Below are 72,089 nucleotides of genomic sequence, written 5' to 3' on the forward strand. Positions count from 1 at the left end.
CCCACTGATGTCGGTTAACTGCTTTGCCAACATTTGCTCTCACACCCACTGATGTTGGTTAACTGCTCTGCCAACATTTTCTCACTCTCACTGATGTTGGTTAACTGTTCTGCCAACATCTTTCTCACTCTCTCCCTGTCCTCACTCTCTCCCACTGATGTCGGTTAACTGCTCTGCCAACATTTGCTCTCAGACCCACTGATGTCGGTTAACTGCTCTGCCAACATTTGCTCTCAGACCCACTGATGTTGGTTAACTGCTGTTAACAACCCCAGCTCTCACACTCTCTGTTGTTGTTCAACCATACATGATTATAAGCAATGCTATACTATTTATAGGTTCAACACCACCATGTAAGTTTTTCTGCTATAACACATCTAAGTTAACAAAGGTGCAAACGTGATGGTTGCAGTCAGGTGTTGGTCTTTCTTGAACCCACAAGCAGCGTCCCTAAGTAGGAATGTCAGTCAGTCTCAGAAACATGAGATGTAGAATAATACATTGTTTTACAATTCAGCATGTTGTACATAATAGATCATGAATGGTGAGCTGAAAGATTTTGTGGTCTTGACACTGCATTTGAACATATGTGTATTACATGTTTATCATATATGCTATATGTTAATAAACATTTACCAATTTTTAAAACGTTTTGTTCTTTTCTTTATATTAGTATGACATCAATAACCATGCCATTAAATGTTAGTTTTTATTGTACTATCCCACTAACAAGTAAGGTACACAATTGAAACAATGAACTGTTAGAAAGAATTGCAAGTGATGCATTTAATTTAAAATGTTTTATTATTGGAACACTTGATGTAAGATTAAAAAATGAATAACAATTCTTTTAATCATATTTATTCTTACATCATTAAATACATCATTGGGCAATCTTTCCATTTTATTTTATGATACATAGAATTACCTCCCTTCCCTCCCATCATTCCAACTGCATCATCCAAGAACAAATTCGTGGCCATTGAGATGCTGAAACTCAATGCTCCAAATATCCCTAAGACCAGTTTTAGGCACATAGTCAGTCTGCTCCCTGAACCCTAGGAGACGTAGATTATATGTACTAATGGCACTACCCTTGAGGTGTGCGTCTGGGTCTTCTTTGAGAAAAGCCAGCACTCTTTAAGGATCCACAAGCTTAGGAGCTACAATAAAGTGTATTAGGTATTTATATACCGCCTTTCAAGGTTAAGTGGTTTACAAATGGATACTCATGAATTTTCCTTATCTGTTCCGGTGGGCTCACAATCTATCTAACATACCTGGATCAATGAAGGATTGAGTGACTTGCCCAGGGTCAAAAGGAGCAGTGCAGAGTTCGAACCACAACCTCAGGGTGTTGAGGCTGTAGCTCTAACCATTAGGCCACAACAAACTCAAGTTTAAAGTACAATGGAATGCATCAAAAGGCAGAAAAGGAATATGCTATTTGATGCTTGAAACTTCAAAGACATTAGCAGAGAAAATAAGTTCACAATTCCAATAGAAAAATAAGAATTTTTATTTCCATGCTTTATGCATGTTAAAGCATCTCCAGTACAATTGACCTGGTGGCTTATCAGTGCAGAGTGAATTTTCAGTTAACATCAGGTCAGTTAATTTCAGGATAAAGCTGAGAATTAAAGAACGATTCCACAGATTCTCAATATCCCCATCCCTTCCTCATGAGTTCTGTCCTTGTTGCATTCCCTGTAAGTTCTGCCTCAACTGCACAAGCCTCTAACACTTATGATTTTAAAGTGTTCGAGGCTTGCTCAGATGAGGACATTGCTTACAGGAATGGGGCAGGGAAAGAGCTCACAAAAGAGTGTTTTCAATGAGCTCAGGGATGACCCAATACACACCTTAGTGTAAAATATAGGCTGGATGATACCTATATAAATTTGTAAAATATACCCCACCCTCTGTAATTGGTTTTTGTACAGATATTTTAATTCAATTATTTATAAAAAGATCAGTTAAATAAATGCATCCCATAACAGCTGTGCACATCCCATTAAACCTCTATCCATTTATTGATAACACCCATTTTTATTAATCAATAAAAGTGTAACTAGAAAAGGCAGCATCTTACTTACTGCATTGAGCATTAATTTATTCCCTCCACATCCCCCTTCCCTAAAATATTTGATGTATGAATGTATTAATATACTGAGTGGAAAATGATGTGTAATTATTACAATAATTTGCTCATGACTACCAGATCTTTTTAAAATTTGTATAATTTTAATGTTCTTATGTGTTACCTATATGCAAACACTGTTATAGCTGCGCATGCGCAGATGTGTCAGTCTCTCACGCATTTGACTTGCAACCGTTCTGCTCCCTTTTATTTTGCGTATACAATAAATAAAAGATTATTGCCAGTATTTGATAAACCCTTTGCACTTGCACTCTGTACCTTCATATCGGCGCGACTCACATCTGAATCTTTAGGATCAATAAGTCAGCACATGCAAATATTGAACAACATGAGCGCATGCGCAATTAGGCCCCCCACCTGCATTTACACCTGTCACCATCTATTCCGAGTTCCCAGTAACTCTGTTCGTCCACATGGTTTTGACTTGCGCTCATTGGACTTAAACCCGTCAATTGCACGCTGGGAAACAAACCCGTCAATTGCGCGCAAAGGTACTATAACTTTAACATGATAAAACACGTCATCATTATGCACTAATGGACACATGCTGATGTCATCATGCGTTTCAACACGTATGCGCGCCATGCTAATGCTAATTGTGTTTCAATAAAGTACTACAAAACTATATACTATACAATTCACACATACTCAATTAATATGTGCATTTCATCAATACAATGTACTAAAATCTGTGTTTGACGATTAACACGTGTTTTAGATAGCAGCGCAGAAAGGGGAAATCTCACGATATTGACACTCAATCGGTCATGTGACTGGTATATAAGCTTTGCAAAAACGTCATAGATTCACAGAGAAGATGGCTTCCTATCAGGGATTTCGGGGGCGCAAGCCCAACTTCTCTGAGCGAGAAGTGCTCATATTAACCGAGTACTTCTCGTTGAATGCCAAATTGCTTTCCCCATCAAGGGGAAAAAGCGGAACATAGGAGAGATAGACAGGACGTGGGGGAAACTGGCCAACCTCTTGCAACGCCAGCGCTATCACACCGCACTCTGTAAGTACTTATTAAATACATGTAAAATATGCCTGTTTGTTTTTTGCGCGGAAGCCAATAATGTATGCGTATTTCGTACGCATGTCATGAAATTGCGCACTGCGTCATCATGCATCCTCTGCAAAATTGCGCAGTTGATAATGGTGTCCCTCCTTTACTTGTTTGAGTTAAATATAGGGATAGTCATCTCCGGTACGCGATAGCTGTATTCCAGTCGTGTTTTCAGAATTTCCACAATGAATATGCTTGGAATCTATTTCCATGCACTGCTTTCAATGCATATTCATTTGGGAAATCCTGAAAACCGGACTGGAATACAGAGCTCGAGGACTGGAGTTGCCTACCCTAGCTTTAACATGATGTTTTAACATATCCCATATGGGCCTGCCCCACAATCCAACAGTTTTGGGGAAGGCGATGGCTTCCGCAACCGAGGGCGTTATTTGGATTTTATAATATAGCCTCGCCCAAACCCAGGGGAATGTCAGCATTTATCTCCAGAGCCCTTTTGATGGGAAAAAAAAGCCATCCTCACCCACTGGCTCTCCCGTGATCCCCCGTCATATGCACAATGGAGATCCCTAATGATAGTGCACGCAACACTGGAGAGACGCACGGTGGGAGACTTGACTCTTGGCCCGGGTCGCAAATTTTGTCAGGTGTGGGAGCACTTCTGGCAGGACCTCACACCGCGTGCTCGCAGTAGACTTTTGAATCTTTAAGATTTTATTCCCACTCTCAGCTGTTGGACTGGCCATGGATTCTTGGGGAGGGGAGGGGAACTGATTATATTGTTGAAAATGTTATTTCCTGAATGGTACTACTGTTTGTATTTGCTTCTTACTGCTGGAATAATAAAAATCATTTAAACATAACATATCCCATATATATATCATGCCTCACTCATGTCTCTCCATTATATAATAGGTTGAGGATTTGAAGAAAAAAGCTAGGGAGCTTCAGCTCCATCATCCTGCGTGGGTGCGCGCAGTGAGGCGTAATCTGGATAACACCCCAGGTATGTTACAGTAAAATATAGGTTGGGTGTAAGGTGTGCATTCATAATATCTCTTTTGACTAATAATGTTTTTTAAACATTAACAGTTCTTCATATACTTCTGACACTACATGCATTTATTTCTTCAGATGAGAGTGAGGAGGAGGATCAGGAGGAGGAGGAAGAGGAAGATGCCCCTATCCCTGACTGCCCTTCCTTATCCCACGCCAACGCCCCACTTCCCAACCCCCTTCCACCTCTGCCCAGTCTCGTCCAACTTCCCAACCCCCTTCCACCTCTGCCCTGTCCCGTCCAACTTCCCAACCCCCTTCCACCTCCGCCCTGTCCTGTCCAACTTCCCAACCCCCTTCCACCTCCTCCCTGTCCCGTCCCACTTCCCCCCACTGACACTCTCGACCACCCTTTTCCAAGATCCCCCTCCGAAAACGCCCCAAACCCAGCCCTGCCCCTTCATTCCCAATGCCCAGTTCCCCCTCCTTCCCACACCCTAAACCCCAGTTCTGTTTATAACTTTTCCCCCAACATCGTCCCTCCGTCATCACCTCTCCCCCAGCCCTCCCATGTACCTCCATGAGTCCTCCCTCAACCCCCATCCTGGACAGATTTAGCGACCTCTCTGTCCAGTCCGGGTAAGTGTTCCGATATTTTGATTCTGTAATTTTTTATTTTCAAATTTTTTATTCATTTTTAAAACTTACATCAAGTGTACAATTAATAAAAACATTTAAGATTAAATACATCACTTGAATTTTCTTAATATAATATCAAATGCATAGGTTTATTCCCTTCCTATGTAACAAAAAGAACCAAGTTTGTCTCATAGATGCTGCCACTGTACACTTCATCTGCCAAGACCAAATTCTTGGCCATTGAGATGCTGACTATGTAATTGTCTTTTCAATTTCCAACTGCTTTTAATGCTCTTTTTCATTGCAGATATATTGACATCCCCCTCCTCCTCCCCTGTGTCAAAATCCCCCCTCCCCATTCAAAGCCTCACCCGTTGTCCCACCTGTTGTACCCCCCTCCGCCGCTCCACCCAAGATTGTGGGACCAACCCCGCACCACCAACCACCCTTGTTGCAGCGACTATTGTGGCTCACGCTGCCACCAACACAGATCCTCCGCCCAGTTCAGTAACAGCAGAGGACATTCATACGGTGGTGGCAACCATGTTAGCGAGAGTGGAACACATGCAAGACTTCGCGGAGGAGACCGTCACAACCATCCGTGACGTGACAGGGGCACTACGGATCTTGTTAGCAACACTTCGTGGTGCCCCTCCCACCCCGTGAATGGCTCCCGCTGTTACCAAGGGAGCAGCACCCTCTTGTCACCACTCCTTCCACCCCTTCTTCCTCCCCCTGCCACACTCCCTCCCCCTCCTGCCCTTAGCCCTCCTTGAAAAAAAACCCCAAAAAAAGTATAAAAACAATTCCCACCCCTTCTTCCTCCCCCTGCCACACTCCCTCCCCCTCCTGCCCTTAGCCCTCCTTGAAAAAAAACAAAAAAGGTATAAAAACAATTCCCACCCCTTCTTCTTCCCCCTGCCACACTCCTTCCCCCTCAGCCCACGTTGAAAAAAAAACAAAAAAAGTATAAAAACAATTCCCACCCCTTCTTTCTTCCCCTCTTCATCCACCCCCTTCCACACTCCCACCCCCTCCACATCCGTTCCCCACTTAACCACCCCACTCCACCTACAGTCTCCAGCATCATGACTCGCCTGCCTCCTACCGTCTCATTGGATCTGCTATCCTCCTGTGAGTGGTTCTCTCTCTCTCTCCCTCCCTCTCTCGCTCTCTCCCGTCCCAGATTGTTGTTTATTATCCCTGACAACTGTGTTTTCTTTCCCCTCCAGCCTCCTGTGTTGCAGCAGCAGCAATGAGTAATACCTCGTCCATCTGGTCTCCAGCATCATGACTCGCCTGCCTCCTACCATCTCATGGGATCTGCTATCCTCCTGTGAGTGGCTCTCTCTCTCTCCCTCCCTCTCTCTCTCGCTCTCTCCCTGTCCCAGACAGTTGCTTCCTATCCCTGACAACTGTGTTTTCTTTCCCCTCCAGCCTCCTGTGTTGCAGCAGCAGCAGCAATGAGTAATACCTCGTCCATCTGGTCTCCAGCATCATGACTCGCCTGCCTCCTACCGTCTCATAAAACATAAAAAACATTAAAAAACCCACCCCCTCCAACTTCCCATCCACCCCAAAAAAGAAACCCCCCTCCAACATCCCACCCTCTCCAACAAAAAAAAGTTTTTTTAAAAAAAACCCACCCCCCTCCAAATCCATTCCCCACATCCCATTCACGCTACTGGCAAGGCTCCTTTTTGACAACTGCCGGCCAACATCTCCAGCTTCCTTTGCTTCTATCACCCTAGGCCAGTCTTGTGTTCTAAACTTCTTTTTCTCCATGCAGGCAGCTTTAGGAAGCTGACAGACAACCACCGGCCAACATCTCCGGTCTGAGACAGCATGTCTACCCACTGGTGAGTATCCAGCTTCCCATGATTCTCTCTGCCTCTCTCCCCAGCCTATCATTTTGCTTTATAGAGTACTAAACCTGTCTTTCTGCCCATACATGCAGGCTCCATTTGGAAGCTGGACACAAGCCATTCGACCCCGCTACACCTGCTGCCCACCCACTCTGGTCTGAGACAGCATGTCTACCTACTGGTGAGTATCCAGCTTCCCTTTATTCTCTCTGCCTCTCTCCCCAGCCTATCATTTTGCTTCATAGAGTACTAAACCTGTCTTTCTGCCCATACATGCAGGCTCTATTTGGAAGCTGTCCTTGACATCTACTGGCGGTGGACACCAGCCACTCGACCACGCTACACCTGCTGACCACCAACTCTGGTCCGAGACATCTTGTCAGTGTCCCCCTTCTGGAACAAGTCCTTGACATCTTCTGGCTTCTAACAACTGGACTAACATAGGGGGTTCGCTCCATTTTGAAGTTGGTCACCAGTATAGTCCTGAATCCTGCTTCTTGCACATCACATTACCTACATCTGCAGGGTGTTGTTTTACAGACAGTCTTTGTACTATCATTGTTGTATTTTTACTTATGTTTAATTCTTGATTATTTTTTGTGCAAAACTAACGAGATCTTCGAGTGTGCTCAAGGGTCATTTTTTATACAGATTCAACTTCCTTATTTGTTTTACCATTCAAGAGGAAGTAGAATCTGGCAATAAATTGATCTGTTTGTACGCCTGACACTTATCTCAGTTGCTATGCTTGTGTGTCTTCATGGCCATTTTATTTTGGTTTGCTTGCTCTCCCTTTGTCATGAATTCCTTGGTTTTTGTTAAGGAAGTGAAAACCCAGAGAGCGGAGTATAGTATAGATATAGGGTCAGCCGTGGACTATTATAACATGTATCCATCCCACTGTTCATTCATGTTGACTTATCCCAGTTTTTGGGTTATCCTTTTATCTCCTCATCCAACAGCCTTACTTGGGTCACCATTCCTATTGTTACATCGCTTAATGTAAAATTGCTGTATGTCTCCAATAAAATAAAGTGCACTTATTTGCACTAATTGTTTGTGCAACCAATGATATTACTGTCTGTGAATCTTATTTAATACATTTCGTGTTCCACACCATTTCAGTGCCAAATGTGTTCCTGGTTATTGACAAATTTACCTAAGGGGACAGTATATTCATAATCAATTAATAACCATGGCATCACACAAGTTACATGTTGAAAAGTTCATACTATCACCCCTAATACACACATCTAAAAATTTATTTCTTTATTAGTAATACCGTGGCACAGCACTTAAGTGGTGACACCGATTAATTTATATGTCAGTAAACACAGATATATGAATGGTGACATTATTGCAATCTGTGGCATTATTTACCAAGCACAATACCCAAAAGGTGCCTTTAGTTTTGCTTGTATATTTCCCAACAGCAACTGGCTTGGTTATAAAACCTCTGTACCTTCCATTGCAGCATTAAAGGGCAAGCTTACAGAAACAATAAAATAAAAATAATGCAGATCAAAATCGCAGGTTAAAATCCCGTGCAAAAACCCAATTATTTTAATTTATTGCTACGCACCTGATATGTCACACTGGCTGTCAAGCAGGTGCTTTCGGGCCTTCAGTTATCCTATCCTCCCTCCATGCAAAACATTGCTTTAGCTAACCAATTGCAGCGCACCGCACCCACCCCCGACCTGCGGAGTACTTAAGCTCCGCATATGCGACACAACCACACCCTGCAAAATGTCCGCCGCTCGACCTAGAGGGAGAAAAGCGAATTTTTCCAAGAGAGAAGTGCTCCGTTTAGCGGAACTCTTCTCTCTCAATTAGAAATTGCTCTTCCCATGGAAGGGCTGTAAGCAGGATATAGAGGCCATGGACTGAGCCTGGAGTAGACTCCAGGCCCTGTTCAATGAGTGTGCTTTGACCCCGTGCTCAGTAAGTAACACGGTTGTAATATGCTAGCTAGCTGTGGGTGTTTCATGTGCAAAAAGATGAAATTTTGGTGTGGTCTGGTTTGTGGCATGTTAGAGGGTATATACCGTGCGATGCATGATTTCTCTTGCGTTTTCGGTCGTTCCCTTGCAGTCTTTTATCTCTTTCGTATTATCTTTACAGGTTTTTTATTTGTTTGTCAATGCCTGCTGTCTGTTATATGCTAGGGCAAGGATTTGAAAAAAAGGGCTAGGGACCTGCGCCTCCACCACCATGCTTGGTTCGCTCCGTAAGGAGAAACCTTGACAACACCCCAGATATGCTCTACTAACTTGTAAGTGGGGTGTACGGTGATGTGAATAGTCTTCAGCCTTTAATAGCATTTTTGGCCTTGTTAACTGTTCCTAACCCTAAAAAAATGTTTGATTATTTCAAAATTTTTATCACGCCCTTTCTCCATTTTGGGTATTAGGGAGGGGGCCTGTGTAAATTTTTTTAGTATATTTTTGGTCATGCCTATTCGTTTTCTTACCATTCATTCATTGTGGCAGTGTCTCAGTAAACACAGCACTATTGTTAAACAAAAGTTGATGCATTTTTTTTTCTCCCATGTGTTTTCTGTTCAGATGCAAGCTCGTCGGAGGACTGGGAGGAGGAGGGTGCAGCGACTGTTGCTCCTGCCCCAAGCAGACCCTTTTTATCCTGCGCAGGCACACCCTTCCACGTTCCCCACCTCCATCCCTCCCTCTCCGACTGGTCCATCTAACCGCCCCCCCCCACGCAAACATCCTCCTGCCAACCAACCACCCCCACCCCCGTCAAGGATCCCGCTCATGAAGCGCCCCAACCTTGCACCTTCCTCGCAACTTTTTGCATCACAAAGCCCAGTCAGTGTAGCTGAAATTGTTTAGTGAATCGATGCCTTCACAAATTTGCAAGCCATTTTCCTCATTTGCATGCGTTGATCAGATCAGGATGAAGGTTAGTAAATCAGGCCAGGGTCGCAAAAATATCATAAACCGATCGGTACACGATCAGTTTGCTTAGTGAATATAGCCCTATATGACTGAAGAATATCCCAGGACATTGCAGAACATTGAAAATTGCTACATGAAAGATCTTTTGATATCATCCTATCTTCTAGTTTGCCCCGTTTTTTCGGGACTCTTTGGAGAATATTAAAATTTTTTGGCTAAAACAATTTTTATGATGATAAAAAATATTTAATAGAAAAAAGTAGAAAATATTTATAAATATATAAATCATAAAAAAGGGAATAGAAGGTAGGATGGTGGTTTTTGGCCAATAATTGAAGATAAGAGCGAATAGTAAGATGGATACCATTACCAGCAAGAATGAATAGTAACCTAATGCATACACTATTTCTGAGGCCTTTTTCCACTTTTAGTAAATGGGAAAGTTGGCAAATAAGTTAAGCAAAGCTGATATATAGATAGATTAATAAATAACTCTGGGAATTTTTGGTTCTTTTCTTTAAGGACAAAAACTTATTTATTATTGTGTGTTACAATTGGTTCCATTACTATTGAACTGAGTTAAATAATGACTGCCAGATGAAAAGATGGGATAAGAACTAGAATGTGCCTAAAGGTCCCCCCAGTTAGGAACCATCAGTGCAGTCAGCTGGTGCTAGAAATGCAGCACAACATACATCTGGTAGCGCTCTAGAAATAACAGCAATTTTAGTAGTAGATATACCAAGGCTAAACTAAACTAAACCTTAAGTTTATATACCGCATCATCTCCACAAAAGTGGAGCTCGACACGGTTTACAGGAATTAATATAGAAAGGAACTCCAATGGAAAGAAGAAGGGCTTTGTAAAAAGAAAGAAAGAAGGGACTTAGTATAATGGAGAGGAAGGGGGTAGTTACATTTTAGAGAAAAGCCAAGTTTTCAAATGTTTTCGGAAGCGTTGGAGGGAGGTCGAATTCCGAAGAGGGGCAGTAAAGCTGTTCCACAGCTCGGTGATCCTGAAGAGGAGGGATGTCCCGAGTTTTCCTGTATGGGATATGCCTTTTAAAGAGGGAAAGGATAGTTTGAATTTTTGAGCGGATCTGGTGGAGTTAGGATTGGAGGAGAGCCAAGATAGTGGAAAGAGGGGAGGAAGGATGCCGTGTAGAGATTTGAAGGCTAGACAGGCGCATTTGTAGTGAACCCTGAGGATAACTGGGAGCAAGTGAAGCTTGGACAGAAGCGGGGAGACGTGGTCGAATTTGCTTTTTGCTAAGATCAGTTTAGCCGCGGTGTTCTGAATCCGCTGAAGTCTGAGAAGACTTTTCTTTGTTAGGCTTAAGTAGATGGAGTTGCAGTAATCCAGTCTGGATAGAATAATGGATTGAACGAGGACAGCGAAGTGTTGTTGGTGGAAGCAGGATCTTACTTTCCTTAACATGTGAAGATTGAAGAAGCATTTTTTTACTACGGAGTTTAGGTGATCATTGAAGGACAGTGTAGAGTCAATGATGATTCCCAGAACTTTGCTTGAGTGCTCAAGCTGCAGTTTGGTGCCAGAGGAGAGTGGGATGAGGGTGGGTAGCTGATCTAATTTTGGGTCGAGTCAAAGTAGTTTTGTTTTGGTCTCGTTTAGTTTCATTTGAACGGTGAGCGCCCAAGATTGGAGATTCGTTATACAAGAAGAGATGTTATCAGTGAGGTTGGTGAGGTTAGAGTCGGCTGAACACCCCAAAGAGTGATATTTTTCAAACAGTATATTCAGATTATAAATTTAGAATGATTTAAGTTCAGTACTGCTTTGCAAATGAAAATAAAGGCAACATTAAATGGTATTGGCTTTGTAGCCTCTGAAAATACATATAAATTTGGGAACTTAAAACTGACTGCCATCTAGTAACTAGAAGTAAGCATATAGGTTTCAGAACGGAAAAAGGAACAGGGCATGTGGAAGCAGTAGGCAGTAAGGTATGCTTGCTTAGATATATAGCTGCTGGATGGACCACTAGGTTTACTTTTCTAAGGCTTCCCCCTCATTAAAGCAGTGATAAAGATTAGTGCACTGGTATTTAAGCTCTGGTGAGAAATAGGGCTGAGAAAGCTAATAATGACAGGGGTTGCCATTCAACGAATCACATATAATTGGAAAGACTGGAGGAGATTAAATTATAACTTTTGGTGGAATTCTTTCTGCCATATCTAAAAAATGGAAAGATTTACTGCGTTACAAAAGGGATATTTTAAGAAATTTCAGGATGTATGGAAACCATTAACAAAATATTGTCAGGATTAAGTAAAATTATTTCCCTTATGTTTATTAGTTTATGAGGTAGGGAGGGGGTATTTTATTATTACATATATCATACAATAATGGAGTATATGGTTGGGGGGGATGGGCGAGGGATAGGGATAAGAATATACGTAATATACCAATGATTGTTTATAAGTGATGTATTTATTGTTACTGTGAATGAAAATATTAACACTTAATGTAATTTGTGAAAATGAATAAAGAATTATAAAAAATAATAAAAAATAATAAAAATGTCATCGTGAAAGCCCCCCCAAAAAAGAAAGCTTTCAGATGAGTGTGATCACTCCTAATGAGCAAGACAGATTCAACTGGAATCCATTTCCGGAAATATTGCTTCTAACACACACTGAACCATTTTGTGCAAGTATAGCCATTACACAGGAGACATTTAAAACCTTTTTTTAGTAACCCCCAACAGGGTTTATCTAGTCCAAAGTTTACCCCCATTGTGTGCATGGACTTAAATGCACATAAAGAGAACTATAGTTCTGGTTTCCTAATAAACCCAGGACTGGATCAATCCTGCAATTAAAATTACTTTGAAAATTGGCTTCTGCAATTTTAATCAGAGAGCTTCTTAGCTTCCCTAAGCCTGGTTAAAAAACCCCTTTTTTCCCCTTGGAATGAATTTTCTGTTCCACTGAAGCCACACCTAAAAACCTTTTTATCTCTCACTCCTGTATCTTTTGTCTACTTTTTTTTCTAGCTAAATTTCAGCAGGTACTATTAGTTTAATTCTCATAAAATATGTTCTTCATACTGCTTTTATGTAAAAGGCACTGGCTGCTACAAAAAAAAAAAAAAAAACACCACATGCTGCACACATTATTATTATTTATTTATTTTTAACATCCCCAGGCTGCTATTCAAACGCAGCACACCCCAGTCGCAGCAAAATAGTCTGAGGATCTGCTTTTATAGACTTTGATTAGCCCACCCTCCTTCATTTCCCACTGGCTATCATTTTATGAATGACATACCCTGGCAACCATTAGGAAAGCAGAAGAAGTATTCAGGACGTAAATGGCAAACCCCAGGCCAGATTTTCCACCAATAGAACTGTCCCAATATGCAGTGTAAACAGCCAAACCCACCTAAGCCAGAGCCGGACCTTCCTGAGGTTGCAGTGATTGGACGAGGAGGAAAACAAAAAAAACCAGAACAGAAATCCTGAGAATACTCTGATTGGATTAGCTCTGGATTTTTATTTTTTTTAAAATATGCTTTATTGAGAAACATGCACATGGAAACTAGGAAGCAGCCGTAGATCCTGCAAAATATGAATTCATAAAACATTTTTAACATTTCTCAGTCATATTCAAAATAATATAGAAGTGAATTATATATCAAAATAAAATCTAGAAGAAATTATTTAGGCCTGATCTACTAAACCTTTCTCCTGCTTTAGCTATGAGAATAATAAGCTTAGCAAATTTGGCATTTTAAAAGTACTGATTCCAGAAAGCTGCCCCTCCACCCCCTCATTAGGAGTAAGTTGTACTCATTTAAACGCTGTCTCATTGGAGCTTCAGTTCACCACTCCTGATCACTGTTTTCATGAGAGACGAGCCTAAGAAAAGAAAAGCCAAGGAGCGAGCATACTTTACCCCTGGAATTCAACTGCAAAAAAAAAAAAAAAAAAATTCTACATTTATTTGAAGTGTTTTGTGAAGGAATTCCCCCATTATAAGGTCTGAAATTCCTTCCTGTCTTTTCCTTTCTCAGTTCTATCTCCCTCTAAATCCCAACATGATGCGTAATTATTTTAGTTTTTGATTTATTCAATTTTCTATACCATTCTCCCAGGGGAGCTCAGAACGGTTTACATGCATTTATTCAGGTACTCAAGCAGGAGATAGGTGGGGGAGTCGGGAGCTAGAGATGTCATAAGGGGAAGCAGAATTGGAGGAGGGAGGTGAGTGAGGGCTGGAGAAAAAGCAGGGAGGGAGAGAGAAACAGCAAGGAGGAAAGGAAAGAGGACTGGAGAAACAGCATGGAGGGAGGGAGAGCTGGACAAGCATTATGGAAAAGAGAGAATGCTGGGAAAAAGAGCATGGAGTAGGGTAGTGCTAGATGGGAGGGGAGAGACAAACAGCAGGAGAGGAGGTTGGAAGGAGAGAAGGGGAGAGTTGGGGGTTGAAAGAAAAAAGAAAGAAAGGAGCACCCATAGGCAATAGGGGTTGGAAGGAGAGATAGAGAGAAGCACCCATGGAGAAGGATGGTTGGAGGGAGAGAGAGAGAGAAGGGTACAGAAGATGGGAAGGGGGACCACAAATATGGTAACCTTAGGTAAGACTTGTTAAAGCAGTCTTGCTGGCACAAAAGCTCTCCTCCCTATAGAGGGAGTGTGCTAGATGTGGTGTATTTAGATTTTAGCAAAGCTATTAAAAGTGTTCTACACAGATGTTTAATAAATAAACTGAGTGCTCTCGCGATGGGCCCCAAAATGACGGGCTGGGTCAGGAACTGGTTAACATTAGAACATAAGCATCACCTCTGCCGAGTCAGACCATAGGTCCATCGTGCCCAGCAGATCCTTTACTAAGACATCTTATCCTGTATAGTACCCCTCTAATTATACCCTTCAATCCCCTTTTCCTTCAGGAACTCGTCCAATCCCTTTTTGAAACCCAAAATCGTACTCTGCTCTACCACCTCCTCTGGAAGTGCATTCAAGGTATCCACCACCCTCTGAGTGAAGAACTTCCTAGCATTTGTTCTGAATCTGTCTCCCTTCAATTTTTTTGAGTGCCCTCTTGTTTTTGTTGCCCCTGCCAGTCTGAAGAATCTGTCCCTCTCTACCTTCTCTATACCCTGCATGATCTTGTAAGTTTCTATCATGTCCCCTCTAAGTCTTCTCTTTGCCAGGGAAAAGAGCCCCAGCCTCTCAGCATATGAAAAGTTTTCCATGCTCTTTATCATTCTTGTTGCTCTTCTCTGGACCCTCTCAAGTACCACCATATCCTTCTTAAGGTACAGCGACCAGTACTGAACGCAGTATTCCAGATGTGGGCGCACCATCGCCCGATATAGCGGCAGGATAACTTCTTTGGTTCTGGTAGTGATTTCCTTTTTGATAATGCCCAACATTCTGTTCGCCTTCTTTGAGGCCACTGCGCATTGTGCCTCCGGCTTCATTGTTTGCCCACCAAAACCCCCAAGTCCTTTTCTAGGTTGCTTACCCCCAATACCATCTCTCCCATCGTGTAGTTGTACATCGGGTTTCCTTTCCCTATGTGCAAGACTTGCATTTCTCTACATTGAAGCTCATTTGCCATTTATTTGCCCATTCACTCAGTTTGTTCAGGTCCCTTTGTAGTTCTTTACATTCCTCAACAGTTCTAATCCTACTGAAGAGTTTTGTGTCGTCCACGAATTTTATAACTTCGCACTTCGTCCCTACTTCCAGGACATTAATGAATATACAGTGGTACCTTGGTTTACGAGCATAATCCGTTCCAGGATCATGCTCGTAATCCAAAATGCTCGTTTTGCAAAGCAAAGTTCCCCAAAGGCTTTAATGCAAACTCAGAAGATTCGTTCCACAACCGAAGTTTGCAATGGTGGCCCAGGTGTGAGTACCTGCCTGCGGGTGCTTCACAGCGATTCGAAAGTGGTGCCTTCCTTACCTCGGGGTCCCCATGCGGCTGCCCTCCTGCTTCGGCGATGCCTCTGCCGTCCGTCAGCGCTTTCCCGGCTCCCTTCTAACCTGGCCATCCCGAATGAGCATGCGCGCAACTTCTCTCTCCTCTCCTAAGTCAGACGCTGCCCTGACAACACGCTCACCACGTACAAGCACTTAGGCATTGGTGGAATGAGGCATTATGACATCACAATCTCAGCTCTGGAATGTTGCTACTCTTTGGGTTTCTGCCAGGTACTTGAGACCTGGGTTAGCCACTGTTGGAAACAGGACACTGGGCTTGATGGATCTTTGGCAGTGGTCTCAAACTCAAACCCTTTGCAGGGCCACATTTGGGATTTGTAGGTACTTGGAGGGCCTCAGAAAAAAATAGTTAAATGTCTTATTACTGAAATTACAATTTTGCATGAGGTAAAACTCTTTATAGTTTATAAATCTTTCTTTTTGGCTAAGTCTTAATAATAATATTGTCATTTACAGCTAAAGAGACATATGATCAAGAAACTGTTTTATTTTACTTTTGTGATTATGATAAACATACCGAGGGCCTCAAAATAGTACGTGGCGGGCCACATGTTTGAGACCACTGCCTTATAAGTTACTTTCAATTTAAAAGATAACTGTCAGCACACTTTGACATAATGTCAGCCATATTATTGTCAGATAAGCTTTTGGAATGATTACTTCGCAAAAAACTGTGGCCAGTTAGGAAACAGGAGCAAACATATACTTCACTAGAATGTATAGCCCACTAATCTGCTCATATTGATTTCAGAAGTATTTTTAAAAATAAAAATACAGGCCTTTCCTACATATAAAATATTTTTCTAGATTAACAGATGGGTTAAAATCTTAGAATTATTGTCTTTCCGGTGTGGTCATGCAGAAAGCATAATTACACATAAAAATGACATGATCTCCACTCATCTCAGTGTAAATTTATCTTTATTAAACAAACACATACACACCGTTAGCAATAGAACCCAAGGCTGTTCTCAGCCCTCTTGACTTTTAATAGTTTTTGACTCATAAAGGAACTGATAGCTGGTTAAAATCCCAATCCCTGTCACAGTAAATAAGTTACAGTAAGTGAGAAAGATATTATATAGGAAAATTTACATAGCTCATTTTGGCCCCCTTTTATCAACCTGCATTAGGATTTTTTTATCGCAAGAATTCCTATGAGCGTTGGAGCTTTTCCCACAGCGACCAGCGATTTTTTTTTAAAAAACCCTATCGCAGCTTGGTAAAAGGGGGCCTTTATTTTGCTTAACACAACATCTACTTTGTATTATGTTCTCTTTTTCAATTAGAGAATGAATGTCTTGGTATGACAGAGTTTTGAATAGTGTGATCAGAGAGAGAGAAAGAGATAATGGTTATTGCAGATGGGCAGACTAGATGGGCCATTTGGCCTTTATATGCCGTCATGTTTCTACGTTTCATAAAGCTCTATGACATCACATTACCGTAAAGATGTGCTTTGAGCCGGGTCGGTCCAGCGGATGGCCACTAGAATGGTCTCCGGACTCAAGGGTCTCTCATACGAAGAAAGACTGGGCCACTGAATAGTTCTCAGCCCGACCAACAAAGTTGGGGCAGTCTCCATCGAGGGCTACACACTTAGGGCTCCTTTTACAAAGGTGCGCTAGCGTTTTTAACGCACGCACCGGATTGGCGCGCGCAAGCCGAAAATTTACCGCCTGCTCAAAAGGAGGCGGTAGCGGCTAGCGCGCGCTATTCCACGCATTAAGGCCCTAGCGCGGCTTTGTAAAAGGAGCCCTTAGTCCAGGGGTGTCCAACCTTTTGGCTTCCCTGGGCCGCATTGGCCCAAAAAAATGTTTCTGGGGCCGCACAAATGCGCAAACGCTGCAGGAAGACAGAGAAGGGAGCCGGCAAGATGGTAAACACCCGGGGGCAGCAGAGGAAAACACTGCATCGCCCCTCAACCGGGGCTACACAAAATACTTCACAGGGCCGCAGGTTGGACACCCCTGCCTTAGTCCAATGATTTTTCCATTTTTTTTTCGTTCCATCGGAAAAATAAGGAACGAAAAAAAAGTGGAAAATCACCGGCCTAAGTGTATAGCTGTCGATGGAGACTGCCCCAACTTTGTTGGTTGGGCTGAGAATTTTTCAGCGGCCCCTCGTATGTCATACAAATATTTGTTATGATACTGTTATGGTTGTACACCTTTTTATTGTTACATATATTCAAAATTATTTTTATCAATAAAAATACAGACTAAAAATAAACTGTTCAAGTTGTATTATTCTATGTTTGAAAATGCACTTAACTGGTCAGAATGTATAAAAGTCAGACCTATCTTTATGCGGTAACCTATAGCTAATTAAATGCTGAATATTGCACTTAACCAGCTATGCATTAGTCTGCTCCAGAAACCTAGAAATTCAATACCAGTGACCAGACATGGCGTGACATTGAATTTCTGGTTTAATGCTGATTGCCACTAGCTGATTATTGGTCCCTATTTCCCAGCTTTTCATAATGTCTGGGGGTGCGAAACTCAAAACAAATCGCCCCTCTTTTGGACACAGTGAAGGAATTTCCTCAAGTACCCACAGCACCAACAGAGCTGGCACCTATGCCCTTTGTTTCTGTGTCATCCTTATCTTCTGCCTGGATGCTCTGGAAGTTTCATGGAATGTGGATCTAGCTAAAGCTACATTTTTCAGCTTCTACTATTCCACCTCATTGCTACAAGGCATTTGTTCAGAGGTGTGTATAGACTGGTGATGGGACTAAATCGCGCGAGACAACAGCGCGCAGACAACTGAGCGCAAGGTTGATGGCGCGCCGAAGAAAAGCACTATTTTAAAGGGCTCCGACGGGGGGTGTGGGGGGAATCCCCCCACTTTACTTAACAGACATTGCGCTGCCGTTGTGGGGGGTTTGGGGGGTTGTAACCCCCCACATTATACTTAAAACTGAACTTTTTCCCTAAAAAAACAGGCAAAAAGTTCGGTTTCAAGTATAATGAGGGGGGGTTACAACCCCCCAAACCCCCCACAACGCCAGCGCGATGTCTGTTAAGTAAAATAGGGGGGTTCCCCACCAACACCCCCCGTCGAAACCCTTTAAAATAGTGCTTTTCTTCGGCGCACCGTCAACCTTGCGCTCAGTTGTCTGCGCGCTGTTGTCTCGTGCGATTTTGTCTATGAACCGTATATACCTCATCAGTGATTTCTTGGGGAAATTGGTTAAACTAGAGGACATAAATTGAGGCTGAAGCTTAAGAGTAGAGGTAGACTTAAGAGTAATGTTAGGAAATTATTTTTCACAGAGAGGGTGGAGGATGTCCGGAAAGCCCTCCCTAGGGAGATGGTGGAGTGGAAAACGGTGACGACATTCAAAAAAAGTGGGATGAACACAGAGGATCTCTAATTAGACTATGAAAGGGCAGACTTTTACTCGGCAGGATTTTTGAAGCGAGTAGCTCAAGCTCAAGCTTATTCCCCCGACGAAGTGGGGAGGGGAAGGATGGGGGATGGAGAGGAGGAGAGGTGCTGGTGCCCCACCAAGATGGCACCCGGGGTGGTCCAGCCCTGCCCCATTCCCTTTACTACACCAGTTTGTAGACTAATTTTGAAATGTAGAGAAGAGTGGAACATAAGTTTTTAAAAAATGAATAAGTATGGTATATATGTAAATTGCCTTGGGTGCAAGGATAGAGGTGATAAATCTAATCAATGAAATATTTGAAATGTAGCAAATTTTCATGGATATGAGTCACCAATACTGCGATAAATTCTGCAAGTTAATACAGTACTTTAGTTTTGTTCACTTTCTCTAACTGGAGGCAAGACAGGGTGAAGTGGTTTGCCCAGAGTCATAAGAAGCATTAGTGGGATTTGAACTCTGGATTCTCAGCCTACTGCTATAACCACTAAGCTATAGTTTATTGCTTATTTAGATTTGATATACCTCCAATCTACACTAGGCTTAGGTGGTTAATAGCAGTAGGAAAAGAACTAGATCTCAAACTCTTCCATAGTCGCATGGATCAATAGGGTTCAAGATGACTCCCACAGCTGCCTCTCCGAAAGCCTTAATAAAGAAATTCATTTTCAATAAGCTTTTGAAATTTTATACTTTTCTGACCAAATCATCAGAAGCCACTCCTCCACTCCACCATGGTCTCTGCTGATAGCTTACTCTAGGCTTCCTGTCCCTACATAGGTGGGAAGCTGTGGCAGAGGGAATGCTTCTAGGGCTACAGAAATCAACGAATTTACTTCACTCACACTGCCTGCAGCCCATTGAGTGAGAGTGCTGTGCTGCTGAAAACAAGAAGAGTGAGAAAGTACCGGATCCTGCAGGGGGAAATCATGGAGAGGTGGGGGGCTAGTAGAGAAGTGCTGGCTTGTGGGCATGAGGAAAAAAGGGAAAGAAAGATGCCAGATCTCGAGGGGAAGAAAGGGGAGGGGAGGATATAAATACCAGACCACAGGAGGGGGGAAGGGACGGAAGGGAGAGAGATATACCAGACAGAAGGAAGGAGAGGGATATCAGACCATGGGAAGAGGGGAAGGGGAAAAATATCATACAACTGAAAGAGGAAGTGGAGGGATGCCAGGGAAAGGGAAGAGAGAGATTCCAGACTAAGGTAGGGGGAAGGGGAAAGGAAGGACTGAGAGATGCCAGACCACAGTAGGGGAGAGATGAGAAGGGAAGCAGGGAAGAGAGATGTTAGGCTATAGAAGGGGGAAGGGGAAGGACAGAAATGTCAGACTATGGGAAGGGGAGAGAGAGAGGAGATGAGATGATGTACACCAGTGTCTTTCAAACTTTTTTTTTAGCTCTAAATGGGGCACTAAGTTTCAAGTTTATTAGGATTTTATATACCGCCTATCAAGGTTATCTAAGCGTTTTTTTATAATCAGGTACTCAAGCATGTTTTTTGTGGCACACTAAACTAAGCAAATGTTTTTTGCAAAACATTATAACTGAAATTATAAAATTGCAAAACCAACAAAAAATTAAATTTGACAGCTATTTAAAGTTCTTTAAGCTATGTATGGATAATTGTAACAACGGTGAAACTAAAGTGAATAGAATTGCTAATCAATGCAATGGATGTGCTTGTTTTTAAGTGCAAATTAACTCAAAACACAGCTCGATAGTCGACAAGATAACATGCATTTCATCATCCACCATCTGCAGTTGCTCTGGGTTTTTTTTTTCAATTTAATTTGTCAGAACTGAAAATCCAAGTTTTCAAAGATAATAATATCCAAACGGTAACAAAGCCTTGATTGTTTAGTTGCTCAAGTTAAGATAACTACTGAATAAAAAATTACTTGTCGTCAGTTTTCAAGGACCAATCACATCAAAGAATGATGCTTGTCTGGGCGGTTGTATCCTTACACACATAGATGCTCATAACATTGGCAGACTCTTACATACGCGACATAAACATATCATCTATTTTAGTGTATATTTATGAAAGGAATTTAAAAAAATACAATTCTGGAATCTCTTGTGGCACACCCGAAATCTCTTCGGGGCACACCACTGTGCCGTGGCACACATTTTGAGAGACCCTGTGGTAGACAGACAAAAGTATAGAATGATGAAAAGACAAGATAGCTGATTTATGGTACTTGTTTATGAGCCTTGAATGCTTCAGCAGTCTCAGACCAGATTTTCTCTATGGCTTCCTTACCCAATTCTACCATTTTTAATAAGTGTTTCCAGCCTCTTTTTGAGGTAATCATTAGATAGCTTTCATTCTCTGGATTTAATGTAACACTGTGTCTGGCCATTACAAGTGACTGAGTAAATCTACTAATCACCAGTGTAAACAAAGCATCTTTCTCTTCTGGTGTCAACGGAAGAATGCTTTCAAATCCTGCGAGAACATATCCTCCTACTGGAAAAGGATCTGGACTTTCTAACATCATGTACATGATAGTTATTGCTGCCTCAAACACATAGTAGCCATAGCTCATGTCACCAAAGTCCAAAATACCCGATATTCTATACTTGTTGCATGGATTCAAAAGGGAGGACTCTTCAGTTTCTACTAAAATATTTAGGTCATTAAGGTCTCCGTGATTTATACCTAGAACAGAAAGATTGAAAAAAAAAAAAATTATTAAGATTTGTTTTCTTGTTCTACATCTCTGTTCACATATTACCCTCATTCCAGATGGCATGCCTACACAGCTGCTTAAATACCCCTGTCAACCTCAGTGGAAATCTCCTCCAAGACTTTTATTCAAAAATGTAGCTGGCAGGGTTGCAGAAGTAATAGTAGCCATCTTCCCTTTTTAACTCCTTCCCTCTAACCCAGGGATCTCAAAGTCCCTCCTTGAGGGCCGCAATCCAGTCGGGTTTTCAGGATTTCCCCAATGAATATTCATTGAAAGCAGTGCATGCACATAGATCTCATGCATATTCGTTGGGGATCATTAATATTCCCTTCTAAAACCCTCCCACCAGAATAATTTCTCTCACACACATTTATCAATCAATGATATATTCTTCCATGAAACCCTCTGTAGTGGTAAGGAAAGAGCATTTTTTTTTTTTCTTTCTTTCAGCGGCTCAATTTATCTATGAGTCATAGTACGGTAAGTATACACTTCTCCCTCCATATTCGTGAATTCGCAGTTTCGATTATTTGTGGTTTTTAGCTTGCTGGCTCCCCTCCCCCCCCCCTCCCAATTACATCAGCTTGCATAGCAAAATCGCCGATTCCAAGTGTTTACAGAGAAAAATCGCCAATTCCCGGCACTTTCTTCACCGTGTTTTGCCTCTCCTTCAGGAACAGGCCAGGTCTCCCACCATGTTATTCACGGTTTCACCATATTCACAATGGTTTTTAATAGAAAACAGCGAATAACATATGAAAAAATTATTCATGGTTTTTCTGTATTTGTGGGTCTGTTAATTCCCTATCACAGCGAATGTGGGGGGAGAAGTGTATAAGCAGCCCATAGCCTTTGGCTTCTAAGTGAGACTCAACCAGTTCACTTTACAATAAGGCCTATCTGTGCACCCTTTGAAACAATCTTTTCTCACAAAAAAAAGTTCTTTTTCTAAAACCAGATTTCTTTTAAAACCCCTTTCAGGCACCAAGTACAGGTTACCAGTTTAAGGTTTTGAAATTTATTGTCGATCCTCAACATTCAAGCATATTTAAACCTTTGGCCTCTGAGTTACTATCACAGATTTCAAAGTTCAATTGGAAGAATTATCAAGGATGAACAGATTAAATCCTGTTCTCTCAGTTAATCAGTTCTAAAAACTTACAGAGCTGAATTTTATGCCAACTGTCTGCCCCTCAGCCACACACCCTGGAAGCCAAAAACATTTTGCAGGCGTCACAATTTTAGCTGACTTGCCCCCCCCCCCCTCTTTTACGAACGCACAGCGCGGGTTTTAGCGCCGGCAGTAGCGGTAACTGCTCCGACGCTTATAGGAACTCTACGAGCGTCAGAACAGTTACTGCCGCTGCTGGCGCTAAAACCCAAGCTATGCATTCGTAAAAGAGGGGAATCCAAGCTATGCATTCGTAAAAGAGGGGGGTCGGTGTTCTCTCAAATTTCAAGTTTATTTAGGAATTTTATAAACCGCCCAATCGGTCTTCTAGGCGGTGAACATTACATTAAAAACATGTATGGGGTAACTATACATCTGTTAAAACAATAATCATTGTTAAAAACATTTAAAAACAATACAAAACAAACAGGAACAAAAAAAAAAGGGAAAGAAGGGTAGAACTACAATTTATCAAGTAAAAGAGAGAACATATAGGGAAAGAACAAAAGGGAGGGAATAAAACTATGTAGCCCTAGAAAAGGGCATTTAGGTCTCAAAAGCATCAAGAAACTCACCAAAACCCCAAACCTGTTAAAATTATGGGTTTTTTTCTAAACTCCTATCACAGCTGTCACTTTACCATCAAATATTACGAAGAACAGTTTGTCCCTTCTGTGCTCTTCTATGATTTCGGTACTCAAGACTCAAAGGGCTCCTTTTACAAAGGCGCACTAGCGGTTTAACGCACGTAATACCGCGTGCTAAACCGCCGGCCGCACTAGCCGCTACCGCCTCCTCTTGAGCAGGTGGTAGTTTTTAGGCCAGGACGGGGGTTAATGCGTGATGAAAAGTCACGCATCTTAATAAAAGGAGCCCAAAATGACAAATACTTACTTTTTCTAAACCGATCTAATTTTGGTAGTACGTTATCTTTGAACTGCTGAATGATTTGCTCCACTGTTTCTCGTAGTCTCCCCTCATCCACTGCACAAACATACTGGCTTAAGAGCGGAACATTTTGTAAGTTCCAAATAAAATGACCACGCTCCAGCTTTTTTTTCAACGGGTGATGAAATTTCTGTGGAGAAAAAGGGCGTTACAAAAAAATTGTCCTGTTACTTCCTGTAGAAGAGTTGACACAGTGGAACAGGCTATATTGCTACCTCAAGGAAGGGTCTCTTATGACCAATACAGTCAAACCTTGGTTTGCGAGCATAATTCGTTCCAGAAGCATGCTCGTAATCCAAAGCATTCGTACATCAGAGCGAATTTCCCCATAGGAAATAATGGAAATTCAAGACAATTCATTCCACAGCCCAAAAACTTTAATACAAAATACTATACATTTTTGTATTGCAAGACCTCGCTCGTTTAGAACAGTCACTACACTCCTGTAGCGTCAGCGAGAGAAGAACCATCGGCTCAGTTGTGATGATGAGACGCGTGTATACTGTGGAGTGCCACAGGGCTCGGTCTTGGGCCCAATCCTATTCAACATCTTTATAAGGGACTTGGCAGAAGGGCTTCGGGGTAAAATAACATTATTCGCCGATAACGCCAAACTAAGTAATGTAGTGGACAAATGCACAATAGATGATGTTTCAATGCCCGACAACATGATGCACGACCTACTCCTACTGGAGCGCTGGTCTAGGTCCTGGCAACTCAGCTTCAATGCCAAAAAATGCAAAAGTTATGCACCTGGGTAGCCAAAATCCATGCAAGACTTATACCCTTAATGGCGAGATCCTTACAAGAACGGTAGCAGAACGTGACTTAGGGGTGATCGTCAGCGAGGACATGAAGGCTGCCAATCAAGTGGAGCAAGCTTCATCCAAAGCAAGACAGTTCATAGGTTGCATACGCAGGGGTTTCGTCAGCCGTAAGCCGTAAGCCATTATGCCATTGTATAGATCCATGGTGAGGCCCCATCTGGAATACTGTGTGCAATTCTGGAGGCCGCATTATCGCAAAGATGTGCTGAGACTGGAGTCGGTTCAGAGAATGGCCACCCGGATGGTCTCGGGACTCAAGGATCTCCCATACGAGGAACGGCTAGACAAATTGCAGCTATACTCACTCGAGGAGCGCAGAGAGAGGGGGGACATGATCGAGACGTTCAAGTATCTCACGGGCCGCATAGAGGCGGAGAAAGATATCTTCCTTTTCAAGGGTCCCACGACAACAAGAGGGCATCCGTGGAAAATTAGGGGAGGGAAACTACGAGCTGACACCAGGAAATTCTTTTTCACAGTAAGGGTGGTTGATCGCTGGAATAGTCTTCCACTGCATGTGATCGAGGCCAGCAGCGTGCCTGAGTTTAAGGCCAAATGGGATCGTCACATGGGATCTATTCACAGGGCGAAGGTAGGGGAGGGACATTAGGGTGGGCAGACTAGATGGGCCATGACCCTTATCTGCCATCTATTTCTATGTTTCTATGTATGTACTTGTATTGCAAGACATTGCTTGTATATCAAGTTAAAATTTAATAAAATGGTTTGCCTGTCTTGCAAAACACTTGCAAACCAAGTTACTTGCAATCCAAGGTTTTACTGTACTTGTGTTTTGTGCTCATGTGGCTCTGTTTGTACACCTGAGCTTTAATTCATCTGCTTCATGGAGGCATGCGGAGACAGTTTTGCACAGCTGCTGCCATAAAATGCAGCACACTGAGAAAAGACTATAAAACAGAAAACCCAGCATGAAATAAAATCCAAAAATTTGAGGGGGGAATCGGGAAATACCTGCCTGTGGAACTATCTGCCAGCTTCAGAACTACGTTGTTAAGGCAGTAAAAACATTTTAAATTACATTAGTTTCTTTTATTCCAACAATACTTTGTGGTTCTAAGCAGTTTACAAAAGGATGAGATTCTGGTCATATCCAGAACTTTACAAGGAAGTTATTGGTTGAAACGTTTATAGTCTGGTGATGGAGTGAGGTTATTAGGTGTGTCAGGAGTTTGTCTTGACATACCAGAAACCTGGTTTTTATTTCCCTCCTGAAGGTATTACAGTTTGGCGCTGAGATCAGTAAATTGGAGACGTGGCTGTGCCACTGGGAGGCAAACTGTGGATAAGTTAGGGTATAAATATACAAATATATTAAAAATTTTTTAAACAAACTCCCCTTCTCCCCTATACACATTTTTAATTTAGGGTGGTTTTGAAAAGCTTTCCTCCGCATCGTGTCGGGCAAGAGGTCATCCGTGCATGTGCGGATGACCTCCTGCCCAACGAGAGCAGGCAGTGGGGGTCGTGGCTGGTGCGGGACTGGGGCATGATGGGCCGGGGCTGGGTGGAACTGGGTGGGCCTGGGGGCGGGCCTAGGGGGTAGAGAATGACACGGTGGCGGTTTACCCGCGGCCACCGCATTTTAGCCGCGGGTCACCCGCCGAAAACGGGGAAGAAAACTAGCAGTCGCTGCGGCGACGGGGACAAGGCCATTCACCGCCCGCGGGGCGGTGAATGGTCTTGTCCCCGCAGTGAGGCATGAAGGATCGCGCGGTCCCCGCAGCTCACACCCGCCTGCCCAATCGATTCTAGTGTTTAGCCAGCTCTCTCCCTTCTCCTCACCTTAGTTTGTAGATTTTCTTTTTCGGCGACCCGCACGCTATCAGAGAGCCGCGCACCCGCTGCTGCTCAGTTTCATCTTCTGCTCTGACGCAACCGGAAACAGGAAGTTGCAGCAGAGCAGAAGATTGAACACTGAGCAGCCGCGCGTGCGCGGCTCTTTGGGAAAGCGTGCAGGTCGCCGAAAAAGAAAACCTATAAACTAAGGTGAGGAGAAGGGAGAGAGCTGGCTAAACACTAGGATCGATTGGGCAGGCAGGTAGTGGCTGCGGGGACCGTGCGATCGCTAGTGTTCCCATCCCGGCTCAAATTGGAAGGAGGGAGTGAAAGGGAAAAGGATTCTGGGCCAAGGGGATGAAGTCGGAAAGAAAAACCCACAGCAGGAAAGAAAGGGAAGGACTGGCAGGTGAGCCAGATGCTAGAAGCAGGGGGGGGAAGAAAGAGGGAAAAAAGCTAGATGGGGTTGAAAAGAAGAGACACACTGGTATGGAAGAGGAAGATAGGGGAAATCTGGACACAGGAAGGTAACAGAAAGAGGGGAAATTATGTGCATGGGGCATAGGGACAGAGACATAAAGGGGACATGCCATGGGGATGGTATATGGACACAGGAGGGGCAATGACAGATACATAGGGGAGATATTAGAAATGGAGAAAATAGGAGCACAGAAGCGAGATGGTTTGTGGGGATGGGACAGGGACCGAGCTCGCAGGCTCCAGTGGCTTGCACAAATTACATTGTAACGTGCCATGAAAATAAGAGGGAGGAAGGTAGATAGATAAGCCACGTGAGAGGAGCTGAAGGGTAGTAGAAAGGAACAGATGGTAAAGGTGGGAGGGAAGGGTGGTGGTGGAAAGGAATAGAACAGACATTGAAGGAGGGTGGAGAGGAACAGACCCCCAAGGGAAATGTGGAAGACAGAGTGGGAAGAAGACAGATGCCAGACTATGCGGGAGCGGAGGGAAGAAGATGGGTGCTAGACCAATTGGGGGGGGGGGGTTAAGGGAGAGGCACAGTAACAGCAAATGGAAGACGCAGAGAGAAGACACACAGTGGATGGAAGGAATTCAATGAGAAGATGTGGAAAGCAGAAACCAGACAACAAAGGTAGAAAAAAAAATTATATTTATTTATTTATTTTTTGCTTTAGGATAAAATAGTATATTAGTTGTGTTGATAAAAATTTATAAACAAAGCCCTGCCAGCTGAACATCTCTTTCTCTAGTTCAGCAGCAGGAACTTTGATTTATAAGAAAGGAATAAGCTAAATATTACAGTACTAAGGCTTATATGGATGCAGCGGGGACGGTGACGGTGCGGTGAATGGGATGGCAGTGGCGGTGAAAGGGATGGCGGTGACGGGGCGGTGAAGGGAACGGCGGTGACGGGGCGGTGCAGAGGATGGTGGGCCGGTGACGGGGCGGTGACGGGGACAGATTTTTCCCCCGTGTCATTCTCTACTAGGGGGTCCAGGTTTTTCAAATGGAAAATCTGGTAACCCTACCTTAAGAACATAAGAACATAAGAAGCGCCATCTCCGGATCAGACCTTCGGTCCATCAAGTCCGGTGATCCGCACACGCGGAGGCCCTGCCAGGTATACACCTGGTTTATTTTATAGCCAACCATACTTTATATGCCTCTCTCAAGGAGATATGCATCTAGTTTGCTTTTGAAGCCTAGGACTGTCGATTCTGCAATAATCTCCCCTGGGAGAGTATTCCAGATGCCAACCACTCTCTGTGTGAAGCAGAACTTTCTGACATTAGTCCTGAACTTGTCCCCCCTTAGCTTCATTTCATGTCCTCTTGTCCGTGTCAAATTGGACAATGTAAATAATCTTCTCTGCTCTATTTTGTCGATTCCTTTCAGTATTTTGAAGGTCTCGATCATATCCCCCGCAGTCTCCTTTTCTCAAGGGAGAACAATCCCAGTGTTTTAAGTCGATCCTCATATACTAGTTTCTCCATACCCTTCACTAGTTTGGTTGCTCGTCTCTGCACCCTCTCCAGCAGTTTTATATCCTTCTTTAGGTAGGGAGACCAATGTTGGACGCAGTATTCCAAGTGGGGGTCTGACCATTGCCCTATAAAGCGGCATTATAACTTTCTCCGATCTACTCGAGATTCCTTTCTTTATCATGCCCAACATTCTATTTGCCTTCTTTGCCGCTGCCGCGCATTGTGCTGACGGCTTCAGGGTCCTATCTATCAGTACACCCAGATCCCTTTCTTGTACACTTTTTCCCAGACTTGCACCTGACATTCTGTACTCATATTCCTTATTCTTACTGCCTAAATGCATTACCTTGCATTTCTCCACGTTGAACTTCATCTGCCATTTCTCCGCCCATTTTTCTAACCGACACAAATCGCTCTGGAGTTCCTCACTATCCTCCTGCGATCTGATTGCCCGGCAGAGTTTTGTGTCATCTGCAAACTTGATGATCTCACTGGATGTTCCGTTTTCCAAGTCATTTATATAAATATTAAAAAGGATCGGTCCAAGTACTGAGCCCTGGGGTACACCACTAGTCACTATCTCCCAGTCGGAGAACTTCCCATTAATGCCCACTCTCTGCTTCCTGTTATCCAGCCATTTGCCTATCCATCTTTGTATATCTCCCTCTATGCCATGGCTTTGTAGTTTCCTGAGAAGTCTTTCGTGTGGAACTTTGTCGAACGCTTTCTGGAAGTCCAAGTATATTATGTCCACCGGCTTTCCACTATCAATTTGCTCATTCACGGTCTCAAAGAATTGGAGTAAATTCGTCAAACACGATTTCCCTTTCCTGAATCCATGTTGACTGGGTTTCATCAAGTCGTGTGTGTCCAAGTGCTGAACTATGCTATCCTTGATCAGTGATTCAATCATCTTGCCTGGGACAGACGTAAGACTCACAGGTCTATAATTGCCCGGTTCTCCTCTCGATCCTTTTTTGAAAATTGGCGTGACGTTCGCTTTCTTCCAGTCGTCTGGTATCTGACCAGTTCTGATTGACAGGTTTGCAAGTTTTTGCAATAACTCTCCGATTTCAACCTTCAATTCCTTCAAGACTCTTGGGTGAATTTCATCCGGTCCAGGGGATTTGTCACTTTTAAGTTTGTCGATCTGGTAGTATATCTGATCTAAGTTCACTTCAACTGTGGTGAGGCTGTCCTCTATTTCTCCTGTAAACAGTTTCTCCGCTTCAGGTATTGTTGAGGTGTCCTCCTTCGTAAAGACGGACGCAAAGAAGGAATTTAGTTTGTCTGCGATCTGTTTATCTTCCTTGATGTACCCTTTTCTTCCCTTGTCGTCCAGGGGTCCCACTGCCTCTTTTGCAGGTTTTTTCCCCTTCACGTATCTAAAGAAGGGCTTGAAGTTTTTGGCCTCCCGGGCTATTTTTTCCTCATAGTCCTGTTTTGCATCCCTCACCGCCTTGTGACATTTCTTCTGTTCATCTTTATGTTTGTTCCAGGCTTCGGTTGTCTTTGTGCATTTCCATTTTTTGAAAGAGTCCTTCTTTTCTTTTATGGCTTCCTTCACCTGTATGGTAAGCCATGCCGGTTTTTCCTTTGCCTTTAGTTCTCCGATCTTTAGAAATCCTCGGAATGTAGAGATCTTGCGCTTCTGCAATAGTATTTTTCAATAGGCACCATGCCTGATCTACTGTTTCAAGTTTGTCCACCATCTTCTCGAGTCGTTTTGTTACCATGGCTCTCATGCAATCGTATTTACCCTTTTTAAAGTTTAAGGTGGTGGTTAAGGTTTTGGCATGTTTCCCTTTCCCGATGTCCAGTTTAAAGTTGATTACATTGTGATCACTCGTTCCCAGTGGAGCCATGACTTCTACTTCTGTTATCGGTCCCGTGAGACCATTTAGGACCAAGTCCAAGCTGGCGTCGCCTCTTGTCGGCTCTTTTACCATTTGCTCCAGGAAGCAATCCCCTAGCACCTCCAGGAACTTTGCCTCCTTGCCGCAGTTGGAGGCTCCTAGTTTCCAGTCTATTCCTGGGAGATTGAAGTCTCCCAATATAACTACATTGCCTGTCTTGCATACTTGTTTGATTTCCTCCATCATTTCTGAGTCAGTGTCTTCCGCCTGTCCTGGGGGACGATAGTAAAGGCCAATTTTTGTATCTGCGCCATTTTGACCAGGAATTAAACAGGTACATTAAAACCTGCGTGAAAGTGGGAGAGAGCTGGGGGGAGGGGAGTTCGAAAGCCCATCTAATAAACTGGCTTTATGAACCAAGTGGAATGGAGGAGCATCCTAGTGGTTAGTGCAGTGGGGAACTGAGTCCAATTTCTATTGCAGTTCCTTGTAACTCTGGGCAAGTCACTTAACCCTTCACTGCCCTCATACAATGCTTGGCTTGTGAACCTACCAGGGACAGAGAAAGTACTTGCATATAATAATTGTACCACAGCAAGGCTATTAGATCACATTTCCATAGAAGAAGTGTTGCTGTTCTTCAGTAAACCAGAATTCTATTTCTATTCATATTCTGGGCAAAATTAGGAGCCAATCAATTTGTAACCAATCGGTAATACATCTAGTTAGATCAGGGGTGTCAAAGTCCCTCCTCGAGGGCCGCAATCCAGTCGGGTTTTCAGGATTTCCCCAATGAATATGCATGAGATCTATTTGCATGCACTGCTTTCATTCTATGCTAATAGATCTCATGCATATTCATTGGGGAAATCCTGAAAACCCGACTGGATTGCGGCCCTCGAAGAGGGACTTTGACACCCCAGAGTTAGATTGTTTATGGGCCCAGAAAATCTGTCATTTTCAAGAGGATTTTATCGGGCCGTGTGTTAGATAAAATTGGGGCAACTTTTTCAGGCAAAATCATACCTCTTCAAGAGTTTTATCAATTTTTGCTGCAAGTTTTCCCACTTCATATAGAATGTCGGGATCTGTAGTGATGTTTGCTATTGGTATTCCTGGTAGGAAAGTCAATAGTCTCACCAAATACTGCTGTTTAACTCCAGAACCAGAGTCTAGGAATGAAGGAGACATTTTCAGATTTATGAGGATTTTACTTACATTTATTCCCAGAATTTCACAACTTGGAATAGATGCACAATATACTTGTTGATCGTCACCACCGTTTTATCCCGAGATAATCCAAAGATTGAAACAGCTTACCGTATTTCTCAGAATACAGCCCACAGCCAAGTTAATAGCTCAATTCAGAAAGAACTCTCATCAGTAAGAATTTTTATAGTGTGTATAATCAAGTCTTGTTTAATACACACTATCAAAATTCTTACTGATGAGAGTTCTTTCTGTGGCCTGTGGACTGTATTCTGACTTCAGAGGTGTCACTCAAGGCTCAGTTATCCTCTTATTGCCTTATTACCTCATAAGTCATGTATAAATATCTTTAAATTTTTTAATATTCACCTTAAATAGTAAGTTTATACTGCAAATTAAACTCTCATAATCCTTATCAAAAACTTTTAAGAGAGCAACACTTATCTTATAAAATGTTAATGCATTTGGTAAAATATTTAAAGACATTGTTGTCTGCCGTTTAGGGGAAAATTATCAAGGTGTGGTAAAAGGTGGGCGTTTGCCTCACCTTGATGTACCATAGGAAATACTAACCTATGGTATCCCCAAACCTCATAAGAAGATAAGAATTGCCATACTAGGACAGACCAAAGGTCCGTGAAGCCCGTTATCTTGTTTCCAACAGTGGTCAACCCAGGTCCCAAGCAAAACAGATTCTAAGCTGCTTATCCTAGGAATAAACAGTGGATTTCCCCAAGCCATTTTTTATAATGGCCTATGGACTTCTCTTTTAGGCAATTTATTTTTTTAAATCCCACTAAGCTAACTGATTTCACCACATTCTCTGGCAATGAATTCCAGAGTTTAATTACTACACTATGTGAAAAAAATATTTTCTCTGGTTTGTTTAAATCTACTATTTAAACAGCTTCATTGCATGCCCTCTAGCCCTAGTATTTTTGGAAAGAGTGAACAAGATTGCTTTTTCCTCTAGCAAATAACACTGCTTGTGAGCCACCTTACAAGCAGCATTATTCAATGGGCCCAGGAATATCGGGATACCGGGGGGTGGCCCGATGCTCCTGAGTCATATGTTACAGGGGCCGGCTATATGCAATAGTAGTGTCCACCCCAGGCTTGAAGCCCCTCTTGGGCTCCCACCCACCCAATAAAGCCTTCCCACTTACAGCATCCAAATCAGCCTTCCCCCCCAACCTGAAGGGCCTCCCTAGTAGCCAACCCCCACAAAGTTGCCCTGTCCCCAATCTGAAAACCATAACCTCCCTCTCATGCCACTCCCCCCCCCCCCTCCCAAAGGGCTCCTGCCCTCACCAGTGAGCACCTTCACCCAAAATGACACCAGTGGAAGCATGTACCGTGAGACTACCACTATTAGTCTCTGGCGCTATTTTGGATGAAAGTGCTGGTGAGGTGCAGGAATAATAGTGGTTCACTCTTGCTTATATAGTTCAATAGTAAGCAGATATACCCAGCAAATCACAAGAAAAGTGTTTTTAAGAACATCAGAGGTGATTTCTCAAAGTTGTTCTTAACCCTTTCAGGACCATAAGGATCGTAGGCCAATTTTTGTGGTTTTGAAGACATTTTTATGGTAAAAAGGGCTTGCAGATGCCAAAAAATTGATTTTTTTTTTTGTGAAATATCATTATTTTTATTTAAAAAAATCAAACTTTTGGCTTATGGACAGTGTGGCAAGTGAATCTTCTCGTCAATCTGGCAACGACGCTAATGAATGAATGTCGGAACCAGCTTGTTTACATAAAGGCAGTATCATATGGAATCCGTACATATCAAATTTAGAACTGTAGACTATCCCAATCAAAATTTATAGGATTTTAAAGTTATGGGACAAATATGTCCCTTGGTCCTGAAAGGGCTAAATAAGAACATTTAACACCGTTGATCATTATCGGTCCAACACTTTATAAATTTCACTAGCCACCCCTCCCCCCACTTTACTAAACAATAATGCAGTTGTTAGCACTGGCCGTGGCAGTAACAGCTCAGACGCTCATAGGATACCTATGAGTGTCGGAGCTGTTACTGCTTTGGCCGGCACTAAAAACTGCGCTAGGGTTTCAATTTGTTCTCCATATACCTCAATATATTCAACAAATGTCGCATCTCCTATTTATCGGGTTTTCATTTTCATGTAGATTTTTTTTCAAATTGTTAAGATAAAAAAAAAAGCGCTGATCCGAACTCTTTATCGTGGGGAAAAGAAATTCTACGCTCATAGGAATTCTATGAGCGTCGGAGCTATTACCGCCGCGGCCAATGCTAAAAACGGCACTACGGTTTAGTAAAAGGAGGGGGAGGGGTTAGTGAAATTTTATAAAGCGTTGGACTGATAACGATCAACGGTGTCAAATATTCTCAATTATACACAGCTTTGAGAAATCACCTCTGGTGGTTCTTAAAAACACTTTATGTGATTTGCTGGGTATATCTGCTTACTATTGAACAGATAGGGAAATATGATAAAGTATCTGAATGTAAAACCACTTAGGATATAAGTGGTATATAAATAAATATAGTTTTGATATATATCCATAAGTTATTTACAAAATAGGTGCCGGTCGTTTCTCACTTCTGCTTATACCATTAGACACCAGGGATTTTTAATAAGGTAGGGTGGAGAAGGGGGGCCTTCTAGCCATCACTGTTGCCAACAGGCACACGTTAAAGGGGCTGGCACCTGATATCAGGCTGCAGCTTGGTGGGCCCAATGCTTCTGGATGTTAAAACCCAGAAACACTATCTTCTCCGCCACAGCTCCTACCCCTCTGGAACGCGAGCGATGCCATCACACCTACGCCATGAAAACTCTCTTTTGACAAATTCAAAATCCAAACGCAAAACCTTTCTATTTCAAGGCGCCTACCAAAACACCAGATAAGTTTCTTTCTCCAACCATGAGAACAGCTTTTAAGAAGCGACTCCCCTTTCCTCTCTGTTTTTTACCCTTCCCCTAGTACCTTCCTTTAATTTTATTTTTTGACGTAATTTCAGACCTTCCCCTCCCCCAAGCTCCTCTCGCATCTATTATTGTCAACGTCTTTATCAGGGTCTTGTCCTCATTCCGCCACATTTTAATTTTACTTTTATTGCTTAAATTTTTAGCAATGTAAACCAACCAGATACCTGTTGATCAGTATATCAAACTACTGTATAAATAAGCTTGGAAACTTGAACTGGCTAATATGAGACCTATGGTATACCCTATACAATTTTTTGTCCAAAGTATAAACATTTAGATATATAAATTTGTCCCGATATGTTTTATAACAATGTTATCTATTTTATTAGCTAGCTGTCCTCTGAATTATGATTATCGAGAGCTTCTATACCGCAACTAATGACTGGGGAATCAATTCAGAGTGGTCTACATGAGCCTCTACACTAGATGAGCTTCTGTAAAGGTGTTATGATACATTAGCTTCTGTAGAGAAGTTACACTAAGGAGTGTGAGGTATTACAATACATGGGCTCTATATTGACAGATTATCCAGTTAATATCCTTTTATCCATGTGGAGATTTGGGTTGAAAGGCTTCCTAAGTTAGGTGAACTGCTGGTTGAACCCAGCATGTGAAGTTAAGGTGGACTGAAGAGATGAAATCCTGAACAGGAAGTTGGGGTTATTTAATCTGTAACAGAGGTTCTCAGTCTCTGTGGACAGCAGGATAATCAGCCATACACAGGTGCTAAAGGGTTCAAGGCTTCTGCAGACAAGGACAGAGCTTGCAGGGATGGGACAGGGACAGAACTCGCGGGGACGGGATGGAGATAGATCCCACAGTGATGTGGACAAATCTGCCCCCGTGTCATTCTCTACCCTAGAGTAAACCATTTGTAGAAGAAATGGATTTCAATTGGTAACAAAGCAAACATTACCAGAAAAATCATAAAGCATTCCTCCCGTAGCGAAAAAATCTAGAGGTTCAGATTTTTCACAAATCAACTTGTTGACGGACAACGATAAGAAACCAATAGGTCATATTATACATACGGTAATAAGAAAGCTAAGTTATTACCTACTGATTCCAGTGACATTGTATTATCATGTTTGGTAGGAACTGTTGTGGCAGTGGGAAACCCTTCTTCCTTCAGAAACATCATGGCACATGTCTGGAGTTCGATCAGATCTGCATTTTGGCTGTCAGTACTATTTGTTATTTTCAGGACATACTCTGCAATATTATTACTTGTCTCATTGCTTAAAGTCTTTACAAGAAAGTTCTGGTCATCATAGCTTGGTAGTGACTTAATTTTAGAAACCTTTAAGCCAAACACTGCTTCAACAATGTCTGCAGCTTTTTCCGTGCTTAGAGTTGGCTTACAATGACTTGAATTTGCAGGCTGGTCCATGACAGATGACACTTGGTCTGAAAATAGAAGATTATTTTAAATCATGAATAACATTTTGTGGTAATTTAGATGTAAATCAAGATTGAATAACCGTCAACATATAACACAGAGGAAGATTGGCCTTTTTGTGGATAATACCAAAATCTGCAATAGAGCAGACACCCCGGATGGTGTGAATAACAAGAAGAAAGACCTGGCAAAGCTTGAAGAATGGTCTGAAATTTGGCAGCTAAAATTGAATGTTAAGAAATGCAAGGTCATGCATTTGGGCACAAAAACTTGAGGGAACAGTATAGTTTAGGGGTGAAGAACTTATGTGCATGACAGAAGAGCAGGGCTTGGGTGTGATTGTATGTGATGATCTTAAAGTGGCCAAACAGGTTGAAAAGGTGACGACGAAAGCTAGAAGGATGCTAGGGTGCATAGGGAGAGGTATGGCCAGTAGGAAAAAGGAGGTATTGATGCCCCTGTATAAGACTCTGGTGAGGACTCATTTAGAATATTGTGTACAATTCTGGAGACCACACCTTCAAAATAAGATATAAAAAGGATGAAGTCGGTCTAGAAGGCTACTAAAATGGTGCATCGTCTTCATCATAAAGTGTATGAGGACAGACTTAAAGATCTCAATCAGTATACTTTGGAGGAAAGGCGGGAGAGGGGAGATATCATAGAGACATTTAAATACCTACATGATGTAAATGCACATGAGTCAAGTCTCTTTCATTTGAAAGGAAGCTATAGGATGAAGTTAAGAGGTGATAGGCTCAGGAATAATCTAAGGAAAACTTTTTTCAGAAAGGGTGGTAGATACGTGGAACAGTCTCTAGGAAGAGGTGGTGGAGACAGAGACTGTGTCCGATTTCAAAAAAGTCTGGGATAGGCACGTGGGATCTCTTAGAGAGAGGAAGAGATAATGGTTACTGTAGATGGGCAGACTGGATGGGTCATTTGACCTTTATCTGCCATCATGTTTCTATGGATATCTTTTTGGCTCTTATACGTTTTAAAATCAGGTCTAGCTCAAAACCTCCAAATTGTGCCCTGGACATTTTGTAAAATTCTTATTGCTGTAAAACATCCAAGTGCTAATCCCATCCAGAACACGCCTGCCTCTGTTTCAAATCCATCCATGGTTCAGCCCCCTTATACATGGTCCCCCACTTTACCATGTATCGTCCATCCAGACCCACTCGCAAAGCTCATCTCTTCAGCCATCCAACTCTAAAAGCCTGCCGTTACAAAAGACACCTGAACAAAACTCTTGCCTTCCAAGCAGGTCATCTAAATAACTGGCTGTGTAATATTTTCTCATGCTCTTCATCCTACCTAAACTGCAGAAAATTATTAAAAACTAATCTATTTAACTGATTTGTAACCCAAGACTCCTACCCTACCCTTCCCCCCTAGACCTCCTTTCTCCTCCCTTCCCGCTCACCTTCTCCTGACCCTTACATTGCTCCAGTCCCCCTTCTTACCTCTATTAATTGTATCTATTCTGCTGATTGTTCCACTTACTGATTGTACTTGCTGATTGTACCTTTTCTCTGATTGTACCCATTCACTGATTGTCCAGCTCTTCTTCACTGTAAACCGCCTCGAACTTCTATGGCTTTGGCGGTATATAAGAAATAAATTATTATTATTATTAACACACACCCTTAAGATTTTGATGCTCTGGAGACAAAACAACAAAAAAGATGTCTAGAAATTCATTTTCAAACATGCCCACTTGGATATTTTAGAAACATAGAAATATTACGGCAGATGAAGGTCGAATGGCCCATCCAGTCTACCCATCCACAACATCCGCTATCTTCTCCTCGCTCTAAGAGATCCCACATGCCTGTCCCTTGCTATCTTGAATTCAGATATGTCCAAGTGCCAGTTTATGCCATCTTGTGGACGTCTATCTTTTTTGAAAATGAGCCCCCCCATAGACAATTTCGACAGAGAAATATATTTTGTAAGTCATATCCTTCTGCACCTCCCTATCAAGAGAGGTATAAACCAACAAAGACCTGCATTCAAAAGATTCACTCCTAAAATAAAATGTAAGTTAAATAAGATGGGGGTACAACTGTGTCAGAAAAACATAGAAGACAAAACGCTCACAAAAGAGCGACCAAGATGATAAAGGGATGGAACTCTTCTCGTATGAAGAAAGACTAAAAAGGTTAGGGCTCGTCAGCTTGGACATGAGACGGCTGAGGGGAGCTAGGATTGAAGTCTACAAAATCCTGAGTGGTGTAGAATGGGTAGAAGTGGATCGATTTTTCACTCTGTCAAAAATTACAAAGACTACGGGATTCGCGATGAAGATACAGGAAAATACTTTTAAAACCAATAGGAGGAAATATTTTTTCACTCATAATTAAGCTCTGGAACGCATTGCCAGAAGTTGTGGTAAGAGCGGATAGCGTAGCTGGTTTTAAGAAAGGTTTGGACAGTTTCCTGGAGGAAAAGTCCATAGTCTGTTATTGAGAAAGACACTGTTTTCCCTGGATCGGTAATATGGAATGTTGCTACTCCTTGGGATTCTAGAATCTTGGTACTCTTTGGGGATTCTGCATGGAATGTTGCTACCCTTTGGGGTTCCGGAATCTTGCTGTTCTTTGAGATTCTGCCTGGAATCTTGATACTCTTTGGGGTTCTGGAATGTTGCTACTCCTTGGGCTTTGGCCAGGTTCTAGGGACCTGGATTGGCCACCGTGAGGACAGGCTACTGGGCTAGATGGACCATTGGTCTGACCCAGTAAAGCTATTCTTATGCTCTTATGTGAGCCAAGTATAAGACAATTAAGCCATTATAACATCACTGATGAGGTTGGCTCTGAGGCACTGTGGAATGAGGCATGACATCACAATCTCAGCTCTGGAATATTGCTACTCCTTGGGTTTTAGCTAGGTACTAGTGACCTGGATTGGCCTCTGTGCGAATGGGCTTGATGGACCATTGGTCTGACCCAGTAAGGCTATTCTTATGTTCTCAGGAATGGAAAATTCTACTTCAGTGTTCGCTCAGAAGAGCCCTCTCTGATACCTAGTTCAGGATACTAGTTTTCATTTGCAGTGGGCATGTTCTGGAAGCATGAGAAAATAGTATAACCCTTATTTAGATCCATTTCCCTATTTTTAACAGTAAGAACTTTTTAAATTCTGAAGTGAATTATATTTTCTTTATAATACAGTTAATAAACTTTATTTTCATTTTAGCACTGATGTTTCCGTTAGTTTTAGCAAACAACTAGTGGTATACAGATGGGAGGGGGGCATAGTCCCAGGTGCCAGATAGAAGGGGATACTAGAGGAGTTGAAAAAATACATGGGTATCTTCTGATATGGTGTTTATTGGGGGGGGGGGGGGATAAGCAGGCAATAGGCAAATGTAAGCATTGGCCGCTGGAGATCAATGATGTACCACTGTGCATAGTACACTAGAGCAGTGGTCTCAAACTCAAACCCTTTGCAGGGCCACATTCTGGATTTGTAGGTACTTGGAGGGCCTCAGAAATAAATAGTTAATGTCTTATTAAAGAAATGACAATTTTGCATGAGGTAAAACTCTTTATAGTTTATAAATCTTTCCTTTTGGCTAAGTCTTAATAATAATATTGTCATTTATAGCTAAGAGACACATGATCAAGAAACTGTTTTATTTTACTTTTGTGATTATGATAAACATACTGAGGGCCTCAAAATAGTACCTGGCGGGCCGCATGTGGCCCCCGGGCCGCGTGTTTGAGACCACTGCACTAGAGTGAAAACTACTAAAAACAGTCTGCCTTTTATTGTTTTACTAAATGTTACGCCCCGTTCAGGGTGGCACTGGGGCTGGGGCTCGACCTAGCTGTAGTCCCCCAAAGGCAGTCTCTGTCGGTCCCTCACTTTGATAGCAAGGTGCCTCCACCTGGAGAAAATAAGTGTTAGCAGGTAGGTTTACCCTTTTCTTCCCCAGGAAAAATCCAAAAAAGCCTCTGTGAACAAGGTTGGCTAATACATTACACAGGTTTATTTGAACTGTGTACATAGGTCTAATCATAAAGCAAATTGCCATGAATAGCTTTCAATAATTTCAATATTTCCACCCTTGATACTTATACAGTTAACCCAACAGTATTAGTCTATGTTTCAGATATCCAAAACCATAAGCTCATCGTCTTCTGGAACCTTTAAAACTCTCAGGCCCAGATTTTCAAAACTTTAACACCATTGCTAAACTGGTTTCCGACGGTTTAGCCTGCACGCATTTTAGCTGCAGATTATCAAAACGGATTATCTCTGTCTTTAGCGAAGTTTCTAGCAGTCTCCGATAATGACATACAAATGGGCTCCTCAACATTGAGCCGAGCCCTCCTGTGGATTCTTAAAAATTGCCGAGCCATTTTCCAAAAACGGCATTGGCTTTTAACTACAAAAATAAGTGACTGGTCCAGGAGGGCTGGTACAGTGACTGCACTGTTTTAAAACCCAGCATGGCAGTATCAGAGACTGCTAAAAAGCTTTGTTGTGATGCAGCAGAAGAGATGCTCATTTTCTCCCCTTGCATCACAACACGCCTCCCCAGCAGCTGCTGCTACCCCCCTTGCAGTGGGAGAGATGCCGATTCTCTCCCGCCGCAAATACCCCCCATAGCGAGAGAGATGCCACTCTCCCCCGCTACCATATAACACCCCCCTCCGCCTCTGACACCCCCCTTACCTCCATGTAGATGCGTGACCTAAGGGACACGGATTCCCTCCACCCAGCTGGCCCGCGTCTTCCAAAATGGGCTACTCCTCCCCGGTACATCCTGGAATGCACCGGGGAGGGGCCTGAGGCTCTGATTGGCCCAGGTTGTATAAGGCCACTTCCACCTGAGGCTCTGATTGATATACAATATGGGCCAATCAGAGCCTCAGGCCCTCCCTGGATGTACCAGGAAGGGGTCTAAGGCTCTGATTGGCCTGGATGCCTAAGGCCCCCTCCTATTACCAGCAATGGGCACATGCAAATTTAGCGAATCTTCGCTGCTGTCCGCTGAACTCATTTGCATGCGTGATTTTTTGAGAATGTCTCACCTTTTTTCATTTACTATCAAAATGCTGCGTTAGCAGACCATCGCTTTTTAACGTGGTTTTTTGAGAATCCTGGCCTCAGTTCTGTTTTAAAAATCTTTAAACTTTTTTCAGTTCTGACTGCCAACACTGTAACTGCAAGCTTCTCCCAAATTCCTGTTTAGTCAATAGGTGGGCGAGGCTGTGTACCTAACTCCCTCCTCTTCTTTCGCTGACGTAGAGGGGCCTTTGCCCAGGTTTGCAATCCCCCAAACCAAATTCCCTTGGATGGGTATGCAAACAGGTCTGGGTTCAACACTCCCAGGATTGGTCTCTCCTCCAGTCTCTATTCCTGAGGTGTCTTCCCCTCCCAGAGAGGGGCTCAATGATTCAGATGCTCCCTCTTGCTGGAAAAACTTCCTGCTGCAAACTTGACAGCATAAATGTAAGGGCAATTCAACTCCCCAGACTTCACACCCATCGCAGATAATCTGGCCCACAGGACTTCCATTCTCCACAGAGATCTCGATTTGGGCTATCAATCAGTGCATCATAATTAATCTCATGTTTGCAGCTGAGGTGTTCACACTTCTTCTCCCACTTCCGCTCCATATGGAATTGGAAAATTTGTGTGTGTTTTCGGTCTATGGTCTCCTCTCTCCCACCAGGACCCCCCCCCCACACACACACACACACGTTCCACTAATGTCACTACATCTCTCCCTCATGTGTCTAAATCTAGTGGGGAAACACCTCTTCCCCTGACGCTTACCGCCATTGGGAATGGACACCATTTTTATAACAGTCTTTTCCTGTCCATTCTCTGCCCCATTGGTACGCATAATTTTCATTAGGCACTTCCACCATGGTCTTTCCACTCTGTTTATCTCTTGGAGGCAAGTCAACAGTTTGTAGACTTTTTCTGCTTTTGTCATCACTATTGTGTCTCTCTGGGAATTTGTAATCCTTTTGCCCCATTTTTTTGTAACCATGGTCTCACTCACACACAGTCTGTGGGCACCGGTCAGCTCTTTGGGTCAGGCACCCGTGACCAGGGTTTATAGAAAGAAAATTTATTTGGAAGTTTTAAATTCTATTGAGCTGGGCATAGCCCAGGGCCAGACTTACTCCAGTAGGCTAAATGATCACAATCCTGGGGTTCAATCACCACACTCGGGCCAGGATTTTCAAAAACCTGCATTAAAAAAATTGTGCATGCAAATAAGATCGACGGACAGCAGCAAAGATTTCCATCGCTGATGGGCACATGCGCAGAAAAAACCACCGTAAAAAATAAACAACCCACTACCCTTGTCTTGTGATGCAGCAGGAGAGATGCCCACTCTCTCCTGCTGCATTAAATTTTTAAAATCCAGCCGCAACCTGACCCAAATGCCCCCCCCAGCAGCAGGAGAGATGCCCACTCTCTTTTGCTGCACTAAACTACCATCTGCGACTCAATCGCTTCCCCACTAGTAATGACCTCCCCTCCTTCCCGCCGCACCCCTCCTCCTTACCTGAACAGATGAGCCGGACGAAGGTAGACATCCTCATCACAGCTGCTACATCGTCTTCTAAAATGGGTATTCCCCTCCCCAGTGCATCATGGGATGCACCAAGGAGGGGCTTGATGCTCTGATTGGCCTAGGGCATTTAAGGCCCCTCCTATGGGGTGTCCAAGCCAATCAGAGCCCTAGGACTCTTCCCGATGCATCCTGGGAGGGGCCTGAAGCTCTGATTGGCCCAAGATGTTTAAGGCCTCCTGTAGGAGGGGCCTTAAACACCCTGGGCCAATCTGAGCCTCAGGCCCCTCCCCGGTGCATCCCAAGATGAGGATGTCCACCTCCATACAGCTCATCTGTTTAGGTAAGAGGAAAAGGTGTGGCAGAGATGTCAGTTCAGGTGGGCATCTCTCCTGCTGTAGAGGGGGGTCGCGGCCAGGATTTTAGGGAAGGAGTGTTGTTATGCAGCAGAGAGAATGAGCATCTCTCCTGCTGCATCACAACACAGGGCTTTCTAGCAGTCTCCGACACCAATCAGCAACCCTGGACCAGTCGCTTTTTTTGTCGCCAAAAGCCAATGCCACATTTTGAAAATGGCTCGGCATTTTTAAAGAATCCACCGGAGGGCTCATTTCAATGTTGAAGAGCCCATTTGCATGTCAGTGTTGGAGACTGCTAGAAACCTCGCTAAAGACGGAGATAATCCATTTTGATAATCTGCCACTAAACTGCATACAGACTAAACCACCAGAAAAGAGTTTAGTAACGGTGTTAAACTTTCAATAATCTTGCCCTCAGTACTTATTTTATTCTCTTACCAAGGGAATCAAGCCGAGACCAAGGTGCAATTGATAATTGGCAATTTACTTGAACCTGATTGCAAAATCAAAGCATAACCTATTTAGTTTCTTGTCGTGAAAATATTGAAACTGTTTTACAAGTCATTCATGATTAAGTCACTTCAAGAACACTTCAGTTATGTTCTCCAATCTGTTCCCTCCACTCTTTTGTACACGTGTTGAGCTGCTCCAGGGCCCCACCCTCTTTCCTCAGCCCAGGACTACTGTATCTTTCCTGCCAAGCTGGATCACTCCTCATAGGCTCTGCAAGAACCAGGGTCTTTTCACTCACAGTTTCCCACACTCCTTACTCTTCTCTCCTGGTGACTCCTTGGAAAAGTAAAGTCTCTTATATTCTCTCTCAGTGAAACTCTCCAGGTTCTACTTTCTCTTCTCTCAATCTGTGGTTTGTTCTGACTTTTTCCTCCACAAGCAGTCAGTACCTTCAGGAGTCTCCCTCAGTACTAGGGCTCTGGCTGGAGAATCAGAATAACCAAAAGTCTTGATCTCGTGCCTCTTTTATACTGTTCTCCCTCCCAATCAGGCAACGGAGATCCAAATTCTCCCACCGATTTCTTCTATCCACATCACATATACACACTCTCTCAGTGACTCCTGAAAGAATCCGGTTCCTCCTGCTCTGTAGCAGAGGCATTCTTTGGAGAGGTCACATATGGAAACCATTAGTAAGTTAACTGTTAACACACAGCTAGAAATCTGTTCTAAAACTTGAATGCAGAGTTCTACCCTATTCTTATTACATGGGCTTTTATAATTTCCACTAAAACCCAGCAGGAAAACCGCATTTCAGAAGAGCTGAAGCAAGGTACAGCCTCACCTCAGAGTCCATCCTCTGTCAGCAGGGAAAGAGCATCCAGCTTCATCTGGCGATCTTTGGTCCTGTTAGTAAAATACTGCCTCTACGTCAAGACCTTCCTCTTCTGGATCAGGGCCCAGGGTTCTTTCCACAGGATGCCTAACCAGTTTCATTAATTTATTCAAGGAGAGGAAAGCAAAAGCATATAAAAAGCTGAGACCATTAACCATTTGTAGTCAGCCCATGCTAACTGAAGCTTACCCAACGACATCCAGTAGTTTGAGGATTTGGGGGGGGGGGGGGGGGGGGGCCAACTGCCCCTGCAGGTTCAAACCTAATCAGCTGTTAAGTAGCCAGTCCTAGAGTAGCCAATCGCCTGCATTTGAACTGGCTAGACCAGTGGTCTCAAACTCAAACCCTTTGTAGGACCACATTTGGGATTTGTAGGTACTTGAAGGGCCGCAGAAAAAATAGTTAATGTCTTATTAAAGAAATGACAATTTTGCATGAGGTAAAAAACTTTATAGTTTATAAATCTTTCCTTTTGGCTAAGTCTATATAATAATATTGTAATTTATAGCTAAAGAGATATATGATCAAGAAACTATTTTATTTTACTTTTGTGATTATGATAAACATAACGAGGGCCTCAAAATAGGACCTGGCGAGCGGCATGTGGCCCCCGGGCCGCGCATTTGAGACCACTGGGCTAGACCTATTTTCTCTCCCCATTGCTTTCCCCTCCCCCAAAGTCTGCAAGACTATACACAGGGAATGGTGTCTCATCTTATGCTACCCGGGACTCGAGGACTAGCTTCCAGGCGCTTTCTTCCCCACTCCTGGCTCAAATTTCACAACCAGATAGTGTGCGCTTCCACTGTGACCCTTCTCCTTTAACCTTCTGCCACTACACCGACTGCCTCATAATTTTATTTGTCCTCAGGTGAGCAATTCCTCCTTACATAGAGGATTTATTTATTTATTATTTTAGGTATTTGTATACCACCTATCAAAGTTATCTAAGCGGTTTACAATCTGGTGCTCAAGCATTTTCCCTATATGTCCCGGTGGGCTCACAATCTATCTAACGTACCTGGGGCAGGGGAGGATTGAGTGACTTGCTCAAGGTCACAAGGAGCAGCATAGGATTTGAACCCACAACCTCAGGGTGCGGAGGCTGTAGTTCTAACAGTGTTTTACAACCTTTTTTGGGCAAAGGCACACTTGTTTCATGAAAAAAATCACGAGAAAATGTTAAAAAATTTAACTCTGTGCCTATATTGACTATATATAAAGTAATTCTCTTGAATAGGAATCAAATAAACACAAAGAAAGTATTTTATAATGCTGCCACCGCCACTGGGGAATAGGCTGCCACTGCCACCATCGGGAACAGGCCGGCACCGAGTTCTCCCTGCTTCTCTTCCCCGCGGGGCCGACCAACTCTCGCCACCCGTCGTCAATTCTAACGTCGGAGAGGACGTTCTAGGCCAGCCAGGCATCGACTACATCGGGGAACGCTTGCGATCGGCTATATGTTAGCTGCAGGGCAGGCAGGAACAGAAGACGAGCCTCACGGCTCGAGATGTATTGAACTCCGCGGGTCCCCCGTCCAGCTCTCTCCTGTCCACATGGAGCGGACCGCCCCTCTCCCTAGACTGGTGGTACTGCCCTGATGGCAGCCCTGACCGTACGGCACACCAGGCAACATCTCGCGGCACACTAGTGTGCCGCGGAACAGCGGTTGAAAAACACTGCTCTAGGCCACGCCTTCATTCACAATAATTAAATACATACCATAATGGATAACTTTACAGCTGATGAACAAAAAATTTGTAAAGCTTCTGTCCGTTTCATCTAAACCAGGGTTTTTCAACCAGTTTTTTTTAAGTTGAAACACCCTTGACGGATAATGCTGACAATGTGACACTGCATAAACAATCCTCACAGACCTTTGGCCTGACAAGTTATAGCAGTTCTTAGGAGTTACATGTAACCATGCAGAGCAGTCACAAAACTCTTGATCTCTCCCAAACAGCTGCAGATCAAAACTACAACATTTCTTCATGAAGTTATCAGGTGAAAAAAATATTCTGATTCTCATGTCAGCTGAGCAATAGCAGCATAAATCTCTCCACTACCAGACTGTGAGATGGCTGAACAAGGTTATAGCAGAGAACCCTCCAAACAGAGCCAAAACACGCTTTGCAAGTGAACCAAAGTTTATTTTCAAACACTCTTGAGCTTGATTTTGCTCAGGTTCAGATCAGAATAATACATTCAAGAAACCAAAAAGTCAAAAGTAAAGTTTTATGTTACAAAGAGAATATACTTGTGTTTAGCAGCTGCCACGCCCCAAACACAGGGATAGCAGAATTATCTCTCATATCAAAGTCTGGCCCTTACCAGGCTACGGAATAACGTTCACACTTCAAGAAATTAGTGGCTTACTTCAGCCTAGTAGTTTGTGAAACAGTTTATAACTTACAGCCAGGACCCCTTTTTCTTACCTTCCTTTGGGCTCTAGCTCTAGCTCCTCCTTTTATGATTCCTGCTAATTGCTTCCAGGTCTCCTGTTCTCCCCCACCCCTCCCCCGTTAAGGAAGAAGTACAATTTTTAAGGTGTCTCTGAATCTGAAGGGAATGGCAGGGTTCTATACTCTCCCTGATATGAATTCTTAAGGGGGTGCCGAGTCGGGGGGGGGGGCGTCTCCCAAAGAGGGAGAGGCAGGGTTCTATAAACTGCCTAATACCCTCCCCTCTCAGCTGAACCCCCATCTGGTTGAGCACCTGCCTAGCCAGATTCCACCACCAGGGAAAGAAAATACAATACAATACAATTTCTTGCAGGGAATCATTGCAGCTTACGGCAAGAAGGGTTAACATTGTGAGAAGCGAGTTTGGTATTTGCCTGCACCCGGCCTTCTCGATGTCAAACTTTGAAGCCAAAAGCCTGGAGACGCATGAACCATTTTGCATGATATGACCATTGGATACTCTGTCGAAAATAGAACTAGAACCAAGACAATCTCAATATATGAATCAAATAGTGAAACCTAAATATGAAGGTTGAGAATGTAAAATGATGCAATTTTTCACATACACTCAGATTTGTGTAATCCGACCAAGAGCCGTGATGGGACAGTGGGTTCGGCTATAGGAGCCACGGCTCTTGGTCGGATTACACAAATCTTAGTGTATGTGAAAAATTGCACTATTTTACATTCTCAACATTCATATTTAAGTTTCACTATTTGATTCATATATTGAGATGTCTTGGTTCTAGTTATATTTTCGTCATTGATTTTGACCTCTCACTTCTGCATATTTTTGAGAGCTTTTTCCTCACCTCTTATTATTATTTTTGCATTGGATACTCTGTGACAGGTTATTCATTGGAGAGGGGCATGGTCGGTGAGCAAAAAGAAAAGTCATCCCAGTAAGTTGTACTGAAATATTTCTAGTGCCCATTTGATGGCTAGAGCCTCTCTCTATTACAGCATAATGTTCCCTCAGGAAGAGCTTGCAGCTAATAAAGACAATGGGATGCTCCTTACCGTCCAGTTCTTGGTCTAAGATGGCTCACAAGTCTGTGCGAGGCGTTCATTCGTACTATGAAGGGACGGTTGAAATATGGGTTAATTAATACTGGCCCTGAGCATATCTCTTGCTTTAATGCGTGGAAAGCTGTGTCTAACTCCTCTGACCACCGAATCACCTCCAGAGCCCTTTTCTGTAAAAGTCTGGTCAATGGCTCGGCTTTTTCAGCAAAATCAGGTATAAAACATCTATAGTAGCACACCAGTCCCAGGAATGCTCACACCTGTTTTTTGGCATGAGGCACTGAGATCTGGGTGATAGCATCTACTTTCTGGATTTAGGGTTTGATCTGACCTCTTCCCATTGTATACCCGAGGTACTGGACTTCTTGTCCCCCCCCCCCCCAAACAACATTTCTTTGGGTTTGCTGTTAACACTACTTGTTGTAAACTATCCAACATGACTTCTATGTGTATCAGGTGGGATCTTCAGCTGCAGCTATAAATGACTATCATCCAGATAAGCGACTGCATAGGTTTGGTGAGGCTTTAACAGATGGTCTACCAAGTGTTGAAAAGTACTGGGACCCTATGAAGGCCAAGAGGCAGGACAGTGAACTGAAAAAGCCCTTAGGGTGCAGAAAAAGCCATTTTCTCCTTAACTCTCGTAAGGGGTACCAGCCAACACCCCTTTGTCAAGTCTAATGTGGAGATAAACTGGGTTCCTCCCACCCATTCGATCAGTTCATCTACCCTTGCCATAGGTTACACCTCTAGTTTGGAAACTGCATTCACTCGCCTGAAATCAATACAAAACCGGATGGTGCAATCTGGCTTTGGTACGAGGACACGGCGAAGGCCAATTGCTGGTGGACTCTTCGATAACCCTGAGTTTCAACATGTCTGCAACCTCTTTCATGACAGTTTGTTGTCTGGTCGCTGGTATCATAAAGGGTTGCTGTCAGACTACCACTGGGCTCTGTGATAATGTCATGTATTGCCAGGTGAAATCATCCCAATTTTACGGAGAATACATCCTGATTCTGTCATACCAATTGTTTTAGGTCTTTCTTTCTGGGCTGCCAAGGTTGCTTCCACTAAGGAACTTACTGAGGCTTAGGAACCTCTCCCATCTCAATTCCAAAGTAATCTTTTTGAACCAGGGCTGCTGTTAGCAGAACCCATTCCTTTAGAAAATTAACATGGGTTAGTTTGGTTTTATCTTTTTTTTCCAGATGCAATACATCATAATTGACAGGTCCGGTCTGTTCCATTATCTCACTTGCACAACCATTTATTTTCAGATGAGGGTAGGAGGACCAAGACTTGATTTCCTGGCTGGATGGTCCTCTGTCTTGCTTTAATGTTTTAAGCTTGCCACGTCAGGGTTCTTTCTAAGCAAAGTTGGACTGCCTTTCCAGCCTTTTTATTCTTTTCAATATTGTCAGAACAAACCCAGCCAAGTTTGTACCTTGGCTGGGCTCTTCCTGGTCTCTCGAATTACATCCAAGATCCCTCAGGGTCTCTGTCCATATAATAGTTCAAACAGTGAAAATCCTATTGAACTCTGGAGTAACTCCTGAATAGCAAACATGTATGGCAGAAGGGACTCCCAGTTCTTCCCATCTTCTCTCTCATCCTTAGGAGACCCTTTATCCTATTGGGTGGTGTGGGCATTGTGCTTCGTCCCTCAGGGGGTGGGCGGGGGGGGGGGGTTTGCTGTGGTTTTGATGGATCTGTGGTTAGTTTTAGAGTTTTTGGGACTATAACTACTGTTTAATTTGCTGACAGCAATGTTGGTGTTTTCCTTTGCACTTTGCTGTTGCTGTGTGTTATTGCTGTATACTTATCTATATTTTTCAATAAAAGCTTTCATTTAAAAAAAAAAAAAAAAAGGACTCATCCTTCACTTAGGCCTATTTAAACTTCCCCAGTGGTTGTCTCCCTACTCCAGTTGGGTAGGTCATCCAGTGGCTTTGGGTTCCCCTTTTCCCCAGACTCAGGACCCTTATCCACTATAGCTCCTAAATTCCATTTACCTTGTACATTTCTCTGTTGTCACTGTTGGCAGGGTCATTTTGAGTCTGTTACCTATAGGTCTGGGTTTTCTAGAGGGAATATCCTGGGAAAAGTCCCTTCATTCAATTCCATAGAAGTCTAAGTTAACTGGGCCCAGGAAGCCCACTCCTAGCTTGGGGAAGTCCCTTCCCAATATGACAGGGTGAGGAAGCCATGGTAATACTTCCACTTCCAACTGGACCTGGCTTTCAGGAGTCTAGAGGGATATTTCAGCTGTTGGACATCGCCTTCTGTCGCCGTGGATACAAGATAAGTCCTCAGTCAGGTCATACTAGATTTGGTGTCGCATAAGAAGTTCCCCTCCCCCATCAGAGTATTAACAGTGCCTGAGTCTATCAGGGCCAGATGGAGTCTTCCGTTTAACTAGATTTCCAACAGGCAATTTCTTCCGCCATCCTGAGGGTTCTCTACCAGTTGGCAGATATGAGATTCTACCCTATTTACATCCATTGCCTCGTCAATTAGCCCGGGACAATTCCTCACAAAATGGCCCTTGGTCCCACATGTAAAAAGGTGGTAGTGTTTACGTCTGGTCTGTGGTTCAACCAAGGTTGCCTGTTTCTTGAAAGGCCAGTCTTCATTCTGCTTCACCATCTTTTTCTCTCTGGTTGTCCCAGTTCCCCAGTGTCTGAACTCCCTCCTCGGGGAACTCAAGGTAAAAGCCATATTTTGGGGCTCTGCCCTTCCAGTTCCCATCCTGTCCCATCTATTAGAGAGACTTTCAGCTGGTTTATACTCTCTACATCCTTTCCCTTTACTTTGAGCCTGGTGGAAGGCTTCAACGGCCTTAACTGCTATCTCCGGGGATAAATCCAACTGTTGGCAAACCCACTGCTTCCTGGATGGTGGTAGTCCTTCCAGGAATTGTTCCAAAAATACAAGCTTTGCAACTTCAGGACCTGATTTCCCCTCAGGTTGTAGCTACTGCTATTCTATTTATTTCAGCCGGAAAAGGAAACTCTGCAGGTTCTCCTTACCTTGCAACGAGGTATTCCTGAACCGTTAGCGGTATACTTCTGGGGTACAGTCGGCACATTCTAAAATGGTGTCCTTCACTGGATTGACAACCCACACACAGGTAAAGTTTATATCCTGGAAGAGGAGATACTTAAGATTTCCAATATCAGAGCTACAAGACCAACACATTTTAGAGAATGTTGAATTAAAAAAGGTGAGATTGGATAGGAGTCCAGTGCATTCTACGAGTCAAAAAACCCCCAAAAAACTCTGCATATTGGATAGAGAAATTAAATATGGAATGCCAAATATATCTCCAATCAACATTAGAAATACTATACTCAGGCCCGGAGTCTGTATAGAACGCCCGGTCTCAGAAGCTGACTGGCATCCTATATAGAATCGGGCCTAAGACCACCTAAAGTAAACCTGATTCTCTAACCAACGTCCATGTTACAGACGCCGGTTAGAAAATCTAGTTGTTGTAGACACAGTTGCTAATCTTATCACGGCAAGGGATTTCCCTGCCACGATAAGTTTAGTGGCTGCCAGTGCCCCCCCCCCCCTTTGAATAAAACCAGCAGGAGGGTGCCCAATCTCTTCTGCTGGAAACCCCCTACCTGGATACCCCCACCCGAACCCCTCCTAACCCCCTTCCCTGGACTCCCCTCTAACCTGAAACAATGGCCGGATGAACGGGTCTTCCCTCTGTCTGTCTGGCAGGTCCACCTCTGTCGGAATGAGGTGGGGATGCACTGGTGAGGGGCCTAAGGCCTGATTGGCCCAGGTGCCTAAGGCCCGTCTGAACTGTCCTCTGACATTGGTGTTTCAGGTCCTTCTCTCTCCCGTGTTTGCATGCTCTTCAATTTCTCTGAGTGTTCTCTGGTGACAAATGATTTCTGTGTCTTATATAATGCACAGGCAAATCTTTCAGCTTTTCTTCTGCAAATTATAGGGAAGATGTTTATGCCTATCAGATACAGTAGAATCTCGATTAACCGGGACTCTCACACACCTGGCAAAAAAATCACCAGTGGGAAAAAGTCCCCCAAAGCACTAGCGGCAGTGTCCTAAACTCTGCAAATCCTCCCTCGCTCAAGCCCCCAAGCACTACAAACCCCTCCCCCCAGCGCAGCAGCCCTCCTCCCTCAAGGCCCGAAATGGCACAAGCAGGCAGTAGTCCTAAGCTGTGAACTCCCTTGCTCCCTTGCTCTCTTCCTTACCTAAGTGCACAGTCAGCGGGAGGCAGCCTCAAACAGGCTGCTCGCAGACAGCCCCAGCAGGGCCTTTCCTCTGACGCACTTGTGCCTCCTGCTGACCACTGCACTTCAGATAAGGAAGAGAGGGAGGGAAGGGGTTTGCGGACCGCCACCTGCTTCTACCACTTTCGGGGCTTGAGGGAGGGAGGAGAGCTTTGCGGATCAGGACCACTACCGCGCTGGTGCTTTGGGGTGGGAGATAAGGGGAGATTGAGAGTGTGTCAGACAAGGTTTCTAACACACTCTTAATTAACCAGCTATTCGGTATCCACCAATCCCCGTGGGTGCTGGATAACTGAGATTCTACTGTATTCCCTAATTTTCTAACAACACTCTGTCTCCTTTATCTAAATCAGTGGTTCCCAAACCTGTCCTGGGGGACCCCCAGCCAGTCAGGTTTTCAAGATATCCCTAATGAATATGCTTGAAAGAGATTTGCATACCTGTAACTTCCATTATATGCAAATCTCTCTCATGCATATTCATTAGGGATATCTTGAAAACCTGACTGGCTGGGGGTGCCCCAGGACAGGTTTGGGAACCACTGATCTAAATCAATATGTTTAACCTTTAGATCAGGGGTGTCAAAGTCCCTCCTCGAGGGCTGCAATCCAGTCGGGTTTTCAGGATTTCCCCAATGAATATGCATGAGATCTCTTAGCATGCAGTGAAAACAGGTAAATCCTGAAAACCCCACTGGATTGCGGCCCTCGAGGAGGGACTTTGACACCCCTGCTTTAGATCATATCTTTGTTTCTTTTGCCACGTTTAAAGGCAGACTCTGCAGCTAAAATGTAGGCCTCTCCTAGTGGCTCTTTTAACTTTTGCAAATATCCTTTGAATGTCTGAGGCAATGAACCATCTGCTGCAACACCAAACATCAGAAAGTATGGTGAATATCCAGTAGCATTATTCCATGTACAGCTATGTGCATGCACTACACAGCACACATACTGTAACCACACTGCAGCCCCAGGCCAGAGCTCAACAGCACTCTCATGGTTAACAACAAAAGTGCACCGGCATGTGACCTGGACTGGAGTCACCCTGCAGGTTTTCCACAGAACTTAATCAAAACTCAAACACGGTGGTTAGAATGGCAAAAATGCAAACTTTACTTGTTCAAAATCAAAGTCAAAATGGCATAAAGTTCACAGTAACCAACAAATGTTCAAACTGGAAACAAAATAAGGCCAGAGGAAAACTCTGGCAGGCTTCAGGATTTATACTCCTTATGAAATAGTTCTCTCTGTGATTCGCACTCTCACAGAGCAGCTTACACTATAGCTTTCTTTTCCTCCCAAGTCTGCTCCTCAGTAGGACTCAGGAAAGTTCATAGCATTCAAAAACCCAGTTCCCAGAGATATCCTTGTTCACTCCAATCTCCAGGCAAACACATACAAAAATAAAGCCTCCAGCCTGAAAACTGTAGCAGGGCTGGGTAAAGAGGAGTCCATTAAGCTTGCCATCAAAAGCACACAAAACAGCTTTCAAACTTCCCTCCCAGGTGTTGGCAAACCTCTCCCCACTTACTCTTAGCTTAAGAAAAAACTAGTGTTTAAGCCCATTACAGTAACGGGTGCTAGAATATATACCTGTCTGTCTTTCTTTATTTATGTCTCTCTCCCTGCTCCTGTCTCTTTCTTCCTTTCTTTCTTTCTGTCTCTCTCCCTCCTGCTATTTTTCTCTCTCTCTCCCTGGCACCCTTTGTCTGTCTGTCTTTCTTTCTGTCTGTCTTCCCCCACCCCACTTTCCTTTGCAGAAGTAGCAGTGATGTTTCCCTTCCCCTCCAGGTCCCTGTGAAGTAGTAGCAGCATTTCCCCCCCTTTCCCTTCTCTCCCCCCCCCTTTTCTTTGCAGAAGCAGCAGTGATATTTCCCTTCCCCTCCAGGTCCCTGTGAAGTAGTAGCAGCATTTTCCCCTACCCCCATTCCCTTCTCTCCCCCCCCTTTCCTTTGCAGAAGCAGCAGTGATATTTCCCTTCCCCTCCAGATCCCTGTGAAGTAGTAGCAGCATTTCCCCCCCACCCACCCCCCATTCCCTTCTCTCCCCCCCCCCCCACACACTTTCCTTTGCAGAAGCAGCAGCGATATTTCCCTTCCCCTCCAGGTCCCTTCTGAAGCAGTAGCACGGAACAGGGATTACAGATCACGCAGGTCTGAGTGCGCATGCGCGGCTAGCGTTTTATTATTTTAGATTGTCCAGTATAGAAAAGACTTTGGCAGTGACTAGGAGCGGGGAAAGGAACCTAGCCATAAAAATAAGAGGAAAAAAACACAACTCACAGTGACTCAGCACAGGCAGAAAAACAGGAGCTGCCAATCCTCAGGCCTTTCCTTGCAGCACAATCAAATACACACTGGCTCCTGCTGCAAAAGGTGGTGTGGACCTCAGCTTCTTCCACACCCAGGTCTAAGGCATTGCCCTAGCTTGCCAGACATGCCTTACTTGGGAAAAACCTCTTATCTTCCTCTCACCTCCTCTAACAAGAGCAAACTAATGACTTTTAAAGGAAAGAGGCCACGCCCTACTCTACCTGCACCTGATCTCCCCGGGCTCCTCTCTGGCTCCCCCCAGTGGGCTTTAATGAAAACACCGGGACCAAGGCAGGCACGGAGCCTGACCGGTCACAATACTGATTCCGGTCTCTCTTTTGCATGGTCTGTAGTGTACCCATGTTTTGAAGTCTCCTGTTAAATCTTGCAGGTTGAGGATCTCACAGAGGATGATAAGGAGTAGTATGTGACTTCCATATTCTAGCCTGGGTTGGCCAGTGTTGGAAACAGAATGCTGGGCTTGATGGACCTTCGGTATGTCCCTGTATGACAATTCTTATGTTCTTATAGTCTTATGGTGCAAAAAAAAGGGACGGGATGACTTCCCTGTGAGGAAAGGCTAAAGCAGCTAGGGCTCTTCAGCCTGGAGAAGAGACAGCTCAGGAGAGAAAGAGATCTATAAACTACTGAGTGGAGTGGAACAGGTAGATGTGAGTCACTCGTTTACTCTTTCCAAAAATACTAGGACTAGGAGGTATACGTAATGAAGTTACTAGGTAAGTAGTAGATTTAAAACAAACAGGATAAAATATTTCTTCACTCAACATTTAATAAAACTCTGGAATTCTTTGCCAGAAAATGTGGTGAAAGCAGTTAGCTTAGCAGGGTTTAAAAAACAACCAAACAAGGTTTAGATAACTTCCTAAAAGGGAAGTACATAAGCTACTTTAAAATGGAGGTGGGGGAATCCATTGCTGATTCCTAGGACAAGCAGCATAAAATCTGTTTTACTCCTTGGGATCTTGCCAGGTACAAAACTACTCTGGCTTGGCCCAAAATTAGATCAGTTACCCACACTCATTCCACTACCTTCTGGTCCCACACTGCAGATCGAATTCTCAAGCAAAGTTTTGGGCATCATTATTGACTCTACACTTTCCTTTAATGATCATCTCAACTCTCTGGTAAAAAAAAAAAATGTTTTTTTAGTCTTCACATGTTGAGGAAAGTGAGATCCTACTTCCGCCAACAAGATTTTGCTGTCCTTGTACAATCAATCATTCTTTCCAGACTGGACTATTGTAATTCCATCTATCTAAGTCTAACCAAGAAAAATCTTCAAAGACTTCAGAGGATCCAGAACACTGCAACCAGGTTAATCTTCGCAAAAAGCAAATTCAATCATGTTTCCTCGCTTCTGTCAAAACTTCACTGGCTTCCGGTGATTTCTAGGATTCACTTTAAATGTACCTGCCTAATTTTCAAGATCCTACATGGCATTCTTCCACCCCTAATCCCACTATCCTGGAATTCTTCGAGACCTAACACTACCTAGACGAGGAGAACCTAAGTGATCCCCACCAACACGGATTCACCCAGGGCAGATCCTGCCAATCTAATCTAATTAGCTTTTTTGACTGGGTTACTAGACAACTGGATGCCGGAGAGTCACTGGACATAGTATATTTGGACTTCAGTAAAGCTTTTGATAGCGTCCCACACCGAAGGTTATTGAACAAGCTGAAATCGATAGGATTAGGGGACACTCTAACTACATGGGTTGGGGATTGGCTGAGCGGTAGACTTCAGAGGGCGGTGGTAAATGGTACCCCATCCAAAACGTCAGACGTGATAAGTGGAGTGCCGCAGGGCTCAGTCTTGGGCCCGATTCTATTCAACTTATTCATAAGAGACATGACCCGAGGAAAGGTATCACTGTTCGCTGACGCTGCCAAACTGTGCAACATAGTAGGTAAGAGCATTTTGCCTGATAATATGATGCAGGACCTACTGTTGCTGGAACGGTGGTCATCAACTTGGCAGCTAAGCTTCAATGCTAAAAAGTGTAAAGTAATGCACCTGGGTAAGAGAAACCCGCGCAAAACTTACGTACTAAATGGTGAGACCTTGGCCAGGACCACGACGGAACGTGATCTAGGGATGATCATTAGTGATGACATGAAGGCTGCCAATCAAGTGGAAAAGGCTTCCTCCAAGGCAAGGCAAATGATGGGTTGTATCCGTAGAGGTTTTGTCAGCAGGAGACCTGAAGTCATGATGCCACTATATAGGTCCATGGTGAGGCCTCATTTGGAGTATTGTGTTCAATTCTGGAGACCACACTACCGGAAGGATGTGCTGAGAATCGAGTCTGTTCAGCGAATGGCCACTAGGATGGTCTTGGGGCTCAAGGATCTCACGTATGAAGAAAGGCTGAATAAATTGCAGCTGTACTCACTTGAGGAACGAAGAGAGAGGGGAGACATGATTGAAACGTTTAAGTACATCACGGGCCGTATCGAGTCGAAAGATGATATCTTCTGTCTCATGGGACCCTCGACCACCAGAGGGCATCCGCTGAAAATCAGGGGAGGGAAGTTTCATTGCGACTCCAGAAAGTACTTCTTCACCGAAAGAGTGGTGGATCATTGGAACAAACTCCCACTGCAGGTGATTGAGGCCAGCAGCGTGTCAGATTTTAAGAGAAAATGGGATATTCACATGGGATCTCTAAGGGAGTAAAGACAGGGCAGTGGGTATTTGGAATGGGCAGACTTGGTGGGCTATAGCCCTTTTCTGCCGTCATTTTCTATGTTTCTACCAGATCTGCCCACATACTCAAACTATCTTTCCCCTCGTTAAAAGGTGTCTTGTATGCAGGTAAACTAGGGAAATCCCTTTTCTTCAAATTCACTGAGCTTTGGAATAACCTCCCTGCCCTGCTGCGGAACCTAGGCTCATTCCAATTATTCCGAAAGCATCTGAAAACCTGGCTTTTCTCCAAAACGTAAAGCTATCTATTTAAAATGTAAAGCTAGCTATCCTTTTCATAACCTCTAATTTCTTATTATGTCCTTCCCTCATTTATTGAATTACCTTTAAACCGTGTTGAGCTCTATCTTTATGGAGATGATGCAGTATACAAACTTAAGGTTTAGTTTAGTTTACTTGTGAGGTGGGCTCACATTGTTGGAAACAGGATACTGGGCTTAATCTGTCCCAGTATGGCAACTCTTATATTTCTTTTATAAGTCTGCTTTCAAAGTCTCTTCCCTAATCACTATGAATTCATACAGGGAGACCATAATTCACAAAGAACTTTTCCCACAACACTTTTGCAACTGTGTGGGCTTTCTGATCCTTAGTTGGATAAGCCTGAGCATACCTTGTAAAATGGTTAGTTACCATTGTCTTGCAGGCGAGGGTGGCATCAACAATCAGTTGGCCAGTTGGCTGCTTAAATCTCTGATGACCCTAGGGGGTAATTCAATGGGCCATTTGCTTCTTTGCCTTATTTCACCCACCTGGTCTGACCCCTCACTCCTAGGCCTCCCTCCATTGAAGTAAACCTGTAATAAGCATTACATCTAGGGCAGGATTAGAGAATGATGCAAGGAAAAGATTTGTCCACATCACCGCCCCGTCCCCACAAGCTCTGCCTCTGTCCCCGGGAGCTCCATCCCATCCCCTCAAGCTCTGGCTGGTCCCATCTGCACAAGCCTTGAATAGTTATGATTTGTTGTTGAAATCATTTCATTAAATTATAAAAAGAAACAATATTCTGTACAAATGTCATGATATAAATCACAAATAATACAGATCAACAAAACCCTCTCACAAATATCCCCTCTACTATCGAGAAAACTGAACAAGCCAAATTACTACAGAATTCTGCACAGAAAAATTTTGCCAGCAGAATTTGCCAGCAGAACACAAATCCCAAATCCAGAATAGCTGAGCAAAAATGATAAAAATACAGTAAATTAAACCAAAATCCCAAGAAGCCCAACCTTGCATGTAGTAACACCAAAGAAATAAAAAGATCTATTTCCTTCTATATTGTGCAAAACAAAGATCACACATGGCAGGAATAGTGTTAGAGGAGTGCAACTAGGGCAACTGCCCCCTGGTCAGAGAGAGCCCTAAGCCTGCTGGAAACGGAAGGCAGCACACCCTGGGAGAGATCTTTGTGGTCCCCAGTTATGTCTAAAACCAGCTCTGGCAGGATCCAGATTTCAAATCTGATATATTCTAATCACAAAATAGAAAATAAAATTATTTTTCTACCTTTTGTTGTTTCATCATTTTATTCTTCAGATCATGGTGTTTTCAGGCTCTGGTTTCTTCTGTCTTCTCTTAACTCACTTGCCAGGGTCTCCTGACCATTTGACATTTCTTCTTATGTCATGCTTCTCTCTGTGTATGTATTGTTCCCCATGTTCAGTATCTCCCTTCTCAATGTCTCCTATACGTCCCTTTCTTGTGTTTCCCCTGTGCCCATCTCCCTGCCTTCATCATCACCATTCTATGATTCCTTCCCCGTGTTCAGTATCACTCTTATATCCCTATGCCTCCCCCAAGTTCAGCATCTTCCTTCTGCGCTTTTATTCTCCCGTATGTCTAGCCATCTTCCCTGTGTCCATATACCCTCCCATATCTGGCATTGCCCCTCTGTGTCCATATACCACCCCATGCAGCATGTTCCTATGATTCCTATGTTCCTTGCCCATCTCCCCTCTTTTTGTATATTTCCATGTTCAGCTTCTCCCCTCGCTTACACCAAAGTGTCTCTCACCCTCCACTATGTTCAATAGTTCACTCCCTCTTCTTTCATCCTCTTGGTTCAGCTACTCTTTCCCTTCTCCTCCCATGAGTCCAACACCTCTATCCCCTCTCTTCAGTGCCCAGGTATGGGTTTGGCACCTCTCCCTTTCCTCCAGCTCCAGTGCCCCCACAACATGCATCCGGCACCTCTTTCCCTTCCTTCCAATCCCCAGATCAGATCCAATACCTCTGTCTCCCTTCCCTTCAGCTCCAGCTCCGGAGCCAACCAGTCAGCGATCACCCCCCCTCCCATGGATCCAGCAGCCCAAGCAACCCCCTTCACTGGTTCAGCAGCATCCCCAGCAAACTCTGCCCCATAGTTAACAAAAAAGCAAAAGAGCAAAACAAAAACACAACCCCACCTGTGACGCCCCTACCAGGTCAGCCCACTTACGCCTCCCACCCCAGGCCTACCAGTACCTTAGAAGCTTCAGCGACCGAAGAATCAACGTCACAGGCCTGCGTCAGGGTCTTCCTTCGGCCGAGTCCCTCCTCCCTGGAAGTTGAAGCTTTCATCTGTTTGGCCTATCCACACTTCATGCTATGGAACAAATTGACACAAGGATGCTCTGATGACAGTTAATGCTAGGGCTTTTCTGGGCTCCAGAGAGCAGGTCTAGGCTATCGACGACAGGCAACTGACATCACCTGCTGTCCATGGAGAACCCCTGTTACAGGTAACCCCACCCTCACTTTTCATCTCAGCTGATTTGTATAGCAGACCTTTAAACTCTTTATTATTTTTACTGATATTCCCCACATAAAGGAGGTCGGTTTTACTGAAGATGTAAAGCAATTAAGACAGTGGTTCCCAAACCTGGTCCTGGAGACACCCCAGCTACTCAGGCTTTCAGGATATCCACAATGAACATTCATGATATTTAAATGCACTGCCTCAATTGCATGCAAATCTTTCTCATGAATATTCATTGTGGATATCCTTAAAACCTGAATGGCAGGACCAGGTGTGGGAACCACTGCATTAAGCAATGGAAGAGCTGAGGGCTACCATGGTTGGGCTATGCTTAGGGCATCAGTTGGCCTTAATCTGGCCCTGCATATACAGCATATAAGACTACATTGCATAATAATAATAATAATTTATTTCTTATATACCGCTAATGTAGTTGCTTCTCCAAAATAGCTGTGCTGGATCAGAGTTTGGTCTTATTTTTCAATTCTGAAAGATCCTGTGAAGTATATTAATATGTTGGAGGGGGGGAGGGGGGAGGAATAGTTGGACTTCAGTTTGACCACATAAGGGGTTACGGTTTCAAAGAAAGCCTTTTTGGAATTCTCTCACTATTGAACATGTAATTAACCTGTAAAATCTTACCTGCTCATGTAAGAACACGGTGATGAAATTGATTTATGGCTTGAAGAAATATGATCATGTGACACCCTTTAACACGAATTGTACTGGCTTCCGGTGGAAGCTCGCGTTTTGTTTAAGGCCTCCTTTTGCGAAACTGCAATAGCAGTTTCTAGCACGGGGAGCCTCACTGAATGGCGCCCGCGCTGCTCCTGACGTTCATTGAGTTCCTATGAGCATTGGGAGCAGCGCGGGCCATTCAGCGCGGCTCCCCGCGCTAGAAAACTACTATCGCAGTTTCGTAAAAGAGGGGGTAAGTTGGGTTGGCTTTGCTACAAATCTATATGAATGATAGATTCCTTATAGCATCTTATAAACACAAAAGAGGATCACACACTTTATTTTTCCATCTGCTCAAGGTTGTAAGAGTAAGGAATCTCTAGAACATACAGTACATTAGCATTCCAGGATGCTTTCTATGATAGGGAATTTCGACCATTGCTGGAATGCTTGTTCTTACAAACATTTTAGAACTCAATTGAAAACTTACCTCTTTTCAAAGTATCTGGCGAATTATGTTTCTTATGTTATTTTAGTATTAATCTTTTTTAACCACGTTGAACTTACGGTTACGCAGTTTATAAGTACGATGTTATGTTATGCAAGATCATTTGACTGTATAGTCCTTGGGGGGGGGGGAAAGGGGTAGGAGGGAAGCTGTATAAAACATAAGGGATTTTTGTGGTTGGGAGAAGGTGCGGGTTGAAAACTTGAAGGATTTGTACACAAGGATAAATGATGTATCGCTACTCTGGTTGCTAGAGGGGGCACTGTTCCCGCAAAGCCAGTGGCCTCAAACTCAAACCCTTTGCAGGGCCACATTTGGGATCTGTAGGTACTTGGAGGGCCTCAAAAAAAATAGTTAAATGTCTTATTACCGAAAAGCACAGTTACTTACCGTAACAGGTGTTATCCAGGGACAGCAGGCATATATTCTCACATGTGGGTGACGTCATCTACGGAGCCCCGATGCGGACAGCATTTCAAGCAAACTTGATTGAAGATTCAAGTTTGCTGGCTGCACCACGCATGTGTGCCTCCTGCTCCACCAGAGGGCGCATCCCCTCCTCGTGGTCTCCAGTTCACATATCTAGCAAAGAAGCCAACCCCGGGGAGGTGGGCGGGTTGTGAGAATATATGCCTGCTGTCCCTGGATAACACCTGTTACGGTAAGTAACTGTGCTTTATCCCAGGACAAGCAGGCATGATATTCTCACATGTGGGTGACCTCCAAGCTAACTGTCAAGGGATGGAGGGAGGTTGGCAATTTAGGAAAATAGGTTACGTAAGACCGATTGGCCGAACCGGCCATCGCTCCTGGACAGTGTATCCAGGCAGTAGTGTGAGGTGAAAGTATGAACCGAAGACCACGTGGCAACCTCGCAGATATCCTCGATAGGCGTGGACCTGAGGAAAGCTATTAAAGCTGCCATCGCTCGGACCTTATGTCCCATAACTCGACCGTGCAGCGCGAGACCAGCCTGAGCGTAGCAGAAGGAAATACAAGCAGCTAACCAGTTGGATAGGGTGCGCTTGGAAACTGGGCGCCCCAACCTGTTGGGGTCGAAGGACAGAAACAACTGGGGGGCCGTCCGATGAGACTGGGTGCGTTGGAGGTAGAAGGCCAACGCCCGCTTGCAGTCGAGAGTGTGAAGCGCCACCTCTCCGGGATGAGAGTGGGGCTTGGGGAAGAACACAGGCAGAACAATGGACTGGTTGAGATGAAAATCAGACACCACCTTAGGCAAAAACTTAGGGTGAGTGCGGAGGACCACCTTGTCATGGTGGAATACCGTGAAAGGTGGGTCCGCCACCAAGGCCTGCAGCTCGCTAACCCTTCGAGCAGAAGTGAGGGCGAGTAGGAAGATCACTTTCCAGGTGAGAAATTTAAGATGACACTTATCCATAGGCTCAAATGGAGGTTTCATCAGTTGAGCTAGAACCACATTGAGATCCTAAACCACCGGAGGCGGTTTGAGGGGAGGATGAACATTCAGGAGCCCCTTCATGAAACGGGAGACTAAGGGATGGAGTGAAAGAGCCTTCCCTTCCAGGGGCTGATGAAAAGCAGCGATGGCGCTGAGATGGACTCGAATGGAATTGGTCTTCAGGCCAGAGTGAGATAAATGGAGTAAATACTCCAGGACCAAGGACACGGGGACCGACACCGGGTCCTGGCTGTGAGAGGAGCACCAGGACAAGAATCTAGTCCACTTCTGAGAATAGCAGAGTCTAGTCGAGACCTTCCGAGAAGCCTCCAACACTTCCCTGACCGACTGAGATACTGGGAAGGAAGTCAAGGGGAAAGAAACCAAGCAGTCAGATGAAGAGACTGAAGATTGGGATGTAACAGTGAACCCCGACTCTGAGATAGCAGAGAGGGAAAGACGGGCAGAAGTAGAGGTTCCCTGATACTGAGTTGAAGTAGCAGGGAGAACCAAGGCTGGCGGGGCCATCAAGGAGCGATCAGGATCAGAGTGGCCCTCAGAGATTTTAGATGGACCAGCGTCCTCAGAATCAGAGGAAACGGCGGGAACGCATAGAGGAACTTTCCCTCCCAATCTAGGAGGAAGGCATCGGCCTCGAGACGGTCCGGGGAGTATATCCTTGAACAGAAGAGAGGCAGTTTTTGATTGTCGGGGGAGGCGAACAGGTCTACCTGGGGAGTCCCCCACGTGTCGAACACTTGTCGCAGCACCTGAGAGTGCAGGGACCACTCGTGTGGCTGGAGGAGGCGGCTGAGCCTGTCCGCCAGGCAGTTTTGTTCCCCTTGGATGTAAACCGCTCGAAGGGAGATGTTTTGGGAGACTGCCCACTCCCAGAGCCGTAAGGCCTCCTGGCAGAGGGGCCAAGACCCCGTCCCTCCTTGCTTGTTTACGTAGTACATCGCCACCTGGTTGTCCGTGCGGACGAGGACCACCCGGTCGTGAAGTAGGTGCTGAAAGGCCACCGCGGCGAGGTAAATGGCCCGAAGTTCCAGCACGTTGATATGGCAGTGACGGTCCTTTGTGGTCCATAGGCCTTGTGTGCGTAGACCGTCTACATGAGCCCCCCAAGCGTACGCCAACGAGTCCGTGGTTAGGACCTTGTGGTGTGGCGGGGCGAGAAAGAGCAAACCCTTGGAAAGATTTGAAGAGTCGGCCCACCAACGGAGCGATCTTTGCAAGGAAGGAGTCACTGTCACGTGGCGGTAGATCGGGTCCCGATCCTGTCGCCATTGTGATGCCAAGGTCCATTGTGGTAACAGCAGATGGAGGCGGGCAAACGGGGTAACGTGGACTGTGGAGGCCATATGGCCGAGGAGCGTCATCTGTCGTACCGAGACGGTAGTCGATCTCGAGACTTGTTGGCTCAGATTTACCAACGCCTCCCGACGCTGAGGAGGGAGGAAGGAACGCTGACGGACCGTGTCCAGCACGGCCCCGATGAATTGTAAGGACTGAGAGGGGCATAGCTGGGATTTTGGGAAGTTTATCTCGAATCCCAGACGCTGAAGCGCAGTAATAGTCTGTTGGGTCGCTGAGATAACCCCCTCCCTGGTCGAGGCTTTGATCAACCAATCGTCCAGATAGGGGAATACCTGTAGACCCTGGGAGCGCAAGGTAGCCGCGACTACTACGAGGCACTTCGTGAAGACTTGGGGGGATGAGGACAGGCCGAAGGGGAGGACCCGATATTGCAGGTGGAGGTCCCCCACCTGGAAGCGCAGGAACCTGCGGCAAGCAGGGTGCACCGGGACATGGGTGTAGGCCTCCTTCAGATCAAGGGAGCAGAGCCAATCGCCTTCGCTGATCAAGGGGTAAAGGATCGGAAGGGAAAGCATCCGAAATTTTTCCCTTATCAGAAACTTGTTCAGGCGCCTTAGGTCCAGGATCGGGCGCAGGTCTCCGTCTTCTTCGGTACCAGGAAGTAGCGGGAGTAAAATCCTTGGCCCCTTTGATTTTGGGGGACCAACTCCACCGCCCGCAGGCGGAGGAGGTCCTGTGCCTCGGATAGGAGGAGGGGCAACTGCACTCGATTTGGAGGACACGCACTTGGTGGGCTGTCGGGGGGTATCTCCTGAAAGTTGAGCGAGTACTGAAAGGAAAGGATAGGTTTTCTGTCTCTGTCTATGAAAGGACACATTTTAATGGATAAGTTTTCTGTCTCTGTCCATGCTGGAAGTAATCAAATGTATAATGTTTTTGTTTACTCTCTTAATGGTTTGGGAAGAGGTCATTTAATTTATGTTAACGAAGATAGCTCTCAGACAATGAAGGCTCGACCCCCCCACTGCTATGTACCGGTTGAGATAGATAAAGGAAGCTTTTTACACCTTTTAGCTTTAAACAATGAAGTACATATCCTGCTCCTTTTTGATTACTTCTTTGAAGCCTATGTATCCTGTCACTAGATATGGTCTGTACTTACGTCATCTGCTAATACCACTGAAGATATATAATGAATGCAGACTGGTAATAAAACAGGCTATCCCTTTAGAACTCTGTCTGTGTATCTTTCTTTCTAAAGGAATTGCCTCCAGACGTCTGAAATAGATGACAGAATGTTTTGCAGGACGATTTCGGGACCAAGAAACGGATCCTGTTCATTTCAAGTACCCTGATGAGATCACGCCAAGGACCCATGAGTCTGACGTGATGGCTTTCCAGCCAGGGTAGTAGGCTTGAAGACGGCCCCCGATGGGGAGGGGGTCGGGTGGAGGTGCGGAGGGGGCCCGCCCCCATCCGCTCATTCCGTCAAAAGGACGGAGATGGCTTCGCCAACACCATGGGCTGTGACTTTGGTGGAGCCCTAGAGTGAGCCTGGGGGCGTCGCGGCGGTGGTTGTGAGAAGGTCGGTGTGGACTTCTGGAGGTAGCGTCGAGGTAATCCCCGGAAGGGGCGAGGGGTCTGTGGCTTAGGCTTCTGTCGGACAAGGAACGCGAATGAGCGTTCGTGTTCAGACAGCCGTTTCGTAGCGGCTTCGATGGTGTCGTCAAAGAGTTCCTTCCCGATGCAGGGGAGGTTGGCTAGTCGATCTTGTAGGTTGGGGTCCATATCGACGAGTCGTAGCCATGCCAGCCGGCGCATGGCCACTGCGAAGGCTGCGACCCTAGAAGATAGCTCAAAGCCATCGTAGGCGGCGTGGAACAAGTGTAGCCTGAGGTTGGAAAAATCCTCGAGGAGGAGGTTGAACTCTGTCTGGTGAGGGGTGGGTAAGCTCTCCGAGAAGGAGGCGAGCCGCCCAATGAGGTGCTTCAGGTAGGAGGAAAAAGTGAAGGTGTAGTTCAGGACTCTGTTGGTCATCATAGAGTTCTGGTACAACCGGCGTCCGAATTTGTCCAGTGTCCGGCCTTCGCGTCCAGTGGGGACCGCCGCGGACACCCTCAAGGGGTGAGCTTTTTTTAGAGATGATTCCACCAGTAGGGATTGGTGGGACAGCTGTGGTTGCTCAAACCCCGGGTGAGGTACCGTCCGGTACTTAGACTCCATTTTGGATGGGACCGCCGTCACCATGTAAGGAGTCTCGAGGTTCCTGATAAGGGTCTGCCCGAGTACCGGGTTCAGTGGCAGCCGCAGGGACTCTCGGGGCGGGGAAGGCATATCCAGCTCCGCCAGGTACTCCTTGGAGTACCTTGAGTCAGATTGTAGGTCCAAGTCAAGGGCACGTCCCATGTCCTGGACGAACCTCGTGAAGGATGGTCGATGGGGTCCTGTGGCCCCTTGCGGGGACGGTGACCGGGACCGCCGTTTGGCTGAGAAGGAAGGAGAAGCCTCCCTCGAATAGCGGGGCTCTCGTTTGGATCCTCGGTCCGATACCGGAGACGCGCTGTGAAAGCGCTCCGGGGTCGAGGACCAGCGTCACCTCGAGGAGCCCCTCGGGGACGATGCCGGGGTTCTGGTGACCGACCGGTGCCTGGTCGGGGATCCCTCCCCGGACTCCCTCGGCGAAAGCCTAGGGCCTCGGGCCGGAGCTCCGGACCGAGGGGGAGTCAATAGGAGCTGTGGGTTGGTAAGAGACAGCTCGGTGACCCTTAGCGGCTCCCTCGATCGAGTCGAGGGGGTGCGCCCTCATACCGGAGGGGAGCTCCGGGCTTTCTTAGAGAGAGGTCTCGATTTTCGTTTTGAATGCCTCGAATGCTTCGAATGCCTCGGGGAGGAATCCGAGGAAGAGGAGAGGCGACGAGAACGGCGCGGTTTTCCTCGAGGGGTCTCGGCGCGTTGCTCAGGCTGGTCCGGCGCATGCGAGGTCGAGGCTGAGGCCGGTTGAAGGTGAGCTATGGCAGCGGAAAGCTCCGTTGTGATCATCGCTCGGAGCAGGTCCTGGAATACGGGCGCGGACAGCATCGAGGGCATATCCAAGGCCGCTGTGCTCTCCACCGGGGGCGATCTTGCTTCGGAGCATTCCCGAGGGGTGGAGGCACGTCCCGAGGTCTTCGGGGTTTTTACCGGGGCCGTGGGTAAAGAGTTTCCACCCTGTGTGGCCGTTGTCCCCAAGGTTGGCTTCTTTGACGATGTGGAACCTGAGGAAGGAAGAGGGGAGTTACCCGGGGCTGAGGACTTATGAGAGCTCGAGGTCTTCGAAGTAGAGTCCCGAGGTGGAGCCGATGTACTCGAGATCGAGGCCAGGGCTGAGGCCGGGGCCGATCTCGAGGCCGAGGTCGAGGGTTGATCGGTAGCAAATAGCTCTGCCATGCGGGCCCGGCAGCAGCGGAGCGCCCGCTGTTGAAAAGTTGCACACCGGGGGCAAGTTTCCGTTGGATGGTCGGCCCCCAGGCAAAGGATGCACCAGCGATGCGGGTCTGTGAGAGATAGAAGACGCTCGCACCCGGTGCACTTTTTAAAGCCCGTAATGGGCCGGGACATTCAGGCTGCCGCGGCCAATCAGGCCTTGCGGTCGCGGCGATCCGGGAGCCCCCGGATCGCGAGAAAAAGGCGCGAAAAGCGCGATGAGCAGGAAAGAAAAAAAATTTTGTTATGCACAGCGACTTTTACGGAGAAAGAAAAAAGAAATAAATCGCGGTGCAAAGAAGGCACTAGGGCAGCGCTAAGAAAAAACGTGTCTTAGCACAGCGGAAAAAATCGAACTGGAGACCACGAGGAGGGGATGCGCCCTCTGGTGGAGCAGGAGGCACACATGCGTGGTGCCACCAGCAAACTTGAATCTTCAATCAAGTTTGCTTGAAATGCTGTCCGCATCGGGGCTCCATAGATGACGTCACCCACATGTGAGAATATCATGCCTGCTTGTCCTGGGATAATGACAATTTTGCATGAGGTAAAACTCTTTATAGTTTATAAATCTTTCCTTTTGGCTAAGTCTTAATAATAATATTGTCATTTATAGCTAAAGAGACATATGATCAAGAAACTGTTTTATTTTACTTTTGTGATTATGATAAACATACTGAGGGCCTCAAAATAGTACCTGGCGGGCTGCATGTGGCCCCTGGGCCGTGAGTTTGAGACCACTGCTCTAAGCTGTGCGGGAGTTCTCCAAGTGCATTGCTGTCACCAGGGGATGGTGATTCAGTATTGTGTTTTCAATTGCTAGGGAGAGGAAAATTCCCCGGAGTCCTGCAGAGCTCGCCTGTCCCTCACTATTGAAAATGTGAAAGTGAAACAGCACCTCCCACTGGTAGAAAACACCCTCACAACTTAGAGGTAAGAGTGGGTAGGGAGGGCGATGTTTTAAAGTGTTTGGGATTACTCCTTACACCGGTGTCCCGCAAACTTTCTCCAGCTGCGGCACACTAAACATAGTGGTCGTGGCTCGAGACATCCGGAAGGGCGTGGACGTCGCACGCATGCGCCTCATCACGGCGATGTCCGTGAATGCACGAAGGCCCTCCAGACGGGCCCTGAGGCACCAGTGGGGGGAGGGGGGGAATGCCAGCAGGGAAGAGGGCCGGAGAGAAAGTGAGGCACTGGCGCCAGCTGATTGCCTACAGGATGCGCCTCTCCTCCTTCCCAATGTGCCGTGGCACACCTGAAATCTCAGGAGACACACTAGTGTGCCATGGCACATAGTTTGCGATACACTGCCTTACACACTCCTGTAATCTTTTCCATTACGTTTCTCTGAATCTTTTTATTATTAAACTAGTATTTTAGCCCGTTACATTCTCACACTTGCCTGTGAAGCAGCAGTATTTCCCGGCCTTCCCTGTGCAGCATCAGCATTTTCCGCCGCCCCCTTCCCAGCCGCCGCGTTGAAATTAATAGAAAAGCGCTTCACGCGCTACCGCTGGCTTCGGCATCTTCTATCCACAGCGGCCAACCCTAGTGGAAACAGGAAGTAGTCAGAGAGGGCGGGCCACAGTGGACAGAAGACGGCGAGGCCAGCGTTAGCGCGGTGCAGCGCTTTTCTCTTAATTTAAAGGCGGGTGAGCCGCCAGAAGAAGGAGGCTTTGGCGGTGGTGGTTTGGGCGGTGAGTGAGGGCGGGAGGGGGGAGTAGGCGGCTGTGCTGTTTTTCTCCGAGTTGTCTGGCCGCCGCATCCACACTCCTGCTTGCCACGGACCTACTGATCACAGATCACGGAAGCACGCAGGTAAGTGCGCATGTGCGGCTAGGGTTTTATTATATAGGATTGGTAACAGTACAAACATAATAGTGAGGCTGGGGGAAGGCATTTAAGAAAAAAGTATGTAGCGGAAAGACGGTATTTTCACTTTATTTAAAAAAAATATGTAGTGGCTTACATATATGAAAAATAATCACCTCATAAACTTGATCTGTAGAAACAAAGACAAACATTACCATACTGTACAATAGAATAATGGAATGCAGAATTAAAAAAAACAAACCAAAAACCTCTGGAAAATGTTTAGTTTAAGATATGTACAAAAAATACACAGTTTGTGGCCATTAACATTGAGATTACAGATTTTTTTTTGTAACCAAGGCTCTATACCAGTGGTCTCAAACTCAAACCCTTTGCAGGGCCATATTTTGGATTTGTAGGTACTTGGGAGGGCCTCGGAAAAATTAGTACCTGGCAGGCCACGAGTTTGAGACCACTGCTCTATACAATGGCATAGTAAAGGTGAACGGTGCCTCTCCCCTGCTCTCTTCCCTACCCACCCCTGCCACTCGTGCGCTCCCTTCCCCACGTACCTTTTTAACTTCTCAGCATGCCCACATCGGCGTCGGCTCGCCGTTTGACGTCCAATTCCTAGGCGTGGGTCCCGGAAGCAATGTCAGAGAGAGTGCCGATGCCGACGCGGGGAAAGGCAAGGGGCACGCGGCGAGGACAGGAGCAGGATGGGATGCAGCACCCTTGGGAAGACCACGCCCAGGGCAATCTCCCATCCCCCTCCCCCCCCCCCCACACTCCCCTTAGTATGCCACTGGCTCTATAACTATTTAGCATAAAAATCTTACTGCATAAAAATCTTCCCCCTCCTCCTAGATAAATTCTCCCCCAAAACCTCCACTTAAATAATCTCTTCCTCCCCAAAACACCAACCAAGTATTCAGATCCCTGAAATGTAACGTAATCTTATTTGCACTCTAACTGTGATCTATTTGTTATATCACACAGTAACGTACAGTCAATTTAATATCCAATTTGCAAGTTCTTCCGGAATCAATCCAGGTAACTCTCCTCCCTTGTAACCAAAAAAAAAAAACAACAAAACTGTTGTAACTTCACTGGAAATGTCCAGTTAGTTCTTTTGTAATCCGCCTTGAACTGCAAGGTATAGGCGGAATAGAAGTCCCTAATGTAATGTAATATTTATTAGGGGGATGTGAAGCCAGAAAATGTTCATTTTCTTCTTCTCTTCTAGTAGTAGAAGTTGCCTAGTGGTTAGAGAAGTGGCCTGAGAGCCTGGGTTCAAGTCCCACTGCAGCTCCTTGTGACTCTGCTCCATTGCCCCCAGGTATAAAATAAGTGCCTGTGTGTAATATGTAAACTGCTTCAATTGTAACCACAGAAAAGGCAATACCCTATTTCCCCGAAAATAAACCCTAACAGGATTTTCGGGGCAGGTCTTAATATAAGCCCTACCCTCAAAATAAGCCCTAGTCCAGACAGAAGCGGCGATGCCGTTGCCTTGGTCTTCCAAGCCAGCCGGGGAGCAAAACCATGTGCAGCCCTTCGTTGCTCTTTGCCCAGATTGGGTTCCCAGTGTTCGGGGCAGCATCTAAATATCCTCTTCTCAGCAGGGACAGCAAGAGGAGGTGGTGGGGGAAGGCCTGGAGGCTTGCGCTCATTGCCTCGGAGCTCCAGCCTGATGTGCGCGCTCTCTCCTTCCTAAGGGAGTTAAAGAAGAAAAAAGATGGCTAGTGACAAGCGATGAGGAGGAGGACTGCTGGCGTTCTTCCCCTTTAAAAGCCAGAGGCGGCCGGTAACCGTTGACTCTAGCCAGGCTCGGAGTGAGGACGACTGACCAATGGGCAGCTGACTCCCTCCCCCCAGTGCTCCACCCCAGCAGGAGAGCGCACGATCAACCCAGACCCCCCTCCCTCCTCTACAAATCCCCCCCTAGTCCATAAACTGCTGAGGAGGCTGCACCAGGCCCTTTGTCAACTCAGGGGGCAACGCAAGGGACATCAGGGGTGAATTTTTCCTCCTTTCCTGTCACGTGAATGTTCAGAACATTAAAACAAAAATAATTTATACATCCGGAAATAATAGATTGCATTTATGATCAAGCTGGTGGAGTGGCCTTCTTTTTTATTTTTTTTAACCTTTGCCTTTATTTTGATTATCTGATAGGGAGGATAATGTAAAGCTCCAGTGCATTGCTTAAACTGGGGGAAGAAATCTGGTTTGGTTGCTGGAGCTACCCCGAAAATAAGACCTAGTGTGTTTGTTTGGGACCAAAATTAAAATAAGGCACTGTCTTATTTTCGGGGAAACACAGTACTTCTATCCAATCTCATCCCCTTTCCCTTTCATTATGTTGTCATTAAAAAAGGCCGTCATTAAAAGTACACACTCCTTTGAAAGAGAACACACTGCTGAAGGCATGCAAAATAAAACGCACAAAATTTTATGGGGGTTTCTTTTTTTCTGCTCGTTTTCATTTGCCATGAAATGATATGGGATACGTCATTGACACTTCTTATGTCATTTCAAACGAATGCACATCCCTTGGATCTATATGCAAAGTGGAAACAGCTAAGCCATCACAGCAAGAAAAAACAAAAAAACAGCAGCCCGAGCATGTGCTTACATATACTTATACGTATAAATAACGTAAAAAGACCACAATCCCATCTTTTAATAAAGAAATTACAAGAAATAGGAAAACAAACATCTTGTACGCAAAGTCCAAATATGGTTTATGTCCAACCTGCCAAAGGTGCTCTCCGGTGAATGGATATAAGAACAAAAGAATAGCCTTACTGGGTCAGACCAATGGTCCATCAAGTCAGTAGCCCGTTCTCACGGTGGCCAATACAGGTCCCTAGTACCCGGCCAAAACCCAAAGAGTAGCAACATTCCATTCAATCTTAAAGAATAGCAAGATTCCGGAATCTCAAAGAGTAACATAAGATTCCGGAACCCCCAAGAGTAGCAACATTCCATGCTACCGATCGGGTCTTTCTCGATAACAGACTATGGACTTTTCCTCCAGGAACCTGTCCAAACCTTTCTTAGAACTGGCTACGCTATCCGCTCTTACCGCAACCTCTGGCAATGCGTTCCAGAGCTTAACTATTCTCCGAGTGAAAAAAATATTCCCTCCTATTGGTTTTAAAAGCATTTCCCTATAACTTCATTGAGCTCTTGGCTAGGCATTGCATTTCCCTACCACTGCTGAGGACCATCTGTTTAGGG

At 44.8% G+C, this 72,089-nt stretch overlaps 1 protein-coding gene across 5 annotated transcripts; it reads right to left on the minus strand.

Annotated features, from left to right (window-relative positions):
* Positions 1 to 20,921: 20,921 nt before the first annotated feature.
* HYKK (hydroxylysine kinase) lies at positions 20,922 to 54,322 on the minus strand. Of its 5 annotated transcripts, none has more exons than XM_033931845.1 (5): positions 54,132 to 54,322; positions 35,486 to 35,836; positions 31,267 to 31,412; positions 23,743 to 23,926; positions 20,922 to 21,646 (listed from the first exon to the last, which is right to left on the minus strand). In XM_033931845.1, exons 2-5 carry the CDS (start codon positions 35,817 to 35,819, stop codon positions 21,177 to 21,179), a joined length of 1,134 nt encoding a protein of 377 aa, XP_033787736.1. In that variant the 5' UTR covers positions 35,820 to 35,836; positions 54,132 to 54,322; the 3' UTR covers positions 20,922 to 21,176. The 5 variants fall into 5 exon arrangements, with proteins under 5 accessions (XP_033787736.1, XP_033787738.1, XP_033787735.1 ...); XM_033931847.1 differs by lacking the exon at positions 54,132 to 54,322 and adding an exon at positions 51,264 to 51,423; XM_033931844.1 differs by lacking the exon at positions 54,132 to 54,322 and adding an exon at positions 44,035 to 44,172.
* Between the last annotated feature and the right edge of the window lie 17,767 nt (positions 54,323 to 72,089).

The sequence above is a fragment of the Geotrypetes seraphini genome, chromosome 2 (assembly GCF_902459505.1).
Source record: "Geotrypetes seraphini chromosome 2, aGeoSer1.1, whole genome shotgun sequence".
NCBI lineage: Eukaryota > Metazoa > Chordata > Amphibia > Gymnophiona > Dermophiidae > Geotrypetes > Geotrypetes seraphini.

Bases quoted from the DNA above. Each gene is read 5' to 3' on its own strand.
- HYKK (XM_033931843.1), bottom strand. From the start codon at position 42,409: ATGAGGATGTCTACCTTCGTCCGGCTCATCTGTTCAG. The intron at 35,837-42,372 runs GTAAGGAGGAGG...TTCTATTTTCAG, and splicing joins CGTCCGGCTCATCTGTTCAG to ACCAAGTGTCATCTGTCATG. The intron at 31,413-35,485 runs GTAATAACTTAG...CTTCATTCCTAG, and splicing joins AATGTCACTGGAATCAGTAG to ACTCTGGTTCTGGAGTTAAA.